General features: G+C 34.5%; 2 protein-coding genes and 1 pseudogene across 2 annotated transcripts; 2 read left to right on the top strand and 1 right to left on the bottom strand.

Annotated features, from left to right (window-relative positions):
• The first annotated feature begins 4,441 nt into the window (after positions 1 to 4,441).
• On the top strand, positions 4,442 to 5,328 carry LOC148947322 (lysophosphatidylcholine acyltransferase pseudogene; annotated as a pseudogene).
• Positions 5,329 to 35,892: 30,564 nt separating this feature from the next.
• Positions 35,893 to 65,348, bottom strand: LOC148947321 (uncharacterized; the record flags this gene model as incomplete). Its single annotated transcript, XM_089096571.1, has 3 exons — positions 35,893 to 37,051; positions 37,210 to 37,480; positions 64,787 to 65,348. Coding segments are annotated over 3 exons (1,992 nt in total), but the record flags the coding sequence as incomplete, so codon positions are not given.
• Positions 65,349 to 68,054: 2,706 nt separating this feature from the next.
• Positions 68,055 to 68,924, top strand: LOC148947320 (uncharacterized). Its single transcript, XM_089096570.1, has one exon. The coding sequence runs from the start codon at positions 68,055 to 68,057 to the stop codon at positions 68,922 to 68,924; it is 870 nt and encodes a 289-aa protein (XP_088952696.1).
• Positions 68,925 to 72,089: the final 3,165 nt, after the last annotated feature.

Here is a 72,089-nt window from a genome sequence, read left to right as displayed (position 1 = left end):
CTGTCTATCTGACAGTAAGGCTATCTTCAGTATAGCCTTACAGGCTCAGTAAATCTACAAAATCCAGAATTTTGTATCTTTGTCCCAGGGCTGATCATACTGGATCAATGGCTCTAGAAGATCAAGAGATGGCTCATTCAAACAAAAATTAAAAGTTCTAATGCTCTTTTAAGTGACCAAAGAAATTAGAGGGCAACTAGACAACCTCCCGCATCTCTTTTGCTCCCAAAGACATCTAATCAAAATTTCGAGACAGCCATTTGGTTGAGCATAGTTGAAAGGTTAAATAATGTGCCTCTGGGGATGACATGACCCCCCTCCGCGTGGGAAAAGGGGTGTAAGCTATGCCGTTTGCCCGTCACCAATGTATAGTATTTGTTATTGGGAAATATAAGGACATTTTTCAAAGGATTTTCTGCAGGGAAAGGGGGTATTTCCCGCGAGGACAATTGTTCGCGGGGAAAATTTTCCGTGGGGAGGAAACGGGGAGGATTTTCCGCGGAGAGAGTTTTCCATGAGTAGGAATTTCTATGGTGAATTTTCCCGAGGAAACTTTTTCACGGACGGGGAGAGAGATTTGTCGGCATAGTTTAAAAAACGACCAGAAATTAAAAAAAAACATGTATTTTTTCAGCTGATATTATGGAGTAATATTAGAACTTGAAACGATGCAAAATTTTTCCGTGCATGAGTGTGCTGCCTTCTCCTTAATTCCTCGGTCGATATACTAAAGCGTGTTAGGGCTTTAAAATGATTCTTATTCCAATTCAACGGCCCTTGTGTTTCACCAGCTGTTCTTAACGAATTTCGACAAAATGTCAAACTTTAGCGTAAAGAACGAGGAGCTGAGAAGGAGGAGGTCCTCCCCCCCTTTTATAGAATAATTTCTGTTTGTTTTAAGTTCTAATGTTGCTCCTTCCTTTCAGTTGAAAAAATTAGTTTTTTATTTTTAATTAGAGGAAGTTTGAGATGGATAGGACACGTTTTCCGGATCAAGGAAGACAAATTGCTATCCTTTTCGGTCATCCCTCTAGGGTCAAACGAAATGTAGACCGTCCACAAATGGTGGAGGAAAGGTGGAGGAAATGGTGGAGTTGGAGTAGACTGTCCACAAATAGGAAGAGGTTGTAAAAAAGTATTTAAAGAACATCGCAACTTCTTTCCAGGGTATAAAGAGGGAAGCTTTGAGTAGATTGGGATGGGAAAGGAAGGTGTGCAGATGTTTGGGCCTCAGGAGACTTGGTACTACATTGAGTTGTTAGCAGTAGTATTCAAAATTTTCAAGTTAATATATTTCTTAGGAGTTGTCGCCTTGATTTCAATGTGAGAGTTTAATAACGACCATTAAAAATCGGTCGTACAAGACCAGGGCAATTTTGATAAGTGAGGACCTTTTCAAGACAGTGAAAGTCCACCTATTACCATTACACATCTCCTGTATGAAGAAATTGGGAAAGTAAAACTCTCTTAGACTTGAATATGCTCATGATTTAAAAAATCCTAGATGAAAATGCTAGTAAAATAAGTGAATTTTTGGCGGTATTGAGAGTTCAGGGTGCAAGAACACATTCGAAGATTGAATCTACAGTTGATATTATTTTGCTAATTAAATTATTAGCAAAAAATGAATTATTTGCGAATAGTGAAAGCTACAGTGATGACAGTGGCCAAGTATGATTTTGAAGCGTGGGCGTTCCGAAAGACGGAGGACGACTTGCAAGATGTTTCCAAAGAAATTGTCTACGGATGGTTTTGGGGAATAGTGTTGGGCTATAATCTGATTAGCCGATATATCGATATTTTTACTTTCGATTATCGATATTTGATATATCGATATCGATATTTCGAATCAGTTTTTCTACTCAGATTAATTCATGGATTTGAGAAAGTTCAGTGACGAAAATTGTAAATAAAGAGCATTTTTTGTTTTGTTTTTTCAAATTTTGAATAATGTAAAATCAAACAATAAAAACAGACTTCGACTACGTAAATGAATAACACGAAAACCCAAAATTTAAATTACTCAGGACTAAGAAAAATAAACAGCAAAACGCCAATGCTGTCAGCTGGTTTTGCCTTTCAGTGATTAATAGAGCAGCCTTAGAAAACTCTCTTAAAAGGGACACTGGTGGCGGCCATGGACCTTAATTCAATGGAAACCTCGTATTGGTATTTCTGAAACCCCATTTTAAGCAGAACAAGATGTACCCCGTTTCTACCTGACACAAAGCCCTATAAGGGGTAAAAAGATCGTTAGTTTTTTGTGGCGTATTTTTGATTTTTACGATGCTTGATTGGGATTTTAGGCACGTTAACTCGAAAATGTATTTATGGAATGTATTTTTGGAATACACTCTTCATTTTAATGCCAAAAGGTAATAGCACCTCTATTATTGCAAAAAACCTTTTTCTGCGTAGCAAAAACAATAACATGGTGCTTGGGGCGGGGGCGTCATTAATGCCTATAGGGAATTTCTTGAGATGAGGGAGTTCAAGTGCTACCGGAGCCCTGTTCTCATCAAAATCTAAAAAAAATTATTTTCTCATTTGTATAAATTGCTTATATATAAAGCCCGGAGGGCTTTACAAAAAATTATTTGCTCGGAGAATTCACTTTGAAACCATGGAAATGATGATGCAATTTCTAATTTTCTGCCGAGGGAAAAATCGAAAAAAAAATGCTTTTGATGCAGAATTTTGTGGTTGCAACCACTTTCCTTTTGGTTCAAGCCAATGGACTGTGAGTTCTTTTTTTATTAAATAAAAAAAACAAGTTTTTTTAACTGAAAGTAAGGAGTAACATTAAAACTTAAAACGAACAGAAATTATTCCGTATATGAAAGGGGCTGTCCCCTCCTCAGCGCCTTGCTCTTTACGCTAAAGTTTTTTTATTGTTTAAAAAAATAGAGTTGTGAGAAAGTCAAACTTTAGCGTAAAGAGCGAGGCGTCGAGGAGGGGACAGCCCCTTTCATATATGGAATAATTTCTGTTCGTTTTAAGTTTTAATGTCGCTCCTTACTTTCAGTTAAAAAAACTTGTTTTTTTTTATTTATCTGTCGAACGTTTTTCAATTGATACAGGCTTTGAGTTCGGGTAACAGTACATGAATAATTAAAAAAAAAATTTCATATAAATTTTACTTTTATTTGGATAAATGGCTTTCTCGAAAGTCGTTTAATTTTATTTGCGAACGTTTTTATTAGTAATAAATATACGTAACTTAGGAATTAACTTACGTATCGAACTTCTATATTCATATATTTTTAATACATATATTAGGGGTTTTGCCCCATAGTCAATACCTTCCTCTTTACGCTAAAATTCAAATTTCGTTCCAATTTTTTAAAAATGACCACTTAATCACAAAGGTCGTTAATTAGAATAAATAGCTCTTATGAAAGTACTAAAAAATCTTTGGCTTAAAGAGTGAGGTATTGACTAGGGGGTGAACCCAATCATATAGCTAATATTTTCTGTTCGTTTTAAGTTTTTGATGTTGCTCCTTACTTTCAGTTGAAAAACTTGTTTTTTTATATTTAATTTCTGATTTTTTATAAATAATGCTGGGGAGTCCGGCGCCCCCTTCATAGCAATGTCCCTCCCCCCATGAAAACTTCCTTCATGGAAAGATCCTCCCACATAACCCCCGACACACCCCCACCCCCACTAACAGAAAAAATTCCCCCTGAAAACGTCTGTATACTTCCCAATAACCAATGCTATATGTTAACATTGGGTAAAGTTCATAGCTTTCAGCCCTTCCCCCGGGGGCTTCGGGGGATTAAGTCATCCTCAAAGACATAGTTATCACATTTTCGACCATACTAAAAAAATGGCTATCTCAAAATTTTGATCGGGTGACTTTGGATAATAAAATGAGCGTGGGGGGGCCTAGTTGCCCTCCATTTTTTTTATCACTAACGTAGGGTTCTCTGATACGCTGAATATGATGGTGTGATTTTCATTAAGGTTCTATAACTTTTAGGGGGTCTTTTCCCCTTTTTTCGAAAATAAGCCAAATTTTCTCAGGCGCGTAACTTTTGCTGGGTAAGATTAAACTTGATGAAGCTTATATATTTGAAATCACAATTAAAATCTGATTCTTTTAATGTATATTGGTATCAAAATTCCGTTTTTTAGACTTTCGGTTACCATTGAGCCGGGTCGCTCCTTACTTACAGTTCGTTACCACGAACTGTTTGATAGAGATTTTGCCTAAGAAGGCTCTAATAGTGTGCTTTGAGTTTCAATCTGACACCATTTTAGGGGGTTTTGGACTATTTTCTTGTTACTATAGGACACGTTTGTCTTTTACTAGGCAGCACCTACCGCTGTAGCTACGATCGTCAAATACATTAGAATTTACGTAGCCTATCGATTTTCCATAGCTGGATTAGTAAAAGATGGATCAGAGGGAATCTGGCTGCAAAGTCAGTCAAATATGGCATCGTACCCCAAAGAATCCCTTGTCATTTGCCTAGTTACATCTGATTGGCTTGCTTGTATAGGGCGTTTGAGTTTATCTGAAGAAGAATTAAAATCAAAGCCTATGCGAGAATGGAAACGTATATTGCGAGCCATCATTTCTCAGATAATGGTTTGGCTATTGTTCTGGTTTCAGTACAGTAAGAGTAAAAGGGAGACAAGCGACAGCGAGAGAAGCAACGATCCTAGTACTGGCATCGCATTTAACTTTTTATGACGCACTTGTAATTTTCTTCCTAGGGTCACCCAGCATTGTTGCCAAGGAAGAAGTGAAAAAATTGTCATTCTTTGGAAAATTGATCAATTTTCCTCAATCAATATATGTGGAAAGAGAAAATTCCAACTCTCAAGCTAACACGAATAAAAAGATGGTGCATCGAGCAAAATCTGAGTACCTTTGGCAACAGATTTTGATATTTTCTGAGGGAACTTGTTCAAACAGAAAAGCACTTATCACTTTAAGAGTGGTGAATTTTATCCTTGAGTTGCCATGCAACCTGTGTGCATTAAGTGTTCTAATAGGCTCGACACTTTACCTTAAATTTGGGATGGATCCGGAGCGTTGAAGATTTTAAGGTTCACTATAACATAGTTTGTTACTTATGCTGAAATTGAATTTCTACCTCCATATGTGCCGTCAAATGAAGAGAAAAGAGACCCAAAAATTTTGCTGAAAATGTACGCTTTGAAATGGCCAAATGCCTTGAAGTACCTGTTGTCGATTATTCGTTTGAAGATTATTGCCTTATGTTGAAAGCAACCAAATTAGGAATGCCAAGCGAAGTGGGCTTGATAGAAGCGGCCAACTTGAAAACAAAATATGGCTTTAATAAAAAGGACTGAAAACAACGATTCTATAAAGCTGATAAAAAATATGGAGTTATAGTAAAATCCATACGGCTCCAATGTTTTATTATTTATTTACTTATTTATTTTCTTTTTCCCAGAGGTACTTCATATAGAAGGGGTCGTCGAAGAAATTTCAAAGGAGTCTCATTCGATTGGAAATCGAGAGTTCTAGTGCCATTTTTAAGGGTCAAAAGTGATTGGAAGGCAACTAATACTCCTTCCATGCCCACCAGTTCCCCAAACACATCCAATCAAAATTTTCAGATAGCTATTTTGTTCAAGGTAGTCGATTTCCAGATAGAAATCATGTTTTTGAGGAGGACACTCCCCCACAGCCCTCAGGGCAAGGGTTGTAAGTTATGCCCTAGGGCATATAAGGTTTATGCCCCCCAGGATGACAACCCCCCTAAGGCTGTAGGGGGTTTTCATCCTAAAAGATCTAATTTCCTGAATTTTATAGTACGTTGAACAAAATGGCTATCTCAAAATTTTGATTGGATGTTTTTGGGGAAAAGGTGGGCGTGAGAGGGGGGTTAGTTGCCCTCCAATCACTTATGACTATTAAAAAGGGCACTAGCCATTCAAATTTCCAATCGAATGAGCCCTTTTTGATGTTTCTACAACAATGCTTTCTATGAAAAAAACTTATATGCCCCCAGGGCATAACTTACAACCCTGGCCCTGAGGGCTGTAGGGGGGGGGGTGTCATCCTAAGAGACCTAGGTCCCTGAATTTAATTTCCAGTCGAATTAGCCCTTTTTGAAGTTTCTACGACAAAGCTTTCTATAAAAAAACTTATATGCCCCCAGGGCATAACTTACAACCCTTGCCCTGAGGGCTGTGGAGGGGTTGAGGGGGGGGTTGTTGAAAGTTCTGGAAAATATATCTTCACTCCCCCAAAGGTCTTCAGAGCAAGGGTTATAAGTTATCCCCTGGGGACATATATGGTTCTTATGGAAGGAATGCTCACATAAACTTCAGAGTGGGCTCATTTGATTAGAAATTTAAAGTTCTAGTTGACTTTTTAAGTGTCAAAAGGTATTGTAAGGTAACCAGCCCCTCCCCACGCCCTTTTATCCCAAATACATCCGATAAAAATTTGAGATAGCTATTTTGTTGAAATAGTTCAAAGATCATATAACAAAAACTCCGGTGTCGACAAAACCCACAGGGCCTGGAGGCAGGCGTTGTAAGTTTTGCCCTGGGGGCATATATGGTTCTTATGGAAGGGATGCTCGTATAAACTTCAAAGGGGGCTCATTTGAGTGGAAATTGAAGTTCTAGTTCACTTTTTAAGAGTCAATACAGATTGGAGGGCACCTAGCCCCCCTCCACACCTTTTTTTTCTCGAACCCACCTGATAAGTAATTTGAAATAGCATTTTTTTAAAAAGTATTAAAACACCATATAACGAAAACTCCAGGGTCGACACAGCCCGCCAGGGCCCGAAGGCAGGCGTTGTAAGTTATGTCCTGGGGGAATATATGGTTCTTATTGAAGGGATGCTCGTAAAAACTTCAGAGAGGGCTAATTTGATTCGAAATTGAAAGTTCTAGCTCAGTTTTTTAGAGTCAAAAGAGATTGTAGGGCAACTAGCCCCCCCCCCCACGCCCATTTTTCCCGAATGAATCCGAAATTTTCGTTTTATATAGCCTTTAAGTTAAAAACTGTTCAAAAGTTAGATAACAAAAACTCGGGTGTTGACACAACCCCTCAGGGCCTAGGGACAGGCGTTGTAAGTTATGCCCTTTGGCATATATGGTTCTTATGAAAGGGATACTCGTATAAACTTAAGAGAGGGCTCATTTGATTTGAAATTGTAAGTTCGAGTTCGATTTTTAATATTCAAAAGAGATCCGAGGACAACTAGCCCCCCCCCCCCCAAGCCTTCTTTTTCCAAACCCATCTGATTAAAATTTTGAGTTAGACATTTTGTTAAAAAAAATAGTTAAAAGGCCGGATAAAAAAAAACTCCGGTGTCCGTACAATACCCCAGGGCCCGGAAGAAGGCGTTAAGTCCCAAGTTATGTCCTAAGGGCATGTATGGTTCTTATGAAAAAAATACTCGTATAAACTTCATAGAGGGCTCATTTGATTGGAAATTGAAAGTTCTAGTTCACTTTTTAAGATTCAAGAGATCTAAGGGCAACTAGCCCCCCCATGCCCTTTTTTTCCCAAACCCATCCGCTACAAATACTGGGGTTGCCAGCTTTATGAAAATTATTCAAAAATCAAATGGCAAAAAATTCAGTGTCAACACAATCACACAGGGCCCAGGGGGTAGGCGTTGTAAGTGTTGTCCTGGGGGCGTGTATGGTTCTTATGAAAGGGATGCTCGTATAAACATCAGAGAGGGCTCATTTGATTGGAAACTGAAAGTTCTAGTTCACTATTTAAGAGTCCAAAGATATCCGAGGACAACTACCCCCTCCCACACACCCTCTTTTCCCCAAGCCTATCCGATAAACTTTTTTAAAATAGCCACTTGATTAAAAATAATTTAAAGGTCAGACAAGAAAAACTCCTGTGTCGACGCAGCCCCCCATGGCCTGGAGGGAGGTGTAAGTAATGCTCTGGGGACATATATCATTTTTATAGAAGGTAAGCTTGTATAAACTTCGGAGAGGGCTCATTTGATTGGAAATTTAAAGTTCTCGTTCACTTTTTAAGAGTCAAAAGAGATTGGAGGGCAACTACCCCCCCCCCCTCCACGACCTAAATGCATCAGATAAAAATTTTGAGATATACATTTTATTAAAAATAGTTCAAAGTTCAGATAACAAAACTCCGGTGTCGTGTAAGCTTTTTGGGTTCATCTCTCTGTGAATTGTCTACTTCTCTGTAAAGTTGTGTACTACTTTGTTAAATGTGACTTCTTCTCTTTAGAGTCTTATGGTAGCGTCAGCCTATTATCTGGGTTCTACCGGTGGAGGATGTCTAGAGTCTCTAACCATCATATAGTTTATGTTTAGAGTATAAAATGTTTATTTATACATATAGAACAGTGAATGTACATATGGCGAGGACAGATACAGAATACGAACTGGTTAAAGTAATCTAAATTGGTAACTTATATTATTATTATTATTATTCATTTATTGCCCGTCAAAAAAAGGTACAACAGGTACAGTAGACGAATTAATCACTAAAGAAAACAAAACGAAAAAAAAGAAGAAAAAGAAGGACGCAAACACACATTGAAAATTCAAATACATGACAAGAAAAACTCTTCATTACATTAATACGAACAATGATGCTAACGAAAGGATGATAAAAGATTCTTTTAAAACGGGAGAGAGATTTATTAATACTAATATTATTATTATTATTATTCATTTATTACCCGTCAAAAAAATGGTACATATACGGAATAATCACTAAAAGGACAAAAAAATAGAGAGAAAAAAAAATTCATTACACACATTTCATTAATAAAAAAAAAACTACTGTGAACAAATTGGATATTAGGGTCAGCTAGCTTATACAAATGAATAATTTTACGGTTTCTTGTCCAAGGGGGCAAATGTAGAAGATATTCAGCTGTATATTCAGCACAATATGCAGATACACATCAGGACATTTGACAAAACGGCTCTATTTTAATCTGTCAGCTTCTAGGAATTATAGCAAATATTCAGAATTAATATAGTCATCAAGGAAATGGGCTTTATCTAGTAAATGGACTTCGACAGATTTTTAGAATTTAATTAAAGGTTTTAACTCAGGAAAACCTACTTTCACTGAAGTTTACAGATTTTCCCCGGGGTTTTCAAAATCTTTAAAAAAAAAAAAAACGATTTTCTATCCTCAAACAAAGGTACACTTAACAAAAACATAAAAAAAAATACTGACACTAAAACTGAATCAACAAGACACAAGAAAATATTTTTCCAATTGGTGTTTTCATTTCACTTTATATTGTCAAGCTAAGTTCGCATAAAATTCGCATAGCTACACCTAATAAAAAAATTTCCACATCTTCAGAATATCTTTTTTTTTAAAAAATTAAGTTTGAACAGAACACTTAAACAAAAATGATAATCTTCAACAGAAACACAAGGAGATTTTCTTTTACTTTCATTTTACCAAAGCTTTAATTCTTTTTTTTTTAACAAATTATTCGGTTCTTTTACTATTCATAAGATAATAAAAGGAAGTAAATACATCATTTGAGAAAAGTTGGTCACACATCTTTCGCTTGTCATTTTTATCTCTCTGTTTTTCCTATTTCAAAGAAAGAACTTCTCCTGTCCAGTTAATCACCATAAAAATTAGCTACATCCTCATTTTGACTCAACATCAATTCCCAACACCGTTTATACTGCAATAACATACTAATCTCTATAATCATCTTACTCTACTTATCTCTATAATTGTTTCAATGCTCTCGTTTTTTTTACTCGTTCTATGAAATATAAAGATACGGCTCACTCGGTCTAATGTCTTCTCCATAGACATGTGGCCACCAATGAGTAAGTGAGCCAGTGAGCCATGAGCCAGTTTTATTGCCGAATAGGAAAAGAGAGAAAATCTCAAAAATCTCAATAAAATAAAAATGCTGTAGAACTACCAGTTTTTCGGTAAGGGGACTTAGTTTATGTCCAAGATAAAGCTCAGAATCCAAGGGAAATTAAGGGTTTAAAGCTTAAATTTTGTGGACCATATATAATTTGAAAAGTTGTAAAAGATTTCCTATTCTTGGTACAAGAACTTTCAGGGACTTCTGTAAGAAGAACAGTAAACGGTCGTCTGATAAAGCCTATAAAGGATTCAGAAAGTTTCCTACGTTTGAATCCTATTTTTCAGGAGAAAATTGATATGATCAAAAAAACTAATATTGTTACTAGTAAATTAAAATAAAATGACGAAGAGAAAAGCAGCAACTGTTATAGCTTACGTCAACGTCCGGGTGAGAAACTTTTGGTAGTTCAAAATTGTCTTGAGCAACCAGTAATAACAAATAAATCAATATCGGAGAAATCAAAAATTGTAGAATTGGAGTTAGAGAATCGTGGGCACAGGAGAATCGATTCAACATCATCTGTATACCAGCTTCCAGTGGAGACTCCAGTAGTAACTTCAAAAATATTCAACAGCCAAGACACAAAATTGTTATCTGTCATTTTCTCTGGCACGGAACTCTTTTCCGCCCTGTCGACTTCTGGCACGGAACTCTTTTCCGCCCTGTCAACTATTGTTTTTTCTGGCACGGAACTCTTTTCCGCCCTGTCGACTTCTTGCACGGAACTCTTTTCCGTCCTGTCGACTATTATTGTCCATGGCACGAAACCTGCAGGTTCGGTACTCCACCTCCTACCTCTCTCTTCGCCCATGGGAGCTCAGACCTTCCTTTCCCAGGATCCTCTGAACCCGTTGGCAACACCTGGTCCCTTGGTCGACCGCAGTCCGCCCCTTCACCAGCCTTATCTCTTTCGACATAACGTCTCACAACGTCAGTGCCTAATACATCACGGGTCATCTGGTCCTTCGATGAACCGTAGTTTGCCCCTTCACCAGCCTCATCTCCCTCGACACTGCACCTCTCTACATCAGTGCCTTATAATAAATTTCTTCTCTCTCTTGATACTACACCTCTCTAGATCAGTGCCTTATAGTAAATTCTCATTTTCTCGTCATACTTTTTGTCCTAAAATTTCTGCTTAAATTCCTAATATGACCCCTACATCCTATACTAAAAAAAATATACCTCTCCCCCTGGTCACGTTTTACGTCTGGCCAGTTCTGACAGAGTCCTTCATTCTGTCCTGTCCAACGAAATTTAGCATCTACGGTTGCTGAAAAAAACTGCTTTTCTTCGCCAATTGCGTTGTCAATAGTTTTAAAACGCTACGCTTCATAATCAGAATCATAATCACTATGGTATTCTAATAAAAATCTCTTAATATTTAGTCTGGAGCCTTCAATAAAACAATCCAGGCCTATACTGTCAGAAAAACATACTAATCCCCCATACCCAGATCAGTATGATTTTGTGGCAATCGCCACCTCTTATAAAACTGATACACTGTTTCATTGGATGATTGCCTCAATTCAGCTAAATCATTGAATTTCTTTCCAGCTGTCTTTCCTGGTCAATATGCCTGCGCCATTTCCTTTTCAAGTTCCTCTAAATTTATAATATTTGAGTAATCTCTATCCTCAAAAAAATTAAGTAATGGCCCTGTTACTCTAAGTGGTACTGCATCTATCACCTGCGAGTCTGACCAGCCAAGCAGTGTTTTTACCCTTCTCAATTGGCTAAAAAAAAGGTTTTATAAATTTTGCATTTTCAAGAAATTGAATATTTCCTAGAGGATCCATTACTGACCCAATTACTCTTTGCTTCAAATTCAGCTTGATGCTCTTATCCTTAATTGGTGTATCTTTTATAACGTCCTCATAATTACCCCCCATATTTACACTACTTCTTTCAGTGGGATTTTCTTTGGCCATTAAATTACCCACAGTAGTCAAAAATTTTTCGATTGAAGTGGAATTATAATCACGACTTCAAAAATCAAAATTCAAAGGAACATTTAAACCTTTACTTCTTATTTCTTTCAAAAAGGATGAAGCAATATATTTATAGAATTCAGGATCTAAAATTAGAGTTGCGCTCATTTTAAATGAGAAAAAAAATATGAATAAAACAAATTAATTAAGTCAACGCTGTAAAAACAAGGCAAAATCGTTATTCAACACTCCTAACAGATTTCCTACTCGCGTGCAAACTTAATGTGCATGACTTACTTTCGTAAATTGTCCTTCAACGTTCTTCACTTTTTCTCAAAAACTGGAATCTGGAGCGGGAACCTTAAATTGAAGCGCCTCTCTTGGGTCGCCTCTCTGTGAATTGTCTACTTCTCTGTAAAGTTGCGTACCACTTTGTAAAGTGTGATTTCTTCTCTTTGGAGTCTCATGGTAGCGTTGGCCTATTATCTGGGTTCTACCGGTGGAGGATGTCTAGAGTCTCTAACCATCACATACTTTATGTTTAGAGTATAAAATGTTTATTTATACATATAATACAGTGAATGTACATATGGCGAGGACAGATACAGAATTCGAACTGGTTCAAGTAATCTAAATTGGTAACTTATATTCAGCACAATATGCAGATACACATCAGGGCATTTGACAGAATTGCTCTATTTTAATCTGTCAACTTCTAGGAATTATAGCAAATATTCAGAATTAATATAGTCATCAAGGAAATGGGCTTTATCTAGGAAATGGAATTTGACAAATCCTTAGAATTTAATTGAAGGTTTTAACCCAGAAAAGCCTACTTTCATTAAAGTTTACAGTCGACACAGCCCCACAGGGCCCGAGGGTAGGCGTTGTAAGTTATGCAATGAGGGCATATATGGCTGTTATGGAAGGGATGCTCGTATAAACTTAATAGAGGAAACTGCAAGTTGTAATTCACTTTTTAAGAGTAAAAAATGATCGGAGGGCAGCTATCCTCCCCCCACACTCCATTTATTTTTTTTCCCAGACACACTTCATATAGAAGGAGTCGTCGTATAAAATTCAAAGAAGGCTCATTTCAAAGGGGCAAACTTTTTCCACTTTAATATTCTTACTTTGATACCAGTTTTGATACTTTGATGAAGATTTGATTTTTTTTCAAAAGTTTGATTTTGAAATAAGGAATTTTTGAAATCTTGAAACTTTTGGTAATAAAAAACGAACAAGAATTAATCAAGAAAACTTTCCGAAAAATAAGTTTTTCAAAGAAAAGTAAAGGCTATTTTAAACTTAAGGTCAGCAGATACAAATACATTTAAAATTAAAACTCAAAACGACCAGAAATTACTATTAAAGAATAAATGAAACCCAAAACGAACAGAAATTAAATAAACAATCATAGGAAAAAACATACAACAAGTAATAATATAAATGAACCATCATATATATGGTTCTTATAGAAGGGATACTCGTATAAACTTCAGAGAGGGCTCATTTGATTGAAAATAGAATATGCTATTTCAATTCTAAAGAGTCAAAACAGACCGACGCTTAATTAATCCCCCCACGCCCTTTTCCTCCGAACCCATCTGATAAATATTTTGAGATAGCAATATTGTTAAAAATAGTTCAAACATCCGATAACAAAAACCCCGAGGTTGACACAAACCCATTTTTCCACTGTGATATTGTTACTTTGATATCAGTTTTGATACTTTGATGAATATTTGATTTTTTTTAAAGCTCGATTTTGAACTGAAGAGTTTTTAAAAACTTGAAATTTTTGTGCAATCAAAAACGAACAAAAATTAATTTAAAAAAAAACTTTCCGAAAAATAATTTTTTCTAAGAAAAGTAAAGGCCATTTTAAACTTAAGCTCAGCAGATAAAAATACCTTTTAAAATTCAAACTCAAAACGACCAGAATTACTACTATAGAATAAATGAAACCCAAAACGAACAGAAATTAAATAAACAATCATAGCAAAAAGATACAACGAGTAATAATATAAATGAATAAATAGATCTTTAAGCGAGTATTGCTTAGATTGAATATGAAAATCAAGCTTAAAACGAAAAAAAATTTTCCTATTGAAGTATAAATGAAACTTGGAACGCACAGAAATTAAATACACAATCAATGCAAACAAACATACAATAGATATTAATGTAAATTAATAAATAAATCTTACAACGAGTGAAACTTAAATTGAATATGCAAATCAAGCTTGAAATGAACAAAAATCACTACAAACAATCACTACTACAAGAGTTGGGCATCGCCTCCATCTCTCATTGTAAAAATCTAAAACCTACTGCGTCATTGGCGCTTTAATAAAAACTAAATGTGTCTTGAACAGTCTTGGAAAGTATACACAATATCAAATCGAATATTTGATATATAATGATATTAGTTGTTGAAAGATCCATCAGTTCAAGACTTTATTTCACTCTAATTTTATTTTTATTTTCAATGCTGTAAGAACTGGAAAAGAAAATATTTGTAATATAATTCGTTTTCAGTGAAGCGCCAATGACGCAGTAGGCTTTTAGTTTTTATTTGCAGTTAAGGAAGGGAGCAGTATCCAAACTCTTGTTTGTAGTGAAATTATATTCGTCTTGAACAACTCTAGAAAGAACTAATAAATTAAACTGAATATTTGATGTATAATGATATAAGTTGCTGAAAGCTCATCAGTTCAAAATTTTACTATAATTTTAATATTTATTTTCAATATTAAGTAAAAAAGAAAATATTTGTTATAAAACTGGTTTTCAATAAAGCGCTAATGACGCAGTAGGTTTTAGACTTTTACAGTGAGAGAAGGAGATGATACCCAAACTCTTGTTTGGAAAATATTTTTTTTCGTTTCAAGCTTGATTTGCAAGTTCAATTTAAGTTTAACTCGTTTTAAGATTTATATATTCATTTACATTAATATCTATTGCATGTTTGTTTGCATTGATTGTTTATTTATTTTCTGTTCGTTTTAAGTTTGATTTATACTTCAATAACAAAATATTTTTTTCGTTTTAAGCTTGATTTTCATATTCAATCTAAGCATTATTCGCTTTATAACCTATTTATTCATTTACATTATTACTTGTTATTTGTTTTTTCCTATGATTGTTAATTTAGTTTCTGTTCCTTTTGGGTTTCATTTATTCTTTAATAGTAGGCCTAATTTCTGGTCGTTTTGATTTTGAATTTTAACAGGTATTTGTATCTGCTGAGCTTAAATTTAAAATGGACTTTACTTTTCTTTGAAAAACTTGTTTTTCGGAAAGTTTTTTTTAATTAATAACCACTAAGAAGTTCATCGTCGGCAGAATGTCTGTTTCCCTTCCTGCCATCACAGAACAAAATTTGGAAGCTACGTTTGAGCTTTTGGACCGTGGAAAGAAAGGTTTTGAAGTTTAGAGGACATGACTTATGCGTTTGAGAAAGCCTTTCGCATGGCTTTCTTTTTTAAAAGCTGCTCTTGTTTGGTATTAAATAAAAAAAACAAGTTTTTTAAACTGAAAGTAAGGAACGACATTAAAACTTAAAACGAACAGAAATATTTCCGTATATGAAAGGGGCTGTCCCCACCTCAACGCCTCACTCTTTACGCTAAAGTTTTTTATTTTTTTAAAAAATAAAGTTTTGAGACAGAGTCAAACTTTAGCGTAAAGAGCGAGGCGGTGAGGAGGGGACAGCCCCTTTCATATACGGAATAATTTCTGTTCGTTTTAAGTTTTAATGTCGTTCCTTACTTTCAGTTTAAAAAACTTGTTTTTTTATTTAATTTCTGATCGTTTTTTAGTTAATACAGCTTTTATTTTGGCTTGCCGTCATTGAATAAGTAAACAAAATTTGCATAAAAATTTTACTTTTCTTTTGCTAAATGGCTGTCTTTAAATTTGGTTCTGACGTAATTTACAAATTAACTTACGTAACGAACTTCTATATTCGAATATTTTTCTTCTGGCCAAAAATACACAGTTGCAGATTTTAGCAGATATGAGCTTGAAACCTATGTAATAGGGTTTTCTGATACGCTGAATCTGACGGTGTGATTTTCATTAAAATTCTTTCACTTGTAGGGGATGTTTCCCCCCTCTTTCAAAATCAGGTAAATTTTCTCAGGCTCGTAGCCTTTGATGAATAATACTAAACTTAATAAAATTTATATATTTAGAATCAGCATTATGAGCCCATTCTTTTAATATATATATTGACATCACAATTTAGTTTTTAAAGTTTCAATTACTATTGAGCCGTATCGCTTGTTTTTTTTATTGTTTTTTTTTATTACGTATATCTTATTTCGTATATGAGGGGTTCTCCCCCTAGTCAATATCACGCTCTTTACGTTAAAAGTTAAAAAAATTTCAATTCCAAAACCCGTGAATCACAAAGGCCGTTTAATTAGAATAGATAGCTCTTTTGAAAGCACTAAAAAAAAACTGTAGCGTAAAGAGCGAGATATTGACTTGGGGGAGAACCCCCTCGTATACGTAATAATTTCTGTTCGTTTTAAGTTCTAATATTGCTTTTTACTTTCAGTTGAAAAAACTTTTTTTTTTTAATTTAATTTCTGATCTTTTTTTAAATAATGCTTGGAAATCCGGCGCCCCCTTCATATAAATGTCCCTTACCCCAAAGAAACATCCTCCACGGAAAGATTCTCCCGATTATCCCCCGCCGCCAGCCCCCCCCCCCACCAGAAAAAATCCTTCCTGAAAATGTCTGTATACTTCCCAATAACCAATACAATATGTAAGCCCTTCCCCTGGGAACTGTGGGGGATTAAGTCATCCTAAAAGACATATTTATTAGATTTTTGACTATGCTGAACAAAATGGCTATCTCAAAATTTCAATTGGGTGACTTTGAGAAAAAAATGAGCGTGGGAGGGGGCCTAGTTGTCCTCCATTTTTTTGGTCACTTAAAAAGGGAACTAGAACTTTTAATTTACGTTCCAATGAGCCCCCCTACGATATTCTAGGACCACTGGGTCAATACGATTACCCCTGGGGAAAAGAAAAAAACAAAAAAAAAACAAATAAACACGCAGCTGTGATATTTCTTCTGGCAAAAAGTGGAAAATTGCACATTTTTGTAGATAGGAGCTTGAAACCTCTACAGTAGGGTTCTCTGATACGTTGAATATGATAGTGTGATTTTCATTAAGGTTCTATAACTTTTAGGGGGTCTTTATCCCTTTTTTTGAAAATCAGCCACATTTTCTCAGGCGCGTAACTTTTGATGGGTAAGATTAAACTTGATGAAACTTATATGTTTGAAATCAGAATTAAAATCTGATTCTTTTGATGTATCTATTTGTATCAAATTCCGTTTTTTAGAGTTTCGGTTACCATTGAGCCGGGTCGCTCCTTACTTACAGTTCGTTACCACGAACTGTTTGATTAAGGAGGACTTTGCGTTGACAGTCAACGAAAAACCAGAATATGCCAATTTTTTTTTTAATATTTAGGCAATCCTATGTGCCTGCCAGCTAGTGCTAATCATAAAGCTAGTCTATCCCCTTATGACCCATTTCTTTAGGAATCTCAGCCTTCGTTCTTCATTTAATATTTGCATTCCTCTTACCCCTACTATGCAATCGGATTTCAATCCTCTCATTGTTTGTCAACAGATCTGGAATTCCCTACCTTCTTCAATACAGAGATGCCACTCGTTTGGTTTTAAAAGGATTTCTATCTATTTATTTTATTTATTGTTTTTTCTTCTTCTGAGGAGTTGATGTCCCCTGAGTGTTTATTTTAAGGTGTATGGTTGTCTTCTCTGCGCTTTGACTCCCAGGCCTCAGGTATGTTCTCTTTTTAATATTTTATGTTATTTGGGTATTGTTTTCTTTTTTTGGTTGTTGCGTATATTGTGTTTTTTTCATCCCCCCTTGTAACCCTGGCCATGGAGCCTCTCGAGGGGAATAAAGGTTTTATATTTCCATTTTGTATATATTGGTGAATAAAAAACTCTGAACTCTGAAAAACTCTGTGGATATATTCAGTATTCCTAGAAAATATTCAGTATTCAGTATTCCAATAAAATATTCAATATTCCTAGAAAATATTCAGTAAATATATTCAGAATTCCTCTTTCAGTTGGACTTTTACTATCATCAGTAGTCCGAAATATTCTGGCTCCCGAATTTATGGTCATCAACCAAAATGTGCTTCTGGACCCCCAAAGGTGTTTTTCCCGTATAAATTGCCTTTTCAATTAAAAATGTATGTAATTGTGGCACAATACACAATTTGTGGCACACCCACAATTTTCTTCAAACAAAGCTAATCTGTAGTAGTCTATGCCTTCTTCGTGAAAACTTTAACATGTATTGTGTTCTTAGTGTTGTTACACTTATTGAAAGTATCTGGGCCCATACTTGAAATTTAGTTGTCTTGCATTTAACAAATAGCGAGGTTCCCACTCTTATATCGATGATCAGCTGACGCGCAGATATTTCCCTAGCTGTAGTTTTTAGTTTATTTTATTACTACAATTAAAAAAAGGAAAATAATGACAAAACTAAACTTAAAGTGATAACACATAATCATACCGATTAGTTTGGTTAGAATATATTAATGAATTAAAGAACAGAACGGTAATATCATCCCACAATTATACAATAAATTGTTCCCCATGGTGGCTTTTGTCAAGAGTTTTATGGTTGCCAAAATTATATAAACAAGGTTTTAAGCCTATCGCAGCATTTATGAAAGCCCCCGCTTCCAATATCGGAAAACGGCTAAGTACAGCCTTCAAAACTTAGCTTTATTTCCAAAACTCCTTCATAAGAAATTTGGTAGATTTAGTGGAAAACTTTAAAACTGCAAAAACACCAGAAAACGATAGTAACTAGTTTTGACAGTGTTTGACAAATATTGTTCGCAATATCTAAGCAATGAAAAAAAAATTAAACAAATTTACCATGTAATCGAAATATCATCATTTGCGATGTTTTAATGACCGTTTGCGAGGTTTTAATTTATTATTTGCAAGGTTTTAATGAACTTTGCTGAACTTTGTAATAAGTATTAAAGCAAAGAAATGAATATAAAGACGACAAACGGGTCTATGGCCAGTAAATGAATATTTCACCTGTATACAACAAGGCGTGTTCACTGTAGAAAAATAAAACAAAAAAAACTAGAAACTAAAACTAAAAAATATAACCACAAAATATATATAAAACTAAAACAGACTAACATAAAATTTATAGTATACAATTGCTTAAATATACATACGTACCACAGTTTTGTAAATATTTTTATCAGCAAATAAAGGGTTTGCCAGTGGGTGCATTCTTTACTGGCAAATATCTATGCAGAAAACCTTGAAAATCGGGCTTTATATTCAAATTTTTTGAAACATATCTTTTGGGGACGTTACATGGATGACGAAACATCACTTTGGCATTATGGGGAAAATGACAGAGGTTTTTTAGATCACCTTATTATATGAAAAAAATTTACATTTTACTTTAGCAACTGAAAATTGAAATAAAATACCGGTTCTAGATGTGTTAATTATTCGTAGTATTGATATACTAGATTATACTTTTTACAGACAACCAACACGAAGCAATAGATATCTTCATTTTAAATTCTTCTTATTAATTAAATTTTAAAAAAGATCAAGATTTTTCAACTGAAAGTAAGGAACAACATTAAAGCTTAAAACAAACAGAAATTACTACGTATATGATGGGGGTTCACCCCCTCCTCAACACCTTGCTATTTATACTAACGCTTGACTTTTTGTTACAATTAATTAAAAAAAAAACTTTTTCCAGAAAATAAGTTTTTCAAAGAAAACTAAAGAACTCCATTAAACAAAAAATGAGCAAAAATAAAATCAAATAATCTACCAAGCGTGAAACATCCACAAATCAGCATCAATAAATAAATGAAACTCAAAACGAACAGAAATTACAATAAATAACCAAGTCAAACTCAAAATGAGCAGAAATTAACATAAGTGGGGCGCAAAACCCCTAGGCCTTCCCATGGCCAGAACAAAATTTGCACTTTACTGAAAAAATACAAATGAATGTGCATTGTCAGTTTAATATACATATACTGATATTTAGTAATCAAAATGTTAATATTGTTTGATTTATTAAAGCTATAAAAGTAAAAACAGCTATATTTTTGAGTGAAGTGCAAATTTTCTTCTGGTCTTGGGAAGGCCTAGGGGTTTTGCGCCCAACTTATGTTAATTTCTGCTCGTTTTGAGTTTGACTTGGTTATTTATTGTAATTTCTGTTCGTTTTGGGTTTCATTTATTTATCGATGCTGATTTGTGGATGTTTCACGCTTGGTAGATTATTTGATTTTATTTTTGCTCATTTTTTGTTCAATGGAGTTTTTTACTTTTCTTTGAAAAACTTATTTTCTGGAAAAAGTTTTTTAAATTAATTTCTGTTCCTTTTATATTGACATAGTCTTTTCAGGAAAAAAGAAAATAATTCTTTAAATCTTTTCGTTTTTTAAGACTTCATAGTTTGGACTGCTATTTGTATGCTGGACAAAAATTTTCAACAATTTTCAACAACATACACCCTTTTAAAAATCTAGACACAAATAGTCCTGTTTAATTTAGTTTCATACCTCCTCTAGTTGACCTGAAATGGAAAACTTGATACCATTGAGCCCTTTTTTAAGTTTCTATGACAAAGATTTCAATAAAAACCTTGTATGCGCTCAGCGCATAAGTGTTAATCCTTGCCCTGAGAGTTGTGGGGGAGTGTCCTCATTAAAAACATGTTTTATAACTGTAAATCAAATATGCTGATCACCATGAAACCATCAAAATTTGTATGGAATGTGTCTGGGGTAATGATGGGTGTGGGGGGGGGGGGCTTAGTGAAATCAAATCGCTTTCGAATATTAAAAAGGGCAGTATATTTTCATTAATCCGGTTAACTGAGATTTTTTTGAATTTTCTAAGACAACACCTTCTATAAAAATATTGTATGCCCCCAGGGCATAATTGAAAACCCTTGCCCCGAGGGTTGTGGGGGAGAGTCCTCCTAAACATATTTTCTATCTGGGAATCAAATACGCTGACCAAAATGGCTATCTCAAAATTTGGATTAGATGTGTTTGGGGGAATGAAGGGCGTGGGGGGGGGCTAGGGGCCCTCCGATCACTTTTGATTCTTAAAAAGGGTACTAGCCCTGTGAATTTTCAATCGAATGAGCCTCTTTTGAAGTTTCTACGACAACGCCTTCTATAAAAAAACCTTATATGCCCCCAGGGCATAACTTAAAACCCTTGCCCTGATGGTTGTGGGGGAGTGTCCTCCTCAAAAACATATTTCGTATCTGGAAATCAACTATGCTGAACAAAATGGCTATCTCAAAATTATGATTTGATGTCTTTGGGGTAATTATAGGTGTGGGGGGGGGCCTAGTTGCCCTCAAATCACTTTCGAATATTAAAAAGGGCACTAGCCCTTTGAATTTCCAGTCGAATGAACTTTTATTGAAGTTTCTACAACAATACCTTCTTTAAAAACCTTATATAACTTCAGGACATAATTTAAAACCCTTGCCCTTAGGGATGTGGGGGAGTGTCCACCTCAAAAACATATTTTCTATGTGGAAATCAACTACGCTGAACAAAATGGCCATCTCAAAATTTTGATTGGACGTGTTTGGGGAAATGAACGGCGTGGGGGGGGGGGGCTAGTTGCCCTCCAATCACATCCGACTATTAAAAAGGGTACTAGCACTTTGAATTTCCAATCGAATTAGCCTGTTTTGAAGTTTCCACGACAACGCCTTCTATACAAACCTTACATGCCTCCAGGGCATAACTTAAAACCCTTGCCCTGATGGTTGTGCGGGAGTGTCCTCCCCAAAAATTTTTTTTCTATCTGGAAATCAACTACGTTGAACAAAATGGCTATCTCAAAATTTTAATTGGATGTGTTTGGAGGAATGGTGGGCGTGGGGGGGGGGCTAGTTGCCTTTTAATCACTTTCAACTATTAAAAAGGGTACTAGCGCTTTGAATATCCAATCAAATGAGCCTATTTTGAAGTTTCTACGACAACGTCTTCTATAAAAACCTTATATGCCACCAGGGCATAACTAAAATCTCTTACCTTGAGGGCTTTGGGGGAGTGTCCTTCTCAAAAACAAAATTTCTATCTGGACATTAAATATGCAGCACAAAATGGCTCTCTCAAAGTTATTATTGGATGTATTTGGGGGAATATGGGCGTGTGGGGGGGCTAGTTGCCATCCAATGACTTTCGACTATTAAAAAGGGGACTAGCCCTTTGAATTTCCAATCGAATGAGCCTGTTTTGAAGTTTATACGACAACGCCTTCTATAAAAACCTTGTATGCCCCCAGGGCATAACTTAAAACCCTTGCCTTGAGGGTTGTGGGGGAGTGTCTTCCTCAAAAATATTTTTTCTATGGGGAAATCAATTACGCTGAACAAAATGGCTATCGCAAAATTTTGATTGGATATGTATTGGGGAATGATGGACGTGGGGGGGGGGGGCTAGTTGCCCTCCAATCACTTTCGACTATTAAAAAGCACTAGCCACTCCAATTTCCGATCGAATGAGCCCTTTTCGAAGTTTCTACGACGACTCCTTCGATACGAAGTGCCCGGGCATGGAGAAAAAAAACCCAGAAACAACACCTTGTGCCCACATCGTTCTTTACTTAGGCAGCGCTAGCGCGCTGCCTATGAAAAGGTGGGCGTGAAAGGGGGGTTAGTTACCGTCCAATCACTTTCAACTATTAAAAAGGGCATTAGGCCTTTGAATTTCCAATCGAATGAGCCTTTCTTGAAGTTTCTACGACAACGCCTTCTATAAAAACCTTATATACCCCCAGGGCATAACTTAAAACCCTTGCCCCGAGGGTTTTAGGGGAGTGTCCTCCTCAAAAACATGTTTTCTATCTGGAAATCGACTACACTGAACAAAATGGCTATCTCAAAATTTTGATTGGATGTGCTTTGGGGATTGATGGGCGTTGGGGGGGGGGGTTGCTAGTTGCCCTCCGATCACTTTCGACTATTAAAAAGGGCACTAGCCCTTTGATTATCCAAACGATTGATCCATTTTTGTAGTTTGTGCGACAAAGCTCCTTCTGTAAAAACCTTATAGTCCCTCAGGGAACAAAGTAAACACCGTTCCCTGAGGTTTGTGGGGGAGTGTACTCCTCAAAAACATGTTTTGTATCAGGAAGTCGACTATGCTAAACCCAATGGATACCTAAAAATTTTGTTTGGATATGTTTTGGGGAATGATGGGCATGCGGGGGGAGGGGGGCTAGTTGCCCTCCAATCACGTTCGACTATTAAAAAGGGCACTAGCCACTCCAATTTCCAATCGAATGAGCCCTTTTCGAACTTTCTACGACAACTCCTTCGATACGAAGTGCCCGGGTATGGAGAAAAAAACAAACAAAAAAAAACAACACATTGTGCCCACGTCGTTCTTTACGTCGTTCTTACTGCCTATGATTATTTAAGAATGACTCCTGAAACACAACTGTCGTCTAATTAGAACAATAAGCTTTCTTAAAAGTTCTAAAAAACTTTAGTGTAAAGAGTGAGGTATGGAGGAGCGGGCAACCCCCTCATATACCTGAATCTGTTCGTCTGAAGTTTTAATGTTGCTCTTTAATTTCAGTTGAAAAAATTATTTTTTTAGAATTTAATTTCTGATCATCTTTTAAATAATGTCCGGAAATCCAGCTCCCCTTTCATGAAAAATTATCTTCTCTCACGAAGAATTCCTCCATGGAAAGATCTTCCCGTGTAAGCCCCTCCCTCTCCAGGAAAACTTCCCTCCTCTTGAAAAATATATGTTTACTTCACAATAGCCGATAGCCTACTATATATAAGCAATGGGCAAAGTTCATAGCTTGCAGCCCTTCCCCCGGGGGCTGTGGGGGTAAGTCATTTTCAAAGACACAGCTATAAATCTCTCGACTGTGTTGAGCAAAATTGGCTATCTAAAAATTTTGATCAGAGGATAGCTGCCCTCCAATATTTTTGGCCAATTAAAAAGGGCAAAAGAACTTTTAATTTCCCATCAAATGAGCCCTCTCCGATCTCCTAGGACCACTGGATTGATATTATCACTCCTGGAAAAAAACGAATAAACAAAACCAAAAAATGTAATAACAAAAATTAATAAACCAGAAATGTAATAACAAATTCTGGCAAAAAATGTAAAATTGTACATTTTTGTATATAGAAGCTTGAAACATCTACAGTAGGGTTCTCTGATATGTTGAATCTGATAGCGTTACTTTCATTAAGATCATTTGCCGTTTTGGGGGTGTTTTTCGCCTTTTTCAAAAATTGGGAAAATTTTCTCAGGCTCTTAACTTTTGATGGGTAACATTTATCTTGATGAATTTAATATTTTGAATAAGCATAAAAATTCGATTCTTTTGATGTATCCACTGTTATCAAGACTCTGTTTCATAGAGTTTCGATTACTATTGAGCCGCATCGCTCCTTACTTACAGTTTGTTACCATGAAGTGTTTGATAATACAATTATCCGAAGCAAAAAAGACCATCTCGTAACATCAAAGGTCTTTTACCATTTGAGGCTCCTGATAAGCACTCAAATATAATATATCTTCCAAATATCCCAAAAACCACTGCGAATTAAAAAAAAAAAGTTTGCGCACAAAATAATCTGTATGCGGCATTTACTAATAATTTTAAAAATCATGAATTTTCTAAACTCAGGTAAAGATAAAACCCCAGTTACTCGGCAAAGAGCGGTCAATCAAAGACCATGTGACTGCGGCAATAACTATTTGGTAAACCCACCAGAATCTAGTAAAATGCCTACAACAACGTAAAGGTGACATTGGCTAAGCTTTAAATTTTAATAGTGCTAATAATTCCTTTAATTCTGCTTTAAGCAGCCATGTTTTTGATTACCCCATACAATACTTTTTTTTTAAATCCTTCCTAATTAGCAATGATTTAGGTATAAAACAGGCTGTTCGTGATACAATTGAAATTAAAGTCAAAACAAATAATAATGTATCTTTGAATAGGGGTTGGAGGGAGTATTTACCAAATACTTTATGCACAAGTTAAATTATAACTGATTTAACAAATTCTGCTACAAAACCAGTAGTCAATACCAGTGAAGTTGTTGCTAAAAGAACCTTGAGATTAGCTATCAAAATGGCAACAATATCTTTTTTTTATATAAGATCCCATAGTTTGGCTTGCTATTTGTATGCTGGAAAAGATTTTTCAACAATTTTTGACAACATACACCCTTTTGAACCTATGAACTCAAATGATATTGTTTAATTTAGTTTTATACCTCCTCAATCTGACCTGAAAATAAAACTTAATACCATTCCAAAAATATTATCTCTACGCTCTTTCGCATCGAGAAACACTTGCACTCTTTTTATTTAGTTAAATTGTAAGATCAAAAGCAGTAATAGCGGTAGCCCTCAAAGTTTCAATTTAATACCCTCAGTCGTTGTTGGGACATTGCTGAGATGTCTTATTAACAACCAACATACTCAGAATGCCTTACGATTTAGTTTTCGAGCAACATTTAGTTTTAAAGCCTAATGGGCAAATTTATGACTCTTAAAAAGGGCATTAGAACCGTTATTTCCAAAACGAATTAACTCCATTAAAAGTTTCAGTGATATTGCTATCTATGATAGAGTGGCGCTGCCTATGGCATTGTTTATAAGCCCTTTTGAATATAGTTTTTCTCATTTAATTGAAACTCCCCGTAAACTAGTCCCCGAAGCCACGCCACGCCTACATGACGGCGGCGAATGTATGATTTAGTATCGGCGGCGGGGCGCCACCGATAAATTTTTTTGGCGGCGCGCTGCCGATTTCTTACCGGCGGCGTGCCACGGCGCGCCGATTCTTCTGTTTAAAAATAATAATAAAAATTCCACTTCACCAGGCACGTTCAACCTCAACTTGCTTTTAATAAGGATTTTTAAATGGTTGGCTAAAAACATACAAGAACAGTATGACAAAACAGGAATTTGTTGGGCCGTGCGGAAAGTGTTTATGTTCATCCAACTTGTGTTTATGATCAGACCAAGTAGAATTCTCAATTTTAGCCACTAGACCCTGGGATACGTATGTTGTGTTTATGTTTAACATCGTATTGTTCCTATAAAATCCCGTGTTTAGTCATTTTCTTCTTGTTAATGATTTCGGCTAATGTGTGTATAACTTTCAAAGTTTGAAGTTCAAACATCTCCTCTTCATCAAATACATATGAAAAGGAAGTGAAAAAAACAAATAACAACATCAAAAAAACACTGTATACAAGTCAGATACCATGGCTTAACAACACCAACAATTTTAAATAAGGGGTTACATCGCTTCAGTTACAATTGATGTAACAAAAGTGAATTTATTCACTCTGCCTGGAGCCATTGATCTTTTTGCAGTCACTATCAGTCCTGTAGTGCTTAAAAGCCGTTTAGCTGGGGCACTTGTGGCTGGTACTGCTAGAACTTGACGACCGTAAACTGCCACTCGCGGATCTGATTCTAGCGTTGGACCTTGGGGTCCCACAAAATTCCGCAAATGTGCTTCTTCTTTGTATCTGCTGAAGTGAGTTGTTTCTATAAGGGAGAACTAACCTGCACCTTTACCCTCTTTTCTTATCAACACGGAATAACCCTCCAAAATTCTTTTCTGAAAGAAGTGGTCAAGTTATGAAGTTTCAAGTCAAAGTATAAGGCTGCTTCAACTTCAGTGTGCTCTGCTCACTGTGCAAAAAAAAATGTAATTCATTTCTATAGATATATTTCCTTACTAGCTCTAGCTCTTTTCCAGATTAATTAAAAAAAAAAAAATTTAACAAAATAAGTTTTTCAAAAAAAAGTGAAGAACTCCATTAAACAAAAAATGAGCAAAAATCAAATAAAAGAATCTTCCAATGGTGAAACTACCACAAATCAGCATCGATAAATAAGTGAAACCAAAAACGAGGAGAAATTACAATAATTAACCGAGTCAAACTCGAAAACAGTAGAAATTAAAACAAACTGGGCTCAGAACCCCTATGCCTTCCCAAGGTCAGAACATAATTTGCACTTTACTGAGAAAATACAAATGTTTTTACTTCTATAGCCGTTATAAATCAAATAATATTAACATTTTGATTGCCAAATATCAGTATATGTATATTAAACTGACAATGCATATTCATTGGTATTTTTTTCAGTAAAGTGCAACTTTTGTTAGGGCCTTGGGAAGGCATAGGGGTTTTGAGCCTAATTTATGTTAATTTCTGCTCGTTTAGGGTTTCATTTATTTATCGATGCTGATTTGTGGTAGTTTCATGCTTGGTAGATTATTTGATTTTATTTTTGCTCATTTTTTGTTTAATGGAGTTCTTTACTTTTCTTTGAAAAACTTATTTTGTGGAAACAGTTTTTTTTAAATAATTTCTGGTCGTTTTATATTGACATAGTCTTTTCAGGGAAAAAGAAAATAATACTTTAAATCTTTTCGTTTTTTTAAGAATTTATAATTTGGCCTGCTATTTGTAAGCTAGAAAAAAAATTCTCAGCTATTTTTAACAACATAGACCCTTTAAAAAATCTGGACACAAATAGTAGTGTTTAATTTAGTTTCATATCTCCTCTAGTTGACCTGAAACAGAAAACTTGAGACCATTTGCAAAAAAATCTGTTTACTTTCTTTGATAGCTTGGATACACTTACGCTATTTTGATTTGGTTCAATTTTAAGAGCAGAAGTAGCCCCGAAAGTTTGAACATAACACCCTCAGTCGTTCTTGGGATACTGCTGAGATGCCTTATTGGGAATTAGCATTAACACAGTGCATTTTGATTTAATCTTAAGGCAACATTTACTTTTTAAACATAAAAGCAAATTTGAGGGTGGGCGTGGGAGGGGGATTAGTTTCCCTCCAATCACTTTCGACTATTAAAAAGGACATCAGCCCTTTCTATTTTCAATCGATTGAGCCCTTTTCGAAGTTCCTACGACAACTCCTTCGATACGAAGTGCCCTGGTCTAAACAACAACAACAACAAAAAAAATGATACATTGTACCCACATCGATCTTTACTAAAAAATGTCAAGCCTTCCTATCATTTTCGATTATTAAAAAGGGCATTAGGCCTTTCGATTTCCAATCGAATGATCCCTTTTTGAGTTTCTATGACAACGCTTTCTACAAACACCTTATATGTCCCCAGGGCATAACTTACAACCCTTACTCTAAGGGCTGTGAGGGTGGTTGTCATCCTCTAAGACCTAATTTCCAGAACTTTCAACAACGTTAAACAAAATGGCTATCTCAAAATTTTGATTGGATGTGTTTCGGGAAATGGTGGGCGTGGAAGGGATGTTAGTTGCCTTCCAGTCAATTTCAACTATTAAAAAGGGCACAGGCCACTCCAATTTCCAATTGAAAGAGCCACCCCTTTTCGAAGTCTACGACAACTTCTTCGATACGAAGTGCCCTGGTCTAAAGGAAAAAATAATAAAATACATTTTGCCAACATCGTTCTTATATACCCCCAGGGCATAACTTAAAACCCTTGCCCTAACAGTTGTGGGGGAGTAACCTCCTCATAAACATATTTTCTCTCTGGAAATCAGTTACTCTGAACAAAATGGCTATTTTAAAATTTTGATTGGATGTGTTTGGGGAAATGGTTGGCGTGGAAGGGGTGTTAGCTGCCTTCCAATCACTTTCGACTATAAAAAGGGCACTACCTATTCCAATTTCCAATCGAATGAGCCCTTTTCGAAGTTTCTACGACAACTCCTTCGATACGAATTGCCCTGGTATGGAAAAAAAAATACATTGTGCCAACATTGTTCTTTACTTAGGCAGAGTGATTGCGCTGCATATGATAAAATCCTGAATTGCCTAATGCTCTTTTACCTCTTTTCATCCGAAAAATCAGAAAGAAAAGTGAATAGAATTTTAAAGTGGAAGGTAGAATTTTTGTTTCAAGAAAAAATTTCTTCTTCTTCTTCCTACGAACCGATATACATGGCAAGCCCAAGATGACCGTCTTGATGTTTAAGAAACAGATTAGCCGGGATGACGGTTGAAGCCCGGAGGTCGATATCGATAAGCAAAAAAAAGAAAAAAAACCGGCGGCGTATTAGTGACGCCGCCACCGACAGAATCAGCGGCGGCGTCAGCACGCTGATGCAAGCTCGGCGGCGCGCCACCGTTTTTTTCGCCGGCGTGCCGCAAACTTTTCGGCGCGGCTTCGGGGTCTACCCTAAACGTTCCCTATAAGTTCTGACTTAATGCCCTTAGTGCCAATAGTTACGGTAATTGTAGTAGTAGTATTACTGATATACACATAGCCTTCTGGCTTCTGGGTAGTTCAAAATCCACCACAGCTTACCCTGAAAGGTCTAACTCCGTGACTCCCAAAGGAGGGTGCCTGCCCCGCCGGTGAGGCATGTCAATCATTTGGTGGGTCATGTATAGGACGTTGACCCTTCAGCTGAATAGTCTTTAGAGCCTCAGTTTTGAAGAAACCTTTTTCATATGAATGACGTCACATTCAAATGCATTTAGAGAGCAAAAAGATACATGATAGTATTCCAATAAGCAAAACCTCCCAAACAATACCAAGTTGGTGGCCTTTTAGTGGCATCAATTCACGAAAATGTAGGTCTGATCAATCTGACCTTTACCTTAGAAATACTGCATAACACGTAAAGCCAGCGAGTTTAACAGTCCTCTCAAGCCCCAAGACTTTTTATCCGCTACTGGGATTCCACAGCTTATTCATCAAGTCAAGTGTTGGTGCATGATATAAATACGAAAGGTTTTTGTGCCTCAGAGAAAAATTCCAAAAGTTCGTTTATGTTTTTCAGGCAATCAGTCAAAACCAAGTTTCAGTGTAAAAACTGCACTATACACCTCCCTGAACTCTGTTTGATTTCCGTTAGATTTCCCACCTATAACAAATACGCCGAATTGATGTTGTGGGGAATACACATCAATTCTACAAAAACTTTTTTCTATAGTTTGACAATTTGGGATGGATAAGCTTTCGACGTCTAATTTTTGCATGAAATAGCAGCCGATTAGTTGCTCCAGTACTTTTCCATTTTCCATTTGATATGTACTTTTTTTGTAGTTACATCTTTTGTCTTTTCAACAAGAATAGTGTAATAATTAGCTGATCTTACAAGTGAAATAATATCTTGCTGCAAGGCATTTCCTATCAGTGCAATTGCGTCGTTTTGGTACTGATGACGGCAATAGTGACCAAATGGGCGCTGTAACTTGGCCTTCAGCTTTTTGTCGCCCTTAGATATTTCCTCCTTCAGTTTAATGAAATTATCCCGATTTGAGGGTGTTTTGATTCGTCAAATTTCCTTGGAGGTCAGAGAGATAAGAGAGATTGATTTGTCAAACAGATCTTCACATGATTTCTAGTTTCCTGAACTTCTTCAGATCTGGACCGACTTAAGCCATTCGCTACACATCTCGAAGTATCAGCGCCTATTATCTTAAATCCCACCCTTGCTGACACACAATTCCTATGTCTTTTACTACCATCATGTTGCTTCGTTAGACCAGAACTGTCTTCCCACTGACAAAACTAGATAAATTGCAGCAAGCAAAACAAAACACAGAGTCCAAGTCTTATCAGTATTTAATCTATTCGTAAGTCTTAAAACAATGCGAACTGAATTTCCTTCCGTTAGAAGTGAAAGTTGGAAATCTCTCCAGAATAGGTTGAGCTGATTGGTCGGGACGCGTCGTAGAGATACTTGAGAGAGATTCTCGACTGCTACTGGAACCTGCAACAGGCTCTGGAATACAAACCACTTCTTCATGTTGACCTGGTTCATTTGTTATTCCACTTGCTTCCAAAATATTGTCACAGGCAGGAAAAATCATGTCCAGTAGCCCGACACTTTGAGGACTGACATTATTGACATTATTGACAGGACTGACATTATTGAAATCTAGAGGGTGTGCCCCTCTAATTGGCACCACTGTGATCTTTTATGCTTCTTCCAGGTGAATACGAGAAAAATGTTGAGTAAAAAATTTGAAAATCACAAAGGGGTGCGATTTTACATGATGATTTTAGAATTGCCTAGGTGGGCCGTGGCCCAAAATTGGCTGGGAACCACTGGTCTAACTTAATAATGTTAGCCATTCTTGAGTAATTGCTATGTCACCCTTTTGATAATCTACATTCTTTTAGTTCGTTTTAATTTACTTCAACATCCGCCTAAACACTCTGTGAAAGCTTCACCTTATGCACTTTCCTTGCGTAGTATCAATAGTTGTAGTCGCAGTAGTAACGGTATACATATAGCACCTTTGGTTTTCTTCCACACTTCTTTTAACACACACTGGAAGTTTTAATTTAATGCCATAAACCGTTCCTGAAGCATTGCTGATGCGTCTTCTTGACAACTTGTATAGCCGTAGTATGTTTCGATTTAGTTCAACATTTAGTTCAACACAGTTCCAATAATCCCCAAACTTTTTGCCTTAGTACTTTTAGCTTTAATAGCAGTAGTAGCAGTACCAGTACTAAAAGTATTAGTAGCACTAGAAATAATACTAGAAGGCTTAGCTTTAGTAGCATTAGTAGCATGGGTGGATCCAGGAATTTTTTTGGGGGGGGGGCGCAAAATAAGTTGATCCGATAAAAAAAATTTTAGGGGGGGGGTGCAAAATAGGTTGATCCGATAAACTTGCGTTAGGAGCAAGTTTGATTAACGCAAACTTGAGCTAATTAAGTAAATTACACTACTTTAGACTACGCTAGGGAGGGGGGGCGCACCCTCGCCCCCTGGATCTGCCACTGATTAGTAATAGCAGTGATATTAATACCAGATGTAGTAGTAGTAGTAGTAACAGTAGTAGTTTGAGTGGAATCAATTGAATGCATCTGAGTGGAATCAAAACATTATGCTCTTTGCTGTGTCAATATGACACTGTTGATTGCCATTAGCTAGACCACAAATTAGGTGGCATTATCAGTGGCAAATTAAAGGATTTGGGTTTAGGCGATGGTTAGCTTTTGTCAATATCTACTTTAAACTTCATTAGACTATTCCGACCAATTTGATATGCACGGACCGAAAATATGTTTTTATACTTTATAAGCAAACCCTTCAATTCTCTCACAATCAGGTTTTTGATTTCAATGGCTTCCAGGTAAAATTTCCTGGTAAAATAAATGACCGTCTATTGTGTGTAATGACCCCTGCAAACAAAAGAGAAATTATACATATGAACATTATGCTCTTTACTATGTCAATATAATACTGTGAATTGCCATTTGGCTTCCAGGTCAAATTTCTCTAAGAAGTTCACGTCCGTCCAATCGTCACTTTCCATATTTTTCCTGTCTGTCAATTTTTTTTATTTCATTTCTCAGTGAATTTCGTAGATTTACAATCAGCCAGAAACTATTACCATAGATCTATTAACAAGATCTCTAAAAAAGGATAGTTCAAGGGGCGCTTCTGTCAATAAATAAATTTTAAAATACATATTTCCATTATGTCTTAGAAATACTCTTATTTAGTGCCCCCCCCCCCGAGCCACCCAAAGCTCAGAACTGTTAGTGGCAATGCGAAAGAATAAACTTAAAGAATAACAAACTGATCCAAAACTCCATTCGGTCGAATCAGGTACATGGTTTGGATGACTTTCAGTCATTTCCATACAACTAGTAGCATTACACTATAGGACCGATTGATAAAATGTGCGTTCAAATAGATCCAACAAATTTTTAAAGCAGAAACCACCCATCACCCTATAAACTTACAAAACGTCTAAATACCCCTCACACCTTATGGAAAGTATCACCCCAATAAAACAATACGTTAAGTCTAAACCCCCCATAAAACCTTGTGGAAATTGACGTTTCTAAGTAGAGACTGGTCTTGGAATTCAAACAATATTCCAAGAAAAAAAAAATCAAACGAGATTTGGTAACAGGTCAGGAATTTTGACTGAAAGACTTCAGTTGGTAATTAGAATTCAGGTAAGATCCATGCCAAACTCAAACAAAACTGCGTCCAAATTTTACACCATCGCCTCTTAGTTTTTACGGATAATCGGAGTACGCCTCAAGAAATCCAAAATCAAACTAAAATTTAAATTGTACATCAATTCCAAAATAAATTATCATATCTGTCATTTTTCAAAGCAAAGTAAGAAAAAGTAATAGAGGACTTTAAAACAAATAAACTCATATTCCATGACACGCTTAAAATATCTGTCATGTCCCACCCCGTCCAAGTTTTTTTCTGCCGTAGTCTCGAGAACTGTTTCCAAGAAAATCAGATAAGGAAAGTAGTACTTTCTATGGACCTTTGGATAAAATAAGCAGTTGTATCAAAGTCCACGTTCTATAAGGAGTTAAAAAAAAAGCAATAAGACAATTTCCTTTTTTCATGATAGAAAAATTCCATGTTTTTAAAGTATTTAAGGCAAGTTAGTCAGACATTACCCTGGGCGATCTAAATGCATATTGAGCAAAACAAGCAAAATTCAAACCTCCTCTTTACGGTAGTTTCTGCTCGTTTTAACTTGGATATAGTTATTCAACTTAATAATCTAAGCCATTCCTGAGAAGTTGCTTATGCACCCTTTTTATAGCATATATGCACTTAATGTGTTGGGATTTAGTTCAACATCCCCTCAAAATTCCATGAAATTTTCACCTTTATACCCTTAGCTTTAGTGGTTGTAGTAATGATAGTAGTAGTAGAAGTAATAGTAGTAGCATGCACGTAGTAACTTTTGGTTAGGTCAACACCTCCCTAAATATTCCCTGAAAGTTTCACCTTAATATACTCTTTGCCTCAGCAGTAGTAGTAGCAGTATACACATAGTGCCATTTTTTTTATCAATATCCTCTTCATCAAAACCTGAGAATTTCAAGCGGTTCCTGGCCTTAGGTAGTTCCTTTGATATTGCTGACACTTTATTTTCACAACCTGTATGACCTTAGACCTTAGTTCCTCCTATGCCACCAGAGGCACCCAGGGCATCCAGGAAGAGCCGCCAATCATCCCTCATATGTGCTGCTGCCCATATATCTTCCCACTGGGGCTGGACCGTCGTATTGATGTGTTTGAGGTCCCGCTGGTATGTATGACGAAGTGTATTTTTCGGCTGTCCTCTTCTACGGGATCCCTGCGGCTGCCATTCCAGTACGGTTCTAGGAAGTCTATCCTCCGTCATACGAGTAACATGCCCCAAGTATCGCCATCTTCATTGGCGGATGACATCTGTTACCAGGGGCTGGCACGACATAGATTGAACTGACTGGTTTGTTACATGTGCTCTCCAGTCAATGTTTAGTTTTCTTCGAAGACAGTTGTTCTCGAAAGCAAGAATCCTCTTTTTCTGTTGTTGGTTAAGTTTCCAGAACTCGCTACTATACAGGAGGGCCAACAGGACGTTACTGTTGAAAAGCCTTAGTTTCAGTTTGGTGGAGTACTTTTTTGATCGCCAAACTAGCTTTAGTCGATTAAAAGCTCCACTGGCCAGTCCAATCCTCGACAGTACCTCTTTCTCGCTAGATCCTATATGTTGAACTGTATACTTCCAAGGTATTTAAGCTCTACAGCCTACTCTATTGTGGTAACTCCACACTTCATGTCCAGTGGCGAATCACGTTTTGCCCAGCGCTTTGTCTTTCCTGCGCTGTTCTTAGATACTATATGTCTTGCCTTCTCTCGGATGACAAAAAGAAGGTCCTGCAGCCTTTTATTGTGTGTCTCCACCAGGATGATGTCATAGGCGAAATCCAGATCTGCCACTTGTTTATTGTCGCGGAGTTGAATACCAAACCCCGTGCAATCTCGGAGCACATAATCGATTACAAGGAAAAAAAGGAGGGGAGCGAGAACACACTCCTGTTTGACACCGGACATAATATGGAAAAACCTTATACTTCCTTCATTGGTCCGAACGCAACACTCGGTATTTTCATACAGAGCAATAATCAAGGATACAAGTTTCTCAGGGAACCTGTATGAACATAGTATATTTCAATTTATTTCAACATCCTTTTAACATTTCCTGAAAATTTCACCTTAATACTCTTAGCTTTACTAGTAATAATAGTAGTTGTAGTAATAGTAGCAGTAGTAGAAGTAGTAGTAGTAATAGTAAACGAACAGCTACCACTACTACTACAACTACTACAAATTTCCTAATGCGACATCCCAGGGGGGGGGTTGATATCCCAAGAGACATAGTTACTGGACTTTTTAAATATGCCAACTCGAAATTTTGATTCGATCTGTTTAGGGAATCGATTTGTGGGGGAGGGGGCTTGCTGCCCTCGAATAAATTTTGGCTCTTAAAAAGGGCACTAAACATTTTATTTCAACGGATTTTCTTAATGTTACCCACCATTAAGGGCAACTATCGTCGGAATAAAGTAGCAAAAATTGTTCTAAAATTGACCAGCCAAGTGGGATCTAAGGTAATGATATGTATATTACTGGAGGATGTCTGATGCTCTTGCAACAAAAAATAAACAATTTTACCCCATGTTAAAAGTACAACCAAAGAAGAAAAGGACAAGTAAAACCTTTCCCTAAATTAAGCTGAGGGCGTAAGATAATTTAATAATTGGCGACAAGTGTCAGCGGAAATAAATCCTATAAATATGGCCATCTGGTGACTCCAGTCTTTTAATTCGTAGAGGTTGGGGGGGGGGGGGGGACAAGAAAACTTCTGGACGCATAAAAAATATGTTTACACGCATTTTGTTTCTTTTTTTTACGCCTCTGGTAAGGCTAAACCTAGGCACCAAAGAACTGACTTGAGTTTCACCAGAAAACCTGCTCCTTTGAAGCATCTTACATCTGACCTTGTAACGCATTAAACCTTTTGTACTACTTTTGTACTACTCATTGTTTGTATAATTTAAAACATTTTGGTTCTTTGTATATTTATTTAATACCTTTCAACATAAATAAAAGAAAAAAACATTTAATTTCAACTAATTCATTTCCCAGAAATTCACTCTTGAGATATGCTCCTATCACTTCACTACAGTGTCTAAAAAATTCAATCTAATAGTTAGGATTTACATAATCGAATCCCTCAAATTCTTCACCGCTAAGCTGCTGTTCCATACTATTTTCCGGTTCACTTAAATCAGTTAAATTTGGCTTCGCCTTTTTAAAACTTTTATTGAAGTTCTCTGCCTTTTTCTTATCATCGACTCTTGGTTTGAAAGGGGGTTGGAATTGTCTAGTTTCAATTTTTGACCAATCAATATCTTGGAATAAAAGATTAGTTCTTATGTAATCTTTTCCTTTTGGCCCACAGCCAAGTCTTTTAGTTGGATCTTTTGTGAGGAACCCTTCGCAAGTATCTTTGGCTTCTTTTGACATGAATATGGGAAAGGACATACTATTCTTAATGATTGCAGAAAAAAGTTCTAATGGAGTTTCACCCCTGAAAGGTAGTATTCCTTTAAGTATTTGAAATAGAAGAACTCCATACGCCCACCAGTCTACAGATTTATCATACGGCTTTTGTAGTAGCATCTCTGGTGCAAGGGAATCAGGGGTACCGCTCATTGAGTCGTTTTTTTTATCTCCTTGAATGCCAAGCTTACACATCCCAAAATCAGCAAGCTTTATGTGTCCGTCTTGATCCACCAGAACATTAGCTAACTTCAGGTCACGGTAGATGACTCCTTGAGAATGAAGGAAGAACAAATTGATAGCAATTTCAGCTGCATAAAAAGACGCAACGGGCTCCTTGAATCTACCGCTCTGTAAAATCTGAAACACAAGATCGCCACCACTAACATATTCCATAATGAAATGTAATCGATCCTCAGTCAGGAAGCAGGAATATAGCTCAACTAGGAAATGGGGTTTAGAGGGCAATGATAGGACATTTTTCTCTGCCATAGCGACTTCAACTAAATCTTCCAAATCTACATCATCCATAATTTTCTTGTAGGTCTTTACTGCATAAAGCTCTTCAGTTCCTTTCTTTTCCGTTGAAAGAACTTTCCCGAAGCCTCCTTTACCAATGACCCATAAAAAATTAAAATCCTTGGAAAAATCTCGAAAACATTTGCATCCAGGTTTAAATTCGTGACCATTTACAATGATAGTGTTTTTCTTTTCTGATGCGCCATTCCTTCCTGTTGGATCCACTTCTTTTTCCAAGTTGTCTATGGTTGAACGCAATTTGGTCATTTGAAAATAAAAGCTGGAAAAGATTCTATCTAAATTACGTTTTCCAATTTGACTTTGGTATCTTTTTAATTTTTCTGAAAGTGAGCTTGTCTGTCGTATAGAATCCCTTATTTCTTTCCGTAATGTGAATCTTTTTTTTTCACTTCTGGGGATCTATAAAATATGGATAACATTTTGGCAATTGTGATGATCTCTTTGTCTAGCTTTTTGAATGGATCAATGTCTTTATGACCAGTTGTCTTTTCAATTTTCGAAACATTGGCTTCCTTTTTGTCCATCTGACCCGAATTGTCATCTTTCAACTCCACTTTTTTAGCACCAAGTCCTAGCTTAGAAATTCCAGTAGGTGTAACGATGTTCACCTTCTTCGTCACTTTACTCTTCTTTCCTACAGGGCACCATACACCTTTTTCCTTCCCAAAACTGTCAAATTTGCTAAGAACTGTAGTTGGCATGATATATTGTTTGCTTTGACACTATTTTCCAATTTATCCATCAATTGGGAAAATTCATGTATGATGACGTCATGTAAAATCTATGGATATTCTATTCGGTATTAGCAATAAATGCAAACTGCTAGCTGGCGTCACAAGTGACATCATCTGAGGGGGCTGGAGGTGAATGGTCTAAGCCCCTTCCCTCCCCCAAATATTTCTTAGACTGTTTAACTGTTGTCAAAAATGTCGGTAATAAAGACATTTTTCTGCTGAAACACAAAAGAATTATTTATCCAGCTAGTAAATGGGTTGGACACGTGCAAGTAAAAAAAAAAAAACGACTTAATTTAGACCATTAGACAAAGTCCATTGGAGGTAAACCTTTACTTTTTGATTATTTTGGTAGTGACCTCTCTATTTTGGTTGTGAGTGTGAATACAGCCTTGATAAGTCAACACGTCATGGTCGGATCCTATCCTCTTGCACAATAGCACTGATCAGGCACCTTTGTAACTTTTAAGTGAGAGCTTTGATTGGGAATCAATGACTACTTTCTATATAGTAATCCATAAAAGTTTTCCATGAATTAAGTTTTTCAAAGAAAAGTAAAGAGCTAGATTAAACCAAAATGAGCAGATATAAAGGTATATAGTTTTCCAAGGGTAACAAAAAAATAATCAATAAATAAATTAAACCCAAAACGAGCAGAAAATACAATAAATAACCGAATCAAACTCAAAACGAGCAGAAACTAAGATGAGTGGGACCTGAACATGAACATAGTGTGTTTTGATTTAGATTAAAATCGCCTCTATATTCAGTCAAATTTATTCCTTCAAACCCTTCGTCTTAACAGTACATGTATTATAGTAGTAGTGGTAGTAGTAGGAGCAGTAGTAGCAGTTGGAGTGTTGCTTTAGTAGTAACAGTAGCAGTAGTAGCAACAGTATTAATAGCAGTACTAGTGTCCACATGTTGCTTTTTGCCCAGTTGAACGTCCCCAAACCACGATGCCATTGGAAGTTTCAGCTTGATATTGATCGGCCGTTGAAAAGGCGTTGCTGATACGCCCTTTTGACCATCTGTATGCATAATGTATGTATTGATTTAGTTCAACTTTCCCCTCAACGTTTAGGATTTCTTGAGGTGTACTCCGATTATCCGTAAAAACCAAGAGGCCGTGGTGTAAAACTTGGACACATTTTCGTTCTAGTTTGGCATGGATCTTACCTGAATTCTAATTACCAACTGAAGTCTTTCAACCAAATTTCCTGACATGTTACCCAAACTCGTTTGCATTTTTTTTTTTTTTTTGAATATTGTTTGAATTCCAAGACCAGTCTCTACTTAGAAACGTCAATTTCCATAAGGTTTTATGGGGGTTTAGACTTTCCGTACTGTTTTATTGGGATTGATACTTTCCATAAGGTTTGAGGGGGCTTTAGACTTATAGAGGGGGGGGGGGTCTTTACTTTAAAAATGTGTTGGAATTATTGCAATGCACATTTTATTAATCGATCCTATAGTGTAATGCTACTAGTTGTATGAAAATGACTGAAAGTTATCCAAACCATGTATCTGATTCGACCAAATGGAGTTTTGGATCAGTTTGTTATTCTTTAAGTTTATTTTTTGTCGTTGGCACAAATAGTTCTGAGCTTTGGGTAGCTCGGGGGCGGGGGGGTGGGCACTAATGAAGAGTATTTCTAAGACATAATGGAGATACGTATTTAAAAATTTATTCATTGACAGAAGCGCCCCTTAAACTAACCTTTTTTTTTTAGAGATCTTGTTAATAGATCCATGGTAATAATTTCTATCTGATTGTAAATCTACGAAATTCACTGAGAAATCAAATTAAAAAAGAAAAAAAAAACAGTTGTAATATGTAGCCTACGAGCCGGACTATGTTATAAAGTTACAGAAAAAAAAATATTCTTTCTTTATGAATACTATTACAAGACTTTATATTTGTTTTGCTTTATTATGTTTTTTTATGATATATTGCTATATCGATAGTTGCGATTTATTAGTGACACTGCGCTACGAATCCTTTATAACTTCTGACCAAATCCAATATTGATTAAAAGCTTACTGACAATCTTTCAAGCTCTCTGCAACAAGCAAATGTTTTGGAAACAACTTCCCAACAGTAAATAAATAGTCCTTTCATCTGCTTTGCAAACGGGACTTTTCCTAAAAATTAGCTATTTTAATTCTCGACCATAAGAATTTTTTAACCCCCCCTCCCTCCGTAAAAACTGGCTGACTTCTTTATCCCTGAAGTTGTGTTTGAAAGTACCCTATGGCTGAGATCAGGGTTGAAATAATTGCTTTTAGCCGAAAACAAGACGGATTTGAATCAACCTAATACACCTTACAGCTCGAATTAGCTGAAAACCACTGAAATTGTCAAATTGAGGCGTTTCTGGTGATTCGGCCTCGTACTCCGGCCCCTTGTTCAATGTGAAATCGAAACGGTACTTCTTGCCACTGTCACAGTAAGTTTACTTGTATGTGAACCCTCAAAATCAATTTCACAATAAACTTTAATTTTTCACAACCCAAGCTTCTAGGAGTAATTAATAAGATCTGAATTTAGGTGGCAACCAAACGTAAATAAAATCAGTCTCCAAGATCGCAATTCGCCATCCCTTCTTAAATTGGCAACCCCTCCTTAAACTGCTCAACTAGTTTAACACCACAATTAACCAAGGACTTAAAACATGAAATAGATACAAGTAAGAATATAACAAAGCTTTAGATAATATATCGTCAAATTTAACCAATTTCTTTCTGTTTCAGCTTCAAAACCTGCAAAGTCTCACTCAACAAAAGCAAGAAGGCTCTACTGCTGCAATGACGATATTCTCAATGATACTTGAGGACTACGTTGGTCTTCCCCCAACTTATGATCCTGTACCGGATTATGGATCTCCGGAAATGCCATTTTTAACATCTTTCATTTCATCATATTATATGCCAGCCGTCTTTGTCCTGCCATCAAGGGAGTCTTATGTTAAGGACCTTTGCTGAAGACAAATGCAAGTTTGAGCTTTATTTACTCTACTAAAAATAGAAGTAATATAATATATATAAAACAAAGTCTCCGAATTACTCCATAAAGTAGTCACTCACACAGGGAAAGGGGGGAGGGGGACAGTTTTTTTCTGATTGATCCAATAATTTTCTTTATTTTCTGAATATTTTGCATTTTTTTTACAGTTTCCGGAGTCTTGCCCCTCCCTGCTCTTCCTAGAACAAAACCTTGCCTATGTGCCTGCCATTAAGGTGCAACTTCTTAATTGTAACTTCAATTTCATAAGGTGTAACTTGATAATGAAAACTACTCGCTTAAAGCGTGATTGTTTTCAGGTCTGAATATTAATGATAGGCTGGGATTTGCTGTCATTTGCCAATTATACCGGCATATATTGTCCTTATTCACTGATGAATAGGAATATACCGTTTGGTGTATCATTATAAGCTTGTCGAGTTTTAAAATAACAACAATATTTTACATGCTATAAGCTTTATATCTAAATGTTCATACATCTTTGTTTAATTTCTCAATTCTACAATTCTACAAATCTTTGTTTAATCTCTCAATTCTGTCTCCAAAGTATCTACTAGCATACAAATATCCAAATTCTACTAGTATCCAAATCCTCTAAGAAGTGAAGGATCCAAAGAAACTTTGCAAATGATAGATGTTGCAGGCCAATACCCCCTCTGGCGATTTCTCAATACACTCTTAAAAATCTTGGTCTCCCCTCCCCCACTGCGATTCTACTTGGCTTTCCCAATATATAAAACTCAAAGTATTCGGAAATATCTCAGCTCCCCCTGTTTTTCCCACAAGACCAGTGGACATTATGCGTTATGACTCAATCCAAAAATCTCGCCAGGCTCATATAATATGAACAATCTAAGTCGTCCAACTGCTTGCAAGTCTTGTGGCCGTGGTTGGTCATAAATCTTAGAATCATTTTTGGGTCTCCAATTGCCTTCAATTGGCTCACAAAACTGACAGACTATTTGAATTACTGGTACTCTATGCCTGTCTACCTTAGTTATGCCCACTGTAGACAGATATAAAAGGTAGAATCATTCTCTATCTCAACCATTAGACAAAGCCGGACCGAGATGCAACTGCTCTGGAGAACATATAAACAAGTATAAACACAAGTGACATTAGATTTTCTCATGGGTCATCACGCGTGTGTTAGGGGAAAATAATTAGTTTGGCTGTAATAATGCAAAAGGTAAAGATAAAATTTGTTTAAGAATGGAAAGAAAAAATAAAGAATGAATTTATTAGGATAATCAAGGTAAAAATAAGTTTTATTTGAACAATGCCATAACGTGATGACATTTGATATGGAAATTTGGCATTTTGCATTGATATTTCAGTTCCATAATTTTGCCATTTTTTTCTCTCAAAGGGAAATTATGTGGTCGGCATGAATGCAGACTCGCAGCTAAATCAAATTTAGTCACTTCCTTTGTCCCCATGTGTTTATTAATATTGGTAGTAGGGAGGGCATAATGACTCCCACGCGACACCACTACTGCCATCTACAATTTAGTCTAACTCTGACCCCACACCATATATGGGCATAGAATCTCCAGGGGAAATAGATTTCCGAGAAATTGATTACCTAACCTAACCTAACCTAACCTCCCAGACGACACCCCTGCTGCCATCTACAATTGAGTCTAACTCTGACCCCACACCATATATGGGCATAGAATCTCCAGGGGAAATGGATTTCCGGGAAGTTGATTGCATAACCTAACCTAACCTCATGAGTTCGTGACGGGAGTCCATATATGGGCATGGAGTCCATAGGGAGAATACTTGTGCTGTCAGTCCGACGGGGCACAATATATGGGCATGGAATCCCCAGGGAGAACACGTTTCTGAGAAATTGGTGTTCGTTCAGGAGAATTGTCTCCGGGGCGAAGTTTATTAATGTTTGATGGATGATGTCAAGGTTGATTAATTCGTAGGTGTTCATCCAGGAGAATTGTCTCCGGGCGAATGTTTTGATCTTAGAGATGAAGAGATTAACGCGGGAAAGGGTTTCCTAGGAATTTCAAATGTGACAGCGCAGGGATGCCAAAAAAAAAGGAACACGCATAAATTACGTTTAGGGATTATTGGGGCGAAACCGTTTTAGGCATTTTAGGGAATTATTTGGGCGAAACAGTTTGAGGCATTTTAGAAGATGATTTAAGCGGAACCGTTTGAGGTATTTTAGAAGATGATTTAGAAGATGATTTGATGGTGAAACTCTGTGGTCGTTATAATACACAAGTTCCATTTGAACAGTGTTGTGAGGTCCTCTACCCCAACAACCCCCCTACCCCAACCCCAAAGGCCCCTGATCCCCCTACCCCAACCCCGTAGAAACCCCCCGGGCCGCCAAAGGCTCCCGGGCCCCCTAATGACTCCTAAGCCCCCAAAGACCCTCCGGGCCCCAAAACCCCTGAGCCCCTCCCTTCCTCCCTCCCTTTTTTAAATTTTTTTTAGTTTTTTCGGACTAAAGTTTTTAGACTTAGAAATTATCCTACATTTATCCGGTTTTTTTCTTTAACCCATTGGCGTAGAGTTTTATCTTAGATTATTAGATTAGAGTTTTTTTTAGAGTTCTAGTTAAGTTTAGTTTTTGTTGAGAGTCTAGAGTTTTTAGCTTAGAGCATTATCTTAGTGTTTTTGTTGAAGTTCTAGTTTAGTTTTAGTTAAGAGTTTAGAGTTTTAGCCTAGAGTCTTAGCTTAGAGTTTTAGTTAGAGTTGAAGTTTAGTTTAGTATTACGAGTAAGTTAAGAGTTAATAGTTTTAGCTTAGAGTCTTAGCTTAGAGTTTTTGTTAGAGTTCTAGTTTCGTTTGGTTTTAGTTAAGAGTTTAGAGTTTTACCTTAAAGTCTTAGCTTAGAGTTGAAGTTCAGTTTAGTTATATTTCAGAGTTCGGAGATTATAACTTATAGTCTTAGCTTAGAGTTTTTTGTTAGAGTTCTAGTTTAGTTTAGTTTTAGTTAAGAGTTTAAAGTTTTAGCTTAGAGTCTCAGCGTAGATTTTAGTTAGAGTTCTAGTTTAGTTTAGTTATAGTTAAGAGTTTTTGCTTAGACTTAGAGTTTTAATTAGAGTTCTAGTTCATTTTAGTTTTAGTTAAGAGTTTAGAGTTTTAGCTTAGAGTTTTAGTTAAAGTTATAGTTTAGTTACGTTTTAGTTAAGAGTTTAGAGTTTTAGCTTAGAGTCTTAGCTTAGAGTGTTTGTTTAAGTTTTAGTTTAGTATATTTATAGTCAAGAGATTTGTATTTGACCTTAGATTATTAGCTTGGAGTTTTTTCTTGAGTTTTAGGTTATGTCGGTTTTATTTATTAATTTGGAGTCTATGCTTTGTAATGATAATATTTTTTGTTATTTCTATAGCTTTGTGAATTTTTATTTCCTATTTTGTAGTTTTTATATTAGACTCTTAGCTTAGAGGTTTTGTTAGAGTTCTAGTTTAGTTTAGTTTTAGTTAAGAGTTTATAGTTTTAGCTTAGAGTCTTAGCTTAGAGTTTTTATTGAAGTTCTAGTTTAGTTTAGTTTTAGTTAAGAGTTTAGAGTTTTACCTTAGAGTCTTAGCTTACAGTTTTTGTTAGAGTTGAAGTTTAGTTTAGTTAAAGTTAAGAGTTTAGAGTTTTAGCTTAGAGTCTTAGCTTAGAGTTTTTGTAAGATTTATAGTTTAGTATATTTATTGTTAAAGTTTGTCGTTTTAACTTAGAGTCTTAGCTTAGAGTTTTAGTTTAGTTCAGTTTTATTTAATAGTTTAGAGTTTTTAGCTTAGAGTCTTAGTTTAGAGTTTTTGTTAGAGTTCTAGTTTAGTTTAGTTTTAGTTAATAGTTTAGAGTTTTACCATAGAGTCATAGCTTAGAGTTTTAGTTAGAGTTGTAGTTTAGTTTAGTTACAGTTAAGAATTTAGAGTTTTAGCTTAGAGTCATAGCTTAGAGTTTTACTTAAAGTTGTAGTTTGGTTAAGTTTTAGTTAAGAGTTTCGAGTTTTAGTTTAGAGTCTTAGCTTAGAGTTTTTGTTAGAGTTCTAGTTTATTTTAGGTATATTTAATATTTTAGAGTTTTAGCCTATAGTCATAGCTTAGAGCTTTAATTAGAGTTCTAATTTATTTTAGTCTTAGTCAACATTTTGGAGTTTTTAACTGATAGTGATTTCTTGGAGTTTTTGTTTTATCTCTAGTTTAGTTTATTTTTAGTTAATAGTTTAGAGTTTTAGATTGGAGTATTAGCTTAGAGTTTTAGTTTTAGTGGAAGTTTATTGTAGTAATATTTAAGAGTTTAGAGTTTTAGCTTAGAGTTTTAGCTTAGAGTTTTTGTTAGAGTTCTAGTTTAGTTTAGTTATAGTTAAGAGTTTGGAGTTTTACCTTAGAGACTCAGCTTAGAATTTTAGTTTAGTTTAATTTTAGTTAAGAGTTTAGAGTTTTTAGCTTAGAGTCTTAGCTTAGAGTTTTTGTTAGATTTATAGTTTAGTTTAGTTTTAATTAAGAGTTTAGAGTTTTTAGCTTAGAGTCTTAGCTTAGAGTTTTAGTTAGAGTTCTAGTTTCGTTTAGTTTTATTTAAGAGTTTAGAGTTTGACCATAGAGTCTTAGCTTAAAGTTTTAGTTAGAGTTGTAGTTTAGTTTAGTTACAGTTAATAATTTAGAATTTTAGCTTAGAGTCATAGCTTAGTGTTTTACTTAAAGTTGTAGTTTGGTTAAGTTTTAGTTAAGAGTCTCGAGTTTTAGCTTAGAGTTTTTGTTAGAGTTCTAGTTTAGTTTAGTTTTAGTTAAGAGTTTAGAGTTTTACCTTAGAGTCTTAGCTTAGAGTTTTAGTTAGAGTTCTAGTTTAGTTTGGTTATAGTTAAGAATTTAGAGTTTTAGCTTAGAGTCATAGCTTAGAGTTTCAATTAAAGTTATAGTTTAGTTAAGTTATAGTTAAGAGTTTAGAGTCTTAGCTTAGAGTTATAGTTAGAGTTGAAGTTTAGTTTAGTTATAGTTAAGAATTTAGAGTTTTTAACTTAGAGTCTTAGCTTAGAGTTTTTGTTAGAGTTCTAGTTTAGTTTAGTTTTAGTTAATAGTTTAGAGTTTTATCTTAGACTCTTAGCTTGGTGTTTTTGTTGAAGTTCTAGTTTAGAGTTTAGAGTTCTACCTTAGAGTCTTAGCTTAAAGTTTTACTTAGAGTTGAAGTTTAGTTTAGTTATAGTTAAGGGTTTAGAGTTTTAGCTTGGAGTCTTAGCTTAGAGTTTTAGTTAGAGTTCTAGTTTAGTTTAGTTTTAGTTAAGAGTTTAGAGTTTTACCTTAGAGTCTTAGCTTAGAGTTTTAGTTAGAGTTCTAGTTTAGTACAGTCTTAGTTAAGAGTTTAGAGTTTTATCTTGGAGTCTTAGCTTAGAGTTTTAGTTAGAGTTCTAGTTTAGTTTAGTTTTAGTTAAGAGTTTAGAGTTTACCTTAAAGTCTTAGCTTAGAGTTTTAGTTAGAGTTCTAGTTTAGTTTAGTTTTAGTTAAGAGTTTTGAGTTTTACCTTAAAGTCTTAGATTAGAGTTTTAGTTAGGGTTGAAGTTTCGTTTAGTTTAGTTATAGTTAAGAGTTTATAGTTTTAGCTTAGAGTCTTACCTTAGAGTTTTTTGTTAGAGTTCTAGTTTAGTCTAGTTTTAGTTAAGAGTTTAGAGTTTTAGCTTAGAGTCTCAGCATAGAGTTTAGTTAGAGTTCTAGTTTAGTTTAGTTAGAGTTAAGAGTTTTAGCTTAGACTTAGAGTTTTAATTAGAGTTCTAGTTCATTTTAGTTTTAGTTAAGAGTTTAGAGTTTTAGCTTAGAGTTTTAGTTAAAGTTATAGTTTAGTTACGTTTTAGTTAAGAGTTTAGAGTTTTAGCTTAGAGTCATAGCTTAGAGTTTTTGTTAAAGTTTTAGTTTAGTTTAGTTTTATTTAAGAGTTTGGTGTTTTACCTTTGAGTCTTAGCTTAGAGTTTTGTTAGAGTTCTAGTTTAGTATAGTTTTAGTTAAGAGTTTGGAATTTTAGCATAGAGTCTTAGCTTAGAGTTTTTGTTAGAGTTCTAGTTTAGTTTATTTTTAGTTAAGAGTTTAGAGTTTTTAGCTTAGACTCTTAGCTTAGTGTTTTTGTTAGAGTTCTAGTTTAGTTTAGTTTTAGTTAAGAGTTTATAGTTTTAGCTTAGAGTCTTAGCTTAGAGTTTTTATTGAAGTTCTAGTTTAGTTTTAGTTAATAGTTTAGAGTTTTACCTTAGAGTTTTAGCTTACAGTTTTTGTTAGAGTTGAAGTTTAGTTTAGTTAAAGTTAAGAGTTTAGAGTTTTAGCTTCGAGTCTTAGCTTAGAATTTTTGTTATAGTTATAGTTTAGTTTATTAATAGTTAAGAGTTTGGAGTTTTAACTTAGAGACTTATCTTAGATTTTTAGTTTAGTATAGTTTTAGTTAAGAGTTTAGAGTTTTTAGCTTAGAGTCTTAGCATAGAGTTTTTTTTAGAGTTCTATTTTATTTTAGTTTTAGTTAAGAGTTTAGAGTTTTACCATAGAGTCTTGGCTTAGAGTTTTAGTTACAGTTGAAGTTTAGTTTAGTTACAGTTAAGAATTTAGAGTTTTAGCTTAGAGTCATAGCTTAGAGTTTTAATTAAAGTTGTAGTTTGGTTAAGTTTTAGTTAAGAGTTTCGAGTTTTAGCTTAGAGTCTTAGCTTAGAGTTTTTTTAGAGTTCTAGTTTTGTTTAGTTTTAGTTAATAGTTTATAGTTTTACCTTATAGTATTATCTTATAGTTTTTGTTAGAGATCTAGTTTAGTTTAGTTTTAGTTAAGAGTTTGATGTTTTACCTTTGAGTTTCAGTTAGAGTTCTAGTTTACTTTAGTTTTAGTTAAGAGTTTAGAGTTTTACCTTAAAGTCTTAGCTTAGAGTTTTAGTTAGAGCACTAGTTTAGTTTAGTTTTAGTTAAGAGTTTAGAATTTTAGCTTAGAGTCTTAGCTTAGAGTTTTTGTTAGAGTTATAGTTTATTTTATTCATAGTCAAGAATTTAGATTTTTAACTTAGAGTCATAGCTTAGAGTTTTTGTTGTTCTAGTTTAGTTTAGTTATAGTTAGTGTTTGGAGTTTAAACTTAGAGACTCAGCTTAGAGTTTTAGTTTAGTTTAGTTTTAGTTAAGAGTTTAGAGTTTTTAGCTTAGAGTCTTAGCCTAGAGTTTTTGTTAGAGTTATAGTTTAGTTTAGTTTTAATTAAGAGTTTAGAGTTTTAGCTTGGAGTCTTAGCTTAGAGTTTTTGTTAGAGTGGAAGTTTAGTTTAGTAATAGTTAAGAGTTTAGAGTTTTTAGCTTAGAGTCTTAGCTTAGAGTTTTGTTAGAGTTCTAGTTTAGTTTAGTTATATTTAGAGTTTTGATTTTTACATTAGAGACTTAGCTTAGAGTTTTAGCTTATTTTAGTTTTAGTTAAGAGTTTAGAGTTTTTAGATTAGAGTCTTAGCTTAGAGTGTTTGTTAGAGTTATAGTTTAGTTTAGTTTTAATTAAGAGTTTAGAGTTTTTAGCCTAGAGTCTTAGCTTAGAGTTTTAGTTAGAGTTCTAGTTTCGTTTGGTTTTAGTTAATAGTTTATAGTTTGAACATATAGTATTATCTTAGAGTTTTATTTAGAGTTGAAGTTTAGTTTAGTTAGAGTTAAGAATTTAGAGTTTTAGCTTAGAGTCATAGCTTAGAGTTTTTGTTGGAGTTCTAGTTTAGTTTAGTTTTAGGTAAGAGTTTAGAGTTTTACCTTAGAGTCTTAGCTTAGAGTTTTAGTTATAGTTATAGTTTAGTTTAGTTATAGTTAAGAATTTAGAGTTTTAGCTTAGAGTCATAGCTTAGAGTTTTAGTTAAAGTTAAAGTTTAGTTAAGTTATAGTTAAGAGTTTAGAGTCTTAGCTTAGAGTTATAGTTAGAGTTGAAGTTTAGTTTAGTTATAGTTAAGTTATAGTTAAGTTATAGTTAAGAGTTTTTAACTTAGAGTCTTAGCTTAGAGTTTTTGTTAGAGTTCTAGTTTAGTTTAGTTTTAGTTAATAGTTTAGAGTTTTATCTTAGAGTCTTAGCTTGGTGTTTTTGTTGAAGTTCTAGTTTAGTTTAGTTAAGAGTTTAGAGTTCTACCTTAGAGTCTTAGCTTAGAGTCTTACTTAGAGTTTTAGCTTAGAGTTTTAGCCTAGAATCTTAGCTTAGAGATTTAGTTAGAGTTGAAGTTTAGTCTAAACAAGCATACCCACAAAATTCCACAATATTACATAGAAATACCAAAACCATAGGTTAGATTAGGATACGTTAGAGGTTAGGTTTTTCCACGTTTGAGTTAGGTTAAACTAGGTTAGCTTATCATGAGCGCTCATGATAAGCTAACCTAGTCTAACCTAACTTAAACGGGGAGAAACCTAACCTCTAACCTAACCTAACCTAATCTATTCTATGGTTTTGGTATTTCTATGTAATATTGTGGAATTTTGCGGTTATGCTAGTTTAGACTAAACTTCAACTCTAACTAAATCTCAAAGCTAAGATTCTAGGCTAAAACTCTAAGCTAAAACTCTTGACTAAAACTAAACTAAACAATAACTTTAACCAAAACTCTAATCTAAGACTCTAAGCTAAAACTATAAACTCTTAACTATAACTATACTAAACATAACTTCAACCCTAACTAAAACTCTAATCTAAGACTTTAAGGTAAAACTCAAAACTCTTAACTAAAACTAAACTAAACTAGAACTCTAACTAAAACTCTAAGCTAAGACTTTATGGTAAAACAATAAACTATTAACTAAAACTAAACTAAACTAGAACTCTAACTAAAACTCTAAGCTAAGACTCTAAGATAAAACTCTAAACTCTTAACTAAGACTGTACTAAACTAGAACTCTAACTAAAACTCTACGCTAAGACTCTAAGGTAAAACTCTAAACTCTTAACTAAAACTAATCTAAACTAGAACTCTAACTAAAACTCTAAGCTAAGACTCCAAGCTAAAACTCTAAACCCTTAACTATATATAAACTAAACTTCAACAAAAACTCTAAGCTAAGACTCTAAGATAAAACTCTAAACTATTAACTAAAAGTAAAGTAAACTAGAACTCTAACAAAAAGTCTAAGCTAAGACTATAAGCTAAAAACTCTAAATTCTTAACTATAACTAAACTAAACTTCAACTCTAACTATAACTCTAAGCTAAGACTCTAAACTCTTAACTATAACTTAAATAAACTATAACTTTAACTAAAACTCTAAGCTATGACTCTAAGCTAAAACTCTAAATTCTTAACTATAACTAAACTAAACTAGAACTCTAACTAAAAATCTAAGCTAAGACTGTAAGATAAAACTCTAAACTCTTAACTAAAACTAAAATAAACTAGAGCTCTAACTAAAACTCTAAGTTAATACTCCAAGCTAAAACTCTAAACACTCAAATATAAATAAACTAAAATTCAACTATAATTAAAACTCTAAGATAAGACTCTAATTTAGAACTATAAAATATTAACTAAACTAAACTAGAACTTCAAAAAAAATCTCTAAGCTAAGACTATAAGATAAAACTATAAACTATTAATTAAAACTAAAATAAACTAAAACTCTAACAAAAACTCTAAGCTAAGACTCCAAGCTAAAACTCTAAACCATTAACTATAACTAAACTAAACTTCAACTCTAAGTAAAACTCTAAGCTAAGACTCTAAGGTAGAACTCTAAACACTTAACTAAAACTAAACTAAGCTAGAACTCTAACTAAAACTCTAAGCTAAGACTCCAAGCTAAAACTCTAAACCCTTAACTATAACTAAACTAAACTTCAACTCTAAGTAAAATTATAAGCTAAGACTCTAAGGTAGAACTCTAAACTCTTAACTAAACTAAACTAGAACTTCAACAAAATCTCTAAGCTAAGACTCTAAGATAAAACTCTAAACTATTAACTAAAACTAAACTAAACTAGAACTCTAACAAAAACCCTAAGCTAAGACTCCAAGCTAAAACTCTAAGCCCTTAACTATAACTAAACTGAACTTCAACTCTAACTAAAACTCTAAGCTAAGACTCCAAGCTAAAACTCTAAACCCTTAACTAGACTAAACTAAACTTCAACAAAAACTATAATATAAGGCTAAATTATAAAAATATAAAATCTTAAATATAACTAAAGTAAACTATAGCTCTAGAAAATAGTCTAAGCTAAGACTCTACGCTAAAAACTCTCAATTCCTAACTAAATCTAAACTGAACTTCACCTCTAACTACAACTCCAAGATATGACTCTAAACTCTTAACCATAACCTAAATAAACTATAACTTTAACTAAAACTCTAAGCTATAACTCTAAGCTAAAACTCTAAATTCTTAACTATAACTAAACTAAACTAGAACTCTAACTAAAACTCTAAGCTAAGACTCTAAGTTAAAACTCTTAAACTCTAAAACTCTAAACTTAACTAAAACTAAACTAAACTAGAACTCTAAATAAAACTAGAACTCTAACTAAAAAAAACAAGCTAAAACTCTAAACCCTTAACTATAACTAAACTAAAATTCAACTCTAAGTATAACTCTAAGCTAAGACTCTAAGGTAGAACTCTAAACTCTTAACTAAACTAAACTAGAACTTCAACAAAAAAATCTAAGCTAAGACTCTAAGATAAAACTCTAAACTATTAACTAAAACTAAACTAAACTAGAACTCTAACAAAAACTCTAAGCTAAGACTGCAAGCTAAAACTCTAAACCATTAACTACAACTAAACTAAACTTCAACTCTAAGTAAAAATCTAAGCTAAGACTCTAATGTAGAACTCTAAACTCTTAACTAAACTAAACTAGAACTTCAACAAAAACTCTAAGCTAAAACTACAAGCTAAAAACTCTAAATTCTTAACTATAACTAAACTAAACTTCAACTCTAACTATAACTCTAAGATAAGACTCTAAACTCTTAACTATAACTTAACTAAACTATAACTTTAACTAAAGCTCTAAGCTATGACTCTAAGCTAAAACTCTAAATTCTTAACTATAACTAAACTAAACTAGAACTCTAACTAAAACCCTAAGCTAAGACTTTAAGGTAAAACTCTAAACTCTTAACTAAAACAAAACTAAACTAGAACTCTAACTAAAACTATAATATAAGAATACAATATAAATCTCTAAAACATTAACTATAACTGAACTAAACTTCAACTCTACGTAAAACTCCAAGCTAAGACTCTAAGGTAGAACTCTAAACTCTTAACTAAACTAAACTAGAACTTCAACAAAAACTCTAAGCTAAGACTCTAAGCTAAAAACTCTAAATTCTTAACTAAAACTAAACTAAACTTCAACTCTAACTATAACTCTAAGATAAGACTCTAAACTCTTAACTATAATTTAACTAAACTATAACTTTAACTAAAACTCTAAGCTATGACTCTAAGCTAAAAACTCTAAATTCTTAACTATAACTAAACTAAACTTCAACTCTAACTAGAACTCTAATATAATACTCTAAACTCTTAACTATAACTTAACTAAACTATAACTTTAACTAAAACTCTAAGCTATGACTCTAAGCTAAAACTCTAAATTCTGAACTATAACTAAACTAAACTAGAACTCTAACTAAAACCCTAAGCTAAGACTCTAAGGTGAAACTCTAAACTCCTAACTAAAACTAAGCTAAACTAGAACTCTAACAAAAACTCTAAGCTAAGACTCTAAGCTAAAACTCGAAACTCTTAACTAAAACTTAACCAAACTAAAACTTTAAGTAAAACTCTAAGCTATGACTCTAAGCTAAAACTCTAAATTCTTAACTGTAACTAAACTAAGCTTCAACTCTAACTAAGACTCTAAGCTAAGACTCTATGGTAAAACTCTAAACTCTTAACTAAAACCAAAAGAAACTAGAACTCTAACAAAAACTCTAAGCTAAGACTCCAAGATAAAAAACTTTAAACTCTTAACTAAAACTATACTAAACTAAAACTCTAAGCTATGACTCTAAGGTAAAAATCTAAACTCTTAACTATAACTAAACTAAGCTAGAACTCTAACAAAAACTTTAAGCTAGGACTCTAAGCTAAAGAACTCTAAACTCTTAACTAAAACTAAACTAAAGTATAACTTCCATTAAAATTTTAAGCTAAGACTCTAAGCTAAAAAATCTAAAATCTTAACTGAAAATAAAATAAACTTTAAATCTAACAAAATATATATGCTATGACTATAATCTAAAATTATAAAAAATTAACTAAAACTAAACTAAACTAGAACTACAACAAAAACTCTAATCTATGAATATTAAGTAAAACTTCAAACTCTTAACTAAAACTAAACAAAACTAGAACTCTAACTAAAACTCAAAGGTAAAACACCAAACTCTTAACTAAAACTAAACTAGAACTCTAACAAAAACTCTAAGCTAAGACTCTAAGGTAAAACTCTAAACTCTTATCTAAAACTAAACTAAACTAGAACTCTAACAAAAACTCTAAGCAGAGACAAGAAGCTAAAACTCGAAACTCTTAACTAAAACTTAACCAAACTACTACTTCAAGTAAAACTCTAAGCTATGACTCTAAGCTAAAACTCTAAATTCTTAACTGTAACTAAACTAAACTTCAACTCTAACTAGAACTCTAAGCTAAGAGTCTATGGTAAAACTCTAAACTCTTAACTAAAACTAAACTAAACTAGAACTCTAACTAAAACTCTAAGCTAAGACTCTAAGCTAAAAACTCTAAACTCTTAACTAAAACTAAACTAAACTAGAACTCTAACAAAAAACTCTAAGCTAAGACTCTAAGCTACAAAATTCTAAACTCTTAACTAAAACTAAACTAAACTAAAACTCTAAGTTAAGTCTCTGAGGTAAAACTCCAAAACCTTAACTATAACTAAACTAAACTATAACTCTAACAAAAACTCTAAGCTAAGACTCTAAGCTAAAACTCTTAACTATTACTAAACTGACTTTCAACTCTAAAACAAACTCTAAGCTAATACTCTAAGGTAAAACTCTAAACTCATAACTAAAACTAAACTAAACTAGAACTTCAACAAAAACTCTAAGCTAAGACTCTAAGCTAAAACTATAAACTCTTAACTAAAACTAAACTAGAACTCTAATAAAAACTCTAAGCTAAGAGTCTAAGCTAAAAACTCCAAACTCTTAACTAAAACTAAACTAAACTAGAACTCTAACAAAAACTCTAAGCTAAGACTCTATGCTAAAACTCTAAACTCTTAACTAAAACTAAACTAAACTAGAACTCGTACAAAAACTCTAAGCTAAGACTCAAAGGTAAAACACCAAACTCTTAAATAACTCTAACAAAAACTCTAAGCTATGACTCTAAGCTAAAAGTCTAAACTTTTAACTAAAACTTAACTAAACTATAACTTTAACTAAAACTCTAAGCTACAACTCTAGACTCTTAACTAAAACTAAACTGAACTAGAACTCTAATTAAACTCTATGCTGAGACTAAGCTAAGACTCTAAGGTAAAACCTCTAAATTCCTAACTATAACTAAACTGAACTTCAACTCTAAGCTAAGACTGTAAGGTAAAACTCTAAACTCTTACCTAAAACTTAACTAAACTATAACTTTAACTAAAACTCTAAGCTATGACTCTAAGCTAAAACTCTAAATTCTTAAATATAAATAAAATAAACTAAAATTATAAGATAATACTTTAATTTAAAAAAACAAACTATTAAATAAAACCACACTAAACTATAACTCTAACAAAAACTATAAGCTAAGACTCTAAGATAAAACTATAAACTCTTAAATAATACTAAAATAAACTTCAACTCTAACTAAAAATCTAAGCTAATACTCTATGCTAAAACTCTAAACTCTTAACTAAAACTAAACAAAACTAGAACTTCAACAAAAACTCTAATCTAAGACTCTAAGCTAAAAACTCTAAACTCTTAACTAAAACTAAACTGAACTAGAATTCTAACAAAAACTCTAAGCTAAAACTTTAAACTCTTAACTAAAACTAAACTAAACTTCAACTCTAACTAGAAGTCTAAATTAAGACTCTAAGCTAAAACTCTAAACTCGTAACTAAAACTAAACTAAACTTGAAATTCAACAACAACTCTCAGCTAAGACTGTAAGCAAAAACTCTAAACTCTTAACTAAAACTAAACTAAACTAGAACTCTAACAAAACTCTAAGCTAAAACTCCATGCTAAAACTCTAAACTCTTAACTATAACTAAACTGAACTTCAACTCTAGGCTAAGACTGAAAGGTAAAACTCCAAACTCTTAACTAAAAATTAACTAAACTGTAACTTTAACTAAAACTCTAAGCTGAGACTCTAAGCTAAAATTCTTAATTAAAACTAAACTAAACTTAAATTCTAAGATAATAATTTATGTAAAAACTAGAAAATCTTAAACTAAAACCACACGAAAATAGAACCCTAACAAGAATTCTGAGCTTATACTCTAGGCAAAAACTATAAGTCCTTAACTAATACTATACTAAACTTCAACTCTAACTAAAACTCCAAGCTAAGACTCTAGGGTAAAACTCTAAACTCTGAACTAACACTAAACTAAACTATAACTTTAATAAACACTCTAACCTGAGAATCTTACCTAAAACTCTAAATTCTTAACTATAACTAAACTAAACTTCAACTCTAAGCTAAGACTGTAAGGTAAAACTCTAAACTCTTAACTATTACTGAACTAAACTTCAACTCTAACTAAAACTCTAAGCTAAGACTCTAGGCTAAAACTCTAAACTCTTAACTAAAACTAAACTAAACTAGAACTTCAACAAAAACTATAAGCTAAGACTAAGCTAAAAACTCTAAACTCTTAACTAAAACTAAACTGAACTAGAACTCTAACAAAAACTCTAAGCTAAGACTATAAGCTAAAACTCTAAACTCTTAACTAAAACTAAACTAAACTTCAACTCTAAATAAACTTCTAAACTAAGACTCTAAGCTAAAACTCTAAACTCTTAACTAAAACTAAACTAAACTAGAACTTCAACAAAAACTCTAAGCTAAGACTGTAAGCACAATCTCTAAACTCTTAACTAAAACTAAACTGAACTAGAACTCTAACAAAAATTCTAAGCTAAGCCTATGCTAAAACTCTAGACTCTTGACTAACACTAAACTGAACTAGAATTTTAATTAATACTCTAAGCCTTAGCTGAAACTCTTAACTATAACTAAACTAAACTAGAACTCTAACTAAACTCTACTCTTATAATCTAAGCTAAAACTTTAAACTATTAACTAAAACTAAACTAAACTAGAACTCTAAAAAAAACTCTAAGCCAATACTATAAGTTAAAAACTCTAAATTCTGAACTATAACTAAACTGAACTTCAACTCTAAGCTAATACTTTATGTTAAAACTCTAAACTCTTAACAAAAACCAAACGAAACTAGAACTCTAACTAAAACTCTAAGCTAAGAATATAGGCTAAAACTCTAAACTCTTAACTAAAACTAAACTAAACTAGAACTTCAACAAAAACTCTAAGCTAAGACTCTACGGCCTTTGGGGTTGGGTTTGGGGGGTTGTTGGGGTAGGGGATCTCACAACACTGTTCAAATGGAACTTGTGTATTATAACAACCACAGAGTTTCACCATCAAATCATCTTCTAAATCATCTTCTAAAATCATCTTCTAAAATACCTCAAACGGTTCCGTTTAAATCATCTTCTAAAATGCCTCAAATTGTTTCGCCCAAATAATTCCCTAAAATGCCTAAAACGGTTTCGCCCAAATAATCCCTAAACGTAATTTTTGCGTGTTCCTTTTGTTTTGGCATCCCTGCGCTGTCACATTTGCAATTCCTAGGAAACACTTTCCCGCGTTAATCTCTTCATCTCTAAGATCAAAACATTCACCCGGAGACAATTCTCCTGGATGAACACCAACAAATCAATCGACCTTGACGTCATCCATCAGACATTAATAAACTTCGCCCGGAGACGATTCTCCTGGTTGAACACCAACAAATCAATCGACCTTGACATCATCCGTCAGACATTAATAAACTTCAGCCCGGAGACAATTCTCCTGGATAAACACCAACAAATCAATCGACCTTGACATCGTCCGTCAGACATTAATAAACTTCGCCCGGAGACAATTATCCTGGACGAACATCAACAAATCAATCAACCTTGACATCATCCATCAAACATTAATAAAATTCACCCGGAGACAATTCTCTTGGACGAACAACAAAAAATCACTCAACCTTGACAACATCCATAAGACATTTATAAACTTCATTCCAGAGACAAGTCTCCTGGACGAACACCAATTTTTTAGAAACTTGCTCTCCCGGGGAATTCCATGCACATATATTATGCCCTGTTATACCGACAGCACAAGTATTCTTCCTATGGACTCCATGCCCATATATGGAGTCCCATCATGAACTCATGAGGTTAGGTTACGCAATCAACTTCTCAGAAATCCATTTCCCCTAGGGAGTCTATGCCCATATATGGGTGCGGAGTCAGAGTTAGACTCAATTGTAGATGGCAGCAATGGTGTCGTCTGGGAGGTTAGGTTAGGTTAGGTTACGCAATCAATTTCCTGGAAATCCATTTCCCCTGGAGATTCTATGCCCATATATGGTGTGGGGTCAGAGTTAGACTAAATTGTAGATGGCAGCATTGGTGCCGCGTGGGAGTCATTATGCCCTCCCTACTATTGGGTCGTCACTGAGGTCCTGAAAATCCTCAGGGACAAAGCCAGTTAAGTTACTAAAATGATGCTTTCCCGATTAAAAATAAATAAAAGAAAAATGGTGAAAAAATGAATTACTTTGAAGCTTAAAATTACATTTTGAGTTCTCTGTTGAAATAATAAAGATGAAGAATTATTGTTTTTTTGTTTTTTTTAGGACCGACAAAAACACTAGACGACATTGACGTATACTTTCGGAGGACAACCACCTCCCTCCTTCAGCGTTTCAATAAAAAGTTAAAAGCAAACACGTTAAGGAAACATGAAAGGAAACATTTTTAAACGGAAATTTGAAGGAAAACAACTCGAATAAAAATAAATGACGCGGAAGGCAACCGAAAAGAAAAACCATAAAAAACAAAATTGGAAAAATTATAAAAAGCAAATAACGCGGTGAACTAACACAAATAGCAAGCAAAAAATGAGCGGAATTTAAAAATTTAAAGCCAATAAACTTAATTTCAGAATCGAACCACTCGCCAATATCTACGATTTGCAATAAGCAATAGTATGGGCCCAGTACTAAAGAAGTGATTTATTCGGTAAAAAATCCTTTCATTATGCTTCCAAATGTTGTTTTGTTTCTTTTTCTTGTTGCTTTGCCACGTTGTTTGTATAAAGCTTATTTTACTAAAACTCTAAACACTTAAATAAAATGTTTGGGACATAAATTACATTTTAATTTCTTCTAGAGCCATACATTGGGGCATACCCTTGTAAAGTAAACAAGCAGAACAAAATGTACAATTATGATAGATAATGTGCAATCTCTTGTGCAAATGGAAATTCAAATTTTAGGCTTTAAACTAAGTTCTAAGATTGGTTTTAACAAAGAATCCAGCCGAAAGAAATTTTTATTTTCACTTTTATCTAGCAAAAAAAGGACAAGGACCAATTCGATGTGGTTGGGTACTTTCTTGAAAACTGGTAAATTTTGCAAAAATCTAGGAACTTGGAGGAATGCCAAATTAACAACATTTCTGTAGTGGTCCTCCTAAAAGATGCCATTTTCTAAGGTCTCTTTTTAAACACCTTTGATACTGTTTGGACACCTTTTTGAAAATGGATGCGTTTTTGAGAATATTATGCCTTATGATTTTATAAAAATGTTGCCTTTACAGGTCTACAATATAGCTACTGTATTGTAGTTAATATATTCATGAAAGAAAGGAAATTGTTATTTTCTTTATTTTTGACTCCGTATTGAACGGGGTCTTTAATATAGTTGCACATTTTATCCAAAGATCCACAGAAAGTACTAATATCCTTTTCTGATTTCCTTGGAAAAAGTTCCCGAGGCTACATCAGAAAAAACTTGGACGGGGTGGACATGACAGATATTGGCATGTCATTGATGGTGAGTTTATTTGTTTTAAAGTCCCGTGATGCTTTATCTTTCTTTGCTTGGAAAAATGCCAGATAAGATAATTTTATTTTGGAGTTGAGGTGCAAGTTAAATCTTAGTTTGATTTCAGATTTCTTGAGGCGTACTCCGATGCTCAGTAGGAACTAATGGGCCGAAGTGTCAAAGTTGGACGCATTTTGTTCGAGTTTGGCATAAATCTAACCTGAATTCTAATTACCGATTGAAGTCTTTCAATCAAAATTCCTGATCTTTTACCAAAACTCTTTTTAATTTTTATTCTTGGAATGTTGTTTGAATTCCATGACCAGTCTCTACTTAGAAACGTCAATTTCCGTAAGCTTTTACGGCCGTTTAGACTTTCCTTACGCTTTTATTGGGGTTAGTATTTTCCATAAGGTGTGATGTGGATTTTGACTTTTTTAAGTTTATAGGGAAGGGGGGGGGGGAGGGGGTCTACATTCAATTTTCGTTGGAATTATTGCAACGTACATTATATTAATTGACCCGATATTATAATGCTACTAGTTGTATGGAAAAGACGGAAAGTTATTCAAACCTTGTATCTGATTCAACCAAACGTAGTTTTGAATCGGTTTGTTATTCTTTAAATTTATTCTTTGTCATTGGAATCAGCAGAAATAGTTCTGAGCTTTTTGATTCAGGGGGGGGCACTAAATAAGGATATTTCTAAGATATAATGGAGATATTTATTTTTAATTTTTTTTTTTTTTATAGAAGCGCCCCTTGAACTATCCTATTTTTTAGAAGTCTTTTTAATAGATTCATGGCAGTAGTTTCTGGTTAATTGTAAATCCCCGAAATCCACTGAGAAATGAAATGAACAAAGCAGCTGTAACATGTACTACGAGCCCGACTATGTCATAGGTTACAGAAAAAAGGTTCTCACTTTATGACTACCTTATGTTTGTTTTGGTTTATTTTTCTTTTTTATGGTATATTGCTGTATCAATAATTGCGATTTATTACTAACACTGGGCTACGATTCCGTTATAACTTCTGACCAAATCCAACATTGATTAAAAGCTTATTGACAATTCCCTAATCTCTGTGCACTAAGCAAATGTTTTGGAAACAACTTCCGAGCAGTAAATGAATAGTCCTGTCATTTACTTTGCAAATGGCCCTTCCCTGAAAAATATGTATTCTAATTTTCAGACCTTATACATACCTAATGGGAATCATAGCTGAAATAATTGCTTTTAGTCGAAAATAAGAGTGATTTGGTACAACCTAATAGACCTCAAAGCTCAAATTAGCTGAAAACTACCCTTCTATATTAAGAATTGTCAAATTGAGGCGTTTCTGGTGGTTCGGCCTCGTACTCCGACCCCTTGTTCAAGATGAAATCGAAACGGTACTTCTCGCCATTGTCACAATAAGTATCCTTGTATCTGAACCCTAAAAATCAATTCCACAAAAAACTCAAGTTTTCATAACCGAAGCTTTTAGGAGTAATTATAAAATCTGATTTTAGCTGGCAACCAAACGCAGAAAAAATATGGCCATCTCGAAGGTGGCCATTCGCTTTCCCTCCTTAAACTTCTTAACAAATTTAACGTCACGATTAACCAAGGACTTAAAACGTGAAACAGGTACAAGTAACAATATGAAAAAACCTTTAGATAATATATGGTCAAATTTAACTAATTTCTTTCTGTTTCAGCTTCAAAACCTGCCAAGTCTTACTCAGAACAGAATCAAGAAGACTCTACAGCTACAACGACGGCATTCTCAATGAGACTTGAAGACTACGTTGGTCTTACGCATCTTATTTTCCTTTACCGGATTACGGAACGCCGGAAACGTCATTTGTAACGCCTTTCATATCACCATATTATATGCCAGCCGTCTTTATCCTACCATCAAGCGAGTCTTATGTTAAGGATCTTTGCTGAAGACAAATGTAAGTTTGACCTTTATTTATTCTACTGAAAATAGAAATAACATGAGATATATAAGATCAAGTCTCCGAATTACTCCATTAAGAAGTCAATTACACAGAGAAAGGGGGAAGGGGACATAGTCTTACCTGAAATCTCTAGATTTTTAGGATTGCTCCTGTAATTTCTTTTGTTTTCTATATATTTTGCCTATTTTTTTACACTTCTCGGAGTCTTGCTCCTCCCCATTACTTCTAGGACAAAATCTTGTTTATGTGCCTGCAATTAAAGTGTAACTTCATAATTGTAACTTCAACTTCATAAAGAACTCGATTGTATAACGTCACGTGATTGTTTTCAGAGCTGAAGATTAGTGATTGGTTTGGAATCGCGGACATTTGCCAATTGTATTGGTAGACATTGTGTCCAATGAATTGAGACATTGGTAGACTAATGAATAGGAATGTAATGTTCTGTTCGTCATAATCAGCTTGTCGAGTTTTAAAATAACTGCAACATTTTAAATACTATAAGTTTTATATCGATTTATTTCTATTTTATATATATTAAAAAGAAAAGAAAATCAGCTGACACTCTGTCGGGCATTTGGCTAATTTTGGGAACAAAGAGTCTGCGGGCAGTTTTATATCTATGTATTTCTACATATGTGTTTATTTTCTCAATTCTGCTAGCCTTTAATACCACTAGTATCGAAATCTTAAGGGTGAAGGATCCAAAGAAACTCTGCAAATGATAAATCTTGTTGGCCAATACTCCCTCAGGCAGTTTCGCATTAGACTCTTAAGGATCTTGGTCAACCCGCTGCGATTCTACTGAACTTTTCCAATAGGTAAAACTCAAAGTGTTGGAAAATATCTTAGTTCCCCCTGTTTGGCCTACAAGTCCAGTGGACATGACTCAACCCAAAAATCTCGGTCACCTTTATTTCAATTCCAGTGGGCTTTCACTGCAGGCAGAGCTCATACGATAAAAACCATCTAAGCTGCCCAAATGCCTGCAGGTCCTTTGGACATGGTCGGTCATAAATCTTTGAAGCCTTTTTGGGTCTCCAATTGCCTTCAATTGGCTCACAGAGCTGATAGACTATCAGTTTTATCAGTTCTTGATGCCTGTCAATACATATTGCACTTTCATTTTGAATATAACTGAGTCATGTCGAGTTAAATATTAGCAACGAAGCTTACGCAGCTTTCAACCTGATCAAACGTAACACAATAAGTATGAAACAAGACTTGCCAAAGAGTCGAGCAAAGGGATGAATGATAGAGGGAATGACAATTATCGGCTAAGGACCTCAGAGAGATCTTTAAAGTGTAAGATCTAGACCTAGACAAATAAATAAAAGATCTGCAAAGGAATGAAATTTAATTGCTGTGCAGCACTTCGATCCGAGTGTGCAAAAGATTCAAAGGGACTACTGAGAGCAAGAGCTTAAACTCTTTTTAAAAAATACTTTGGGAATTTCGGAGGTTGCCGAACCCCTGAGTCCCCCTTTTAAATGCGCCACTGTTCCCTACCAAACTTTTGAAAGTCCCCCAACTAAAGTATGTCGATAATTTTTGTTTTTGCTGATAAAATTTTGAAAAGTTGACTTGTTAAATCAGAACATAACAAGAAAACAAAATATGGACAAAAAACTTGTCCATCTTCACTAAGTTCTCATGTATTTCTAAAAGAAGGCAACATGGTAAATGGTTATGTTGCCCTACTTGTCATAATTACTGTGGTAAAAAATGTAAATACTTTTGTTCTTTTTATTTTTATTTTTAACTACCTTAAAGAGGAGTAGGGTTAAAGCCTCCATTAGCCCTCTAAGCCTTCTTGTTACTGCGGGAAAAAGATCATTAGAAACCATAAAACTTTTCTTCGAAAAACTTTTTTTTTCGGAAGGTTCTTTTTAATTAATTTTTATTCGTTTTTGATTGCAAAAAGTTTCAAATTTTTAAAAATTCCTTATTTCAAAACCAAACTTTAAAAAAAAATCAAATTTTCATCAATGTATTAAAACTGGTATCAAAGTAATAATATCAAAGTGAAAAAAGTATCAAAGTTTTGTTGTAACATTCATTATGCTGAATTGATTTTTTTCCAATGTATCTTGATCATACTTTGGAATTGTTTTGGTTTAAATAAAATTCCAGAACTACAACCAAGCACATATGGAGGATTTGATGCTAGAAGTTTCATATATATATATATATATATATATATATATATATATATATATATATATATATATATATATATATATATATATATATATATATATATATATATATATATATATATATATATATATATATATATATATATATATATATATATATATATATATATATATATATATATATATATATACATACATACATACATATATATATATATATATATATATATATATATATATATATATATATATATATATATATATATATATATATATATATATATATATATATATATATATATATATATATATATATTGGATGAAAAAAGTCACAACTTTCTGGGGTCTATTTACCTCAAGGTTCTCTTCCAATTCCTAAATGACTAATTATTAAGCTGCTAAATGTAGAATGTTTTCATTGATAAAGGGCTATAGAAGAGAGCAAGCAATTATTACGGAAATTCTTGCATTTTTCTATATTAATCGAAGCTGGGACGGGGACCCTAATTCAGAAGACGGCACAAAAGACAAGCACAAAAGATGTTTTAGTACCCTAATCTCTAACATTGGAAAACCTGTTATAGTGAACTATTCGAATATTTGCTCATTTGCCATTTGACTATATATTTTTTACCAACTTCATCAAACCCAAAAAATTTCAAGTGGTTCCTGGCCCTAGGTAGTTCCTTTGACATTGCTGACACTTTATTTTAGCAACCTGTATGAAAATAGTAAATTTTAATTTATTTCAACATCCCTTCAACATTTCCTGAAAATTTCACCTTAATACTGTTAGATTTACTAGTAATAATAGTAGTAGTAGTAGTAGTAGTAGCAGTATTAGAAGTATTAGAAACATTTCAAGTGGTTCCTGGCCCTAGGTAGTTCCTTTGACATTGCTGACACTTTATTTTCGCAACCTGTATGAACATAGTATATTTTAATTTATTTCAACATCCCTTCAACATTTCCTGAAAATTTCACCTTAATACTGTTAGATTTACTAGTAATAATAGTAGTGATAGTAGTATTAGTAGCAGCATTAGAAGTAGCAGCAGTAATAGTAATAGAACTGCAACTACTACTGCTAATTTCCTAATGTGACATCCGAGGGGGGGGGTGATATCCTAAGAGACATAGTTACTGGACTTTATAAATATGACAAACAAAGTGGAAATCTCGAAATTTCGATTCGATCTGTTTAGGGAATCGTTTTCGGGGGAGGGGGCTAGCTGCCCTTGTATCAATTTTGGCTCTTAAAAAGGGCACTAGACATTTGAATTTTTAATGGACTTTCTTAATGCTACCCACCCTTAAGGGCAACTACCGTGTGAATAAATTAGCAAAAAATTGTTCTAAAATTGACCAGCCAAGTGGGATCTAAAATAATGATAAAATATATTACTGGAGGATGTCTGATGCTCTTGAAACCAAAAATTAACAATTTTACCCCGTGTTAAAAGTACAACTAAAGAAGAAAAGGACAAGAAAAACCTTTCCCTAAATTAAGCTGAGGGCGTATTCAACATCCCCTCAAGTGTCATCACACTTGGCGTCAAGTGTTATCACACATGACGTCAACTGGATGTTGACGTCAAGTGTCAGCGGAAATAAATCCTATAAATATGGCCATCGGGTGACTCCAGTATTTTAGTTCGTGGGGGGAGGGCAAAAAACTTCTGGATGCATCAAAAATGTGTTTATACGCATTTAGTTTCTTTTTTTTTACGCCTCTGATAAGGCCAAACCTAGGCACCAAAGAACTTACTTGAGTTTTACCAAAAAACTTGCTCCTTTGAAGTATCTTACATTTAACCTTCTACCGCATCTTTTTCTTTGTACTACTCATTGTTTGTATAATTTAAAACATTTTGGTTCTTGGTACATTTATTTAATACCTTTCAACACAAATAAAATAAAGAAACATTTAATTTTAACTAATTCATTTCACAGGAATTCACTCTTGAGATATACTCCTGTCACTTTACTAGAATGTCTAAAAAATTCAATCTAATAGTTAGGATTAACATAATCGAATCCCTCAAATTCATCACCGCTAAGCTGTTGTACATACAATTATCCAGCTTACTTAAAGCAGTTAACTGTGGCTTTTCCTTTTTAAAGCTTTTATCGAAATTCTCTGCCTTTTTCTTATCACCAACTTTTGGTTTGAAAGGGGGTCTGAATTGTCTAGTTTCAATTTTTGACCAATCAATATCTTGGAATAAAAGATTAGTTCTTATGTAATCTTTTCCTTTTGGCCCACAGCCAAGTCTTTTAGTTGGATCTTTTGTGAGGAACCCTTCGCAAGTATCTTTGGCTTCTTTTGACATGAATATGGGAAAGGACATACTATTCTTAATGATTGCAGAAAAAAGTTTTAATGGAGTTTCGCCCCTGGAAGGTAGTATTCCTGTAAGCATTTGAAATAGAAGAACTCCATACGCCCACCAGTTAACAGATTTATCATACGGCTTTTGTAGTATCATCTCTGGTGCAAGGAAATAAGGGGTACCGCTCATTGAGTTGTTTTTTTTATCTCCTTGAATGCCAAGCTTACACATCCCAAAATCAGCAAGTTTTATGTGTCCGTCTTGATCCACCAGAACATTATCTAACTTCAGGTCACGGTAGATGACTCCTTGAGAATGTTAATATGCTTTTTTCAAAATGTTATTTCAAATTTCTTCAAAATGTTACTATAATTTTAATGTTTATTTTCAATATTAAGTACAAAAGAAAATATTTGTCATAAAATTGGTTTTCATTAAAGCACCAATGACGCAGTAGGTTTTAGACTTTTACAGTGAGAGAAGGAGGTCATACCCAAACTCTTGTTTGTGGTGATTGTTGTTCGTTTCAAGCTTGATTTGCATATATTGATTTGTGAACACATATTTAAACTGGTTTCTTTGAGCTTGAAAATATCATTAACTCAGTGATTACGGAAGTATCACAATACTGTAAAGGATTAAAGTTACAAGTGACTTTTTAATTGGATCTCACTTCATAATTATAGCATTGGTGGACGTGATTTTTGCAAGATATTGTTGGAAAGCGGGGGGATTTAATTGCCCCCCTTGCGAGTAAGTTTTCGTTTCCTGCTTAATTTTTAATTAGCTTTAGAAGATCCTGTCCACTAAAGATAAGTCAACTTTTGAGTTATTGGATTATTATTGTCATCATGGTACAGTTTCTGAAGGGAGATTTGGCGGTAGCTCAGTTCAAGGAATATCCCCTCTGGCCAGTCCGGATTGTTAGCATAACTAACCAAAAAGAGTCTACGCCTAAAATCATTGTTTTTTGCAACGGATCCCATGACTTTCAGACTGTGGTGGAAGCGAATCTTCTTTCATATAGTGGAAATTATGCAGAAGCTTCGAAAAAAAAACGGGTAAGGGCGTAAATCATGCTTTCCGTGAGTGTGAATCTTCTCCTGGTCTTTACTATCAGTCTCTGAAAAAGAAAACTGCAAAAGTCGTGGGTGCTGATTTAACTACTTCGAGCGAAACATCTGAAATCCTAAATCGGCTTAATTTAGCACAAGATGAAGTTACGAAGCTTAAATTTGGCTTAGTTAAAGAGATAGATAAAAAAGTTCAGGAAAAAGTTGTTTCCGTGACAGGAGTACCAGGCTCATCGCAACAAGCTACTCTGAACCCTGAACTGATTGTTTTGAAAATTTATGGTTCGATCACACTAGAATACAACGTAAAGTTTTAGAAAATAGAAAAACTGTTTTCATCGCTGTATAGCCAGATTCAGTCATTACAGCTTCGAGTGCCTACTATTGAGGAAAAGCTAAACAATTACGAACAGAAGCGTTTGCTTGATTCTTTATTTTTTGTCAGAGTGAAGCAGGACCCCGGACACGACCTGGGTACTACTGTTCTTGATATAGTAAAGAGAATGGGTGTAAATGTCCAAAAAGAACAGTTGTTGTCTGTGAACCGTTTTAGACTTCCGAACGCTGCCCGGAATATCCAGACACCTATGGCTTTTGCGCCAGTTCTCGTTATATTTGCAACTAAACATACCGCGTATAATATTTTCAGAGCGAAATCAAAGCTCGTGAAATCATGTGTGTTCGTCACTGAATATCTTATGAAAATGAAAACAGCGATTTTTGAAGGTGCGAGAAACAGATACAGTGTTAAAAACGTGTGGTCTGATCGTGGCCGTTTTTACAAACGTGAGCAGGGTGATAGCCACCCAACACGAATCTGCTCACTTGTAGACACTATTTAGTGTTTTAGTAAATGTTGATTATTTGTGTTTTTTGTTTGTTTTATTTGTTTTTTCTTTCTTTTTTTTTTTTTTAAGATTAAGAGAAATTATTTTATTTCCTTATTCATGTTGAATGATTTTTCTTCATTGAATAGATTTATGCGTAATCCACTCCGTATTGAAGATCATTTAGAGGCTCAAGTTGGAAGTGATGATTTGCCTATTATTAATTCAAAGCGTCTTCGTGAGAGTTTTTATATATTGCCGTCGCAAGTTAGGGGAGACATGTCACTGTGACTTTGCACGTGGAATTGGCACCTTACGACGGGGTATTTAGATGTTCTGCAGATGATTGAGATATCTTCCTCACAATTTGATATAATGGGTATTTGTGAAACTTTTTTGAGTTCTGACCAATCTTTCTCGGCTTTTGATTTTCCAGGATATGATTTTGAGGTAAGGGACCGATCAACTATGAACCGAGGAGGCCTGGGATTTTGATTAAGAAAAATATGAAGTATATGGTGCGGGAGGATTTGGGTGTATGGATAGAAGGTAAGATTGAAAGTTTTTGTTTGGAATTAGAAATTCAAAAAAGGAAAGTTTTAATTAGTGTGGTGTATAAGCCGCCCAGTGCACGCCTGGATGAGTTTGTAGCAGGTTTTAGTGAGTTGATGAGTTTGGCTTTTTCTACAAGCATGGATTTTCTTTGTATGGGTGATTTTAACTATAATCTTTTAGATCTTTCAGGTGATAATTTGGATTTTTTTTAATTATATGATTTCAAGTGACCTTTACACTTTAACTTGTCTACCAACCAGAATCTCTACTCACTCTGACCTTAATTGTTAACATCTTAGTGGGGCCTAGCGATTTAAGTCAAAGCTATCCGATACGATAGTATATCAAGTATCAGATCATATTCAGGTAATTGCTCATGTGACGTGTCTTAGAAAACGACGTATCCCAGCTAAAAAAATACTGACACGTGAGATGAAAAAGCAAAATTTGAATAGCTTTGCCGAGGAGTTAAGCTGTATCATGTGGGACTCAGTTCTGAGGATTCCTGATGAATCTTCTCTAGCGTAAAATCAGTTCATGTATATTTTCCAACCAATTTATGAGAAAACATGCCTCTTGCGCTTGACCAAACAAAAGAGGGACGATCCCCGCAAGTCGTTGATTACGGAGGCAATAATAGACATGATAAAAAAAGGAACTTGTTATATGAGCAATATCTTAATAGTCAGGATGACGCAGATTTTGCAGAGTTCAAGCGAATGAGAAATAAGGTGAACAGTATGAGAAGGCAAGCAAAGAAGAAGTATTTTCAAAAAATGTTTTCTGATAGTAAGAGAGATACCAAAGCCACATGGCAAGTTATTAATGAGTTTATGGGAAATCAGAAAAGTAGTCAGTCGCCTTGCATTGATATAAACGGAAGTTATGTGAGTGATAAGAATGTAGTCGCGAATTATTTTGGCCAGTTTTATTCTCAGGTTGGCTTGTCTGCTCAAGAGAGTGTAAGGTGTGACAGGGAAAATTTTCTTAGCGAGGAATTCGTGGACTCTCGTGGAGATACTGTTCAATTCCAGTTTGAAAAGTGCACAAGTGATGAAGTGAGTGAAAGAGTGAAAAATATAAAACCGCATTCTGCTGGAATAGATGGCGTGAATCTGAGAACTTTTAAAGCTGTGTTAATGTATATACTACCATGTATTCTCCATATTATTAATTTATCTATGGAAACGGGGACCTTTCCAGAAGCGTTGAAGCAAGCCAAAGTTATCCCGCTTTACAAAGGGGGTGCCAGGTCAGATGGCGGTAACTCGAGACCAATATCGATGCTGCCTTTATTGTCAAAAATTTTAGAAACACTTATTCATCGCCGTCTATATGACCATCTCTCGAAACATAGCCTACTCAGTGACACCCCCAATTCGGGTTCCGATAAGGTCATTCCACTAGCCATGCTGCCATTCATCTTGTTGATTTTGTAAATAATTGTTTAGTAAAAGGTGAAATCCCCCTAACAGTATTTTTTGATTTTAAGAAAGCATTTGACACGGTGGATTTTAAAATTTTATTGCAAAGATTAGAATGCTTAGGTGTTAAGGGATTGAGTTTGAAGTGGTTTGAAAGTTATTTGTGTGGGAGGTCTATTAAAGTGATGATTGATGATGCTATTTCTTCCCCTTATCAAGTATCGTGCGATGTGCCACAGGGATCGGTCCTTTGTCCACTTCTATATCCTGGTTTATGTGGATAGCAGGAGGTTTTGTATTCCAGATTGTTGCTTAACGTCATTCGCTGATGACACTGCAGTTACGTTTTCTGTCGTTGTTTGGATAGTCTTGTGTTGAAAGTGAATTGTGTTCTGAGAAATTTCCATGTTTTTACTAGTTTGAGATTGTTATCAGTTAATGTTACTAAGACTAATTTTATTGTATATTCTAGAGTAGGCAAGCCCAGTGATATTGATGGTATAATTCTGTTTAATAATAAGCCTGTAGTTCAAGTTCAAGAAATCCGGTACTTAGGTTTTTACATTGATTGTAATTTGTCGTGGAAACGCCACAGTGATGTTGTTGCCACAAAGATTGCACGTGGCCTTGGAGCGATTCGTCGTTTTAAAAATTTCTTACCTCAGAGAGTTTTATTGCTTTTATACCGTGCTTTGATCCACCCATATGCTTCGTATGGCTGTATGTTATGGGCAAGTAATTTTTATGTGAATTTTAAACGTGTTCAGACTCTTCAAAATAGAGCGATGCGTCTTATTGGTGGGTATGTTTAAGGTGTAAATAACACTTCAGCTTGCTTCAACAAGTTGCAAGTGTTGAATGTAGGACAGTTACGAGACTACCAAATAGGAATTTTTGCTTATCAATGCTGGAATGATGTTAGTCCAGAGGTTTTTCGTGGTTATTTTAATGACAATAGGTCTTTGCACCCTTATGAAAATTGTCATGCTAGTGATTTCATTGTTCCGAATAGAAGTGGAACCAGGGCCGGCTTCCATACTAGATTTTCAGGACCTAATGCGTGGAACTCTCTTCCGGAGAGCAATCTGGCGGCTGAGCACCTGGGGTTATTTAAAAATAAATTGAAAAAATATTTGTTAGGTCAAGATTCATAGTTTTTTTTTTTATATTATTTATGTTTATTATTATTATTATTATTAAATGAATTGATGAGAGATTGATTGATTTTTTTTTTGTTTTGTAGTGTTTGTATGTAATTTGTGTGGGTTGTTTTTTAGTGTATGTACCCGCCCAGTCGCAAGTGCTGTTTGGTATCTTTCTTGGGGCGGGTATTGGCATATTTGTTAAATGTATTTTTATGTTAAATAAAATGATATTGAATTGAAAAAATGAATTGAATATATTATTACTTGTTGTATGTTTTTGCTATGATTGTTTATTCCAATTTATTAATATAACAGTACAATATTTTACTATTATGCCGTCTAGCTGCATCTTCCAGATTCCCGGCAATTTTATCCATAACCTCTACTTCACGCCTCCTTAGTTCATATTTTAATGATTTCTCCACTTTCTATGAATTCTCTGTTTTCATATGGACTATCTCTCAGATAATTCTTATACATGCTCCTTCTCCTCGCTATTTAACATAAAGCATTTTTACTAGTATTCCTAGCTGCGTTCCTAAGTTTCTTCCCTAAGACACCATCAGCAACTTTAAAAAAATAACTTCTTTCAAAAATTATTCCATCCATCTTCTTCATTGGAAAATTTGTAACTATTCAATTTAGAATTTACTTTTCCTGGAAAGTTTCTCTCAAACTCTCATCCTGGAGTCTACCAACGTCAAAGCTTCCCGGCAGGTAGCTTCCCTTCCAAAATTCCAGCTGAAAATTAACCCTAAACAACATTAGCAGCTTTACAATCTAAAATCAAGATCCATCACCTTATTGGAGATAAAACATGCAAAGGGTTTGCAGCTCATTTGACGGTACGAGTGGCAATTTTGCGATTAAGGGAGACTTAAACCCGTAAAATGGATGCACAACATTCAGTGCCACTTATCTAGTATGCTATGCGACTTGCTCCATTTCACAAAGGTTGAACCTTTTGGAAATTAATTAAAAAAACTTTTTCCACAAAATAAGTTTTTCAAAGAAAAGTAAAGAACTCCATTAAATAAAAAATGAGCAAAAATAAAATCAAACAATCTACCAAGCGTAAAACTACCACAAATCAGCATCGATAAATAAATGAAACCCATAACGAACAGAAATTACAATAAATAACCGAGTCAAACTCAAAACTAGCAGAAATTAACATAAGTTGGGCTCAAAACCCCTATGCCTTCCCAAGGCCAGAACATAATTTGCACTTTACTGAAAAAAATATTGTGTTTTTACTTTTATAACTTTAATAAATTAAATCATATTAACATTTTGATTATTAAATATCAGTATATGTATATTAAACTGACAATGCACATTCATTGGTATTTTTGTTACGAAGTGCCTTCGATACGATGTGCTTTGGTCTAAACAACAACAACAAATAATACATTATACCCACATCGATCTTTACTATAAAAATGTCAAGCCTTCCAATCACTTTCGACTATTAAAACGGGCACTAGGCCTTTCAATTTGAAATCGAATGAGCCTTTTTTAGTTTCTACGACAACGCTTTCTATAAACACCTTATATGCCCCCAGGGCATAAATTACAACCCTTACCCTAAGGGCTGTGAGGGTGGTTGTCATCCTCTAAGAAATAATTTCCAGAACTTTCAACTACGTTATATAAAATCGCTATCTCGAAATTTTTATTGGATGTGTTTTGGGAAATGGTGGGTGTGAGAGGGGCGTTAGTCGCTCTTCAATCTCTTTCAACTATTAAAAAAGGCACTAGCCGTTTCAATTTCCAATCAAATGATCCCCTTTGAAGTTTGTACGACAACGCTTTCAGTAAAAAGCTTATATGCCCCAAGGGCTTAAATTACAACACTTGCCCTGAGGGCTGGGTAGGGCTGTCATCCTCAAAGACCTAATTTCCAGAACTTTCTACTACATTGAACAAAATAGCTATCTGAAAATTTTGATTGGATGTGTTTGGGGAAATGGTGGGCGTGAGAGGGGGGTTAGTTACCCTCCAATCACTTTCGACTATTGAGAAGGGCACTAGC

The sequence above is a fragment of the Artemia sp. Qi Xiang Cuo genome, chromosome 11 (genome assembly GCF_049724085.1).
Source record: "Artemia sp. Qi Xiang Cuo chromosome 11, ASM4972408v1, whole genome shotgun sequence".
Taxonomy (NCBI): domain Eukaryota; kingdom Metazoa; phylum Arthropoda; class Branchiopoda; order Anostraca; family Artemiidae; genus Artemia; species Artemia sp. Qi Xiang Cuo.
Note: the sequence above shows the minus strand (reverse complement) of the source record. Positions and strands in the feature narration are given on the sequence as shown.

Bases quoted from the DNA above. Each gene is read 5' to 3' on its own strand.
- LOC148947320 (XM_089096570.1), top strand. From the start codon at position 68,055: ATGCCTCTTGCGCTTGACCAAACAAAAGAGGGACGATCCCCGCAAGTC.